Raw genomic sequence first — 72,089 nt, forward strand, 5'->3', positions numbered from 1 at the left:
TTGAGTGGTAGGTGTTGGAGGGTTGACAGTGAGTCTGGAGTCAGGAAACACAAAGCAGTAGGGGTTAGGTGTTCTGGTGGGAAAATGGTGTGAGAGAGATGAGGAGATATTTGTGGGATAGGTTGCAGGAGAAAGGATATCAGATGGTGATGATGGTGGTTCCAGAGAGGTGAAAGAAGAGGAAGAGGTGGTGGAAGTCTGTGAAGAGGGAGGTGATTGAGGGATACCATCCAGGGGTTGATACACACGTCTAAAGTAGTTTCTAGACATCATAGCTTCAAAGGGATTTACCTTGAGAGGGTCATAGGTGATCCTTACTCGTTTTGGTTTGATTTCAGGTTTATCAGTTGCCTTTCTCTTTTGTTTATGATCAGTTTCTTGATTTGCAGAACTTGACGAGGGATTCATGATGAAGTTGTAGATAGTGAAAACTGCTAGGGTTTATGATATGAATGCAAAGAGAGAGAGAGCGAAAAGGAAACTGAATATAAGAGGGAAAAGAACCGTTTGAAGAGTATTAAAAAGAAAAAGAAATAAAAGGAAATGATGGATAGCATTTAATGTTACATGACGTGAGGAGAGATAATAATGACAAAAGAAGTGATTAGCACAGTTACCTAAGTAGGCGTCCCCTCAACTGCACACACGCTTGTCCAGAGATAGTGAACACGTGTTTACCATCTGGATAGCCAGTTACAGCTGTTTTACTTTTAAAGAGATTCTGAGTCAACTTAGACAATGAAACGTTAGTAATAACTGAATCACTACTTCTAATTGATTACAATCAGAACATCTTATAAGAGACTAATCCAATCTCATTTCAGAAGATACTCATACATAAGATCTTCTCATCTTCTCATTCTGGGCATAAATCCATACTGATATTCTTCAGAATGAACTTAAACCTATCTTCAGCAAGGGGTTTTGTAAAGATGTTAGCCCACTGATGGTCTGTATCCACAAAGTTTAAAGATATAACACCCTTCTGAACATAGTCCCTTATGAAATGATGTTTAATCTCAATATGTTTAGCTTTTGAATGTAAGATAGGATTCTTAGATAAACATATAGCAGAAGTATTATCACAGAAAATAGGAATGTTACTCTCATATATCTGATAATCTTCTAGCTGACTTCTTATCCAGAGCATTTGTGTGCTACAACCAGCAGCAGCAACATATTCTGCTTCTGTTGTTGAGAGGGCAATTGTAGCTTGCTTCTTGTTGTACCATGAGATCAGATGACTTCCAAGAAATTGACAACTTCCAGAAGTGCTCTTCCTTTCAATTCTATCTCCAGCATAGTCAGCATCACAGAATCCTACTAAGTTGTAATCTTTGGATCTTCTGTAAACTAAACCAACATTAGTAGTACCTTTCAGATACCTCAGAATTCTCTTAACCGCAGTTAAATGAGATTCTCTTGGATCTGATTGGAATCTAGCATACAAACAAACACTAAAGAGAATGTCAGGTCTAGAAGCAGTTAGGTATAGAAGAGATCCAATCATACCTCTATACAACTTCTGATCTACCTTCTTACTTACCTCATCCTTACCTAGGACACATGTTGGATGCATAGGAGTTTTGGCTTCTTTGCTTTCAGAAAGATTAAACTTCTTCAGAAGTTCTTTCACATACTTCGTTTGATGAACATAGGTTCCATCAGAAGTTTGGTTGATTTGAATCCCAAGGAAATACTTGAGTTCTCCCATCATGCTCATTTCAAATTCAGCCTGCATAGACTCAGCAAACTCCTTTCCAAGTGTAGCATTAGATGTTCCAAAGATAATATCATCAACATATATTTGACAAATTAAAATATCCTTTTTAAATGTTTTACAAAAGAGAGTAGTGTCCACTTTTCCTCTAGTGAAACCATTTTCCAGAAGTAAAGAACTCAAACGTTCATACCAAGCTCTAGGAGCTTGTTTCAATCCGTATAATGATTTCTTTAATTTAAAAACATGATTTGGAGACATTGAGTCTTCAAAACCAGGAGGTTGATGGACATAAACTTCTTCATCTATGTAACCATTTAAGAAGGCACTCTTAACATCCATCTGATAAAGAGTGATGTTGTGTTGAGTGGCAAAAGAAATTAATAGACGAATAGATTCTAACCTGGCCACTGGTGCAAAGGTTTCTGTATAGTCAATCCCTTCTTGCTGACTGTAACCCTGAGCCACCAGTCTAGCTTTGTTTCTTACCACTTCACCTTTCTCACTCAGCTTGTTTCTGAATACCCACTTAGTGCCGATGATGTTAAATCCTTTTGGTCTAGGAACCAAGTCTCATACATCATTCCTTGTAAACTGATTTAGTTCTTCTTGCATGGCAATTATCCAGTCTGGATCTTCTAGAGCTTGATCAACAGAAGTTGGCTCGATCAAAGAAACAAGACCTAATTGACATTCTGCATTGTTCTTAAGGAATGCCCTTGTTCTGATGGGATCATCTTTCTTCCCAAGGATCTCATCTTGTGAATGAGCTGAGGCAAGTCTAGGTGATCTTCTGACTGTTGGTTCTTCAGAAATCCTGAGATTCTCTAAAGATGCAGCAACTTGATCTTCTGATCCATTGCTTCTGAGACTGCCAGCTTCTGCAGCTTTGCTTCTTGGTTCTACTGCTTCTGATATATCAATATCAAAATCTGCAAAATTCTCAAACTGCTTTGGTTTTTCAAGACCAAGCTTATCATCAAACCTGATATTGATTGATTCTTCTACAATCAATGTTTCAGTATTGTATACTCTGTAGCCTTTAGAGCGTTCAGAATATCCAAGAAGGAAACACTTCTGTGCTTTAGAATCAAACTTACCAAGATGATCTTTAGTATTCAGAATAAAACATATGTAACACCCCATAAAATTCTTTATTTAATTTAATTAATTTTTTTATTATTAAATATTAGAATTAAATGGAATTATTTGAGAATAGGGATGAAATAAGGCTAATGGGCCAGTGTTGTAAGTAGCAGTTGGGGGGTGTATCAGTTGCAAAGCCCTTTTTCTAAAATAAAGTTATATTTTCATAAAAATAGAAAAGAGGAGTATTTTGGTGAAAAAAAAGAACCAAAAGGGAGAAGAGAAGATTGAACGTGAAATTGGGAGAAGAGCAAGTGCGAAGAGAAAGAGCATCCAAGAATTCGACATAGAGGTAAGGGGGGATTCTTCTCATTAACCTCTATTATGGGTTGTATGAATGATTCGATGGAATTTGTATGTTAGGATTTCGAATTGGATTATATGTCGGGTTTGGGGTTTTGGGGTTTATAGAACTTTGATTCACTTTAGGTTGTGAATGATGATTGGTGATGAATAATGATGTTAAACATGATTAGAAGTATGTGTAAACGTGCAATTTATGTCGTATGTGTGGTTTATTTTTCTGAAATTCGTACTGGTATGATTGAGAGTATTTGGGAGGCATAGAATGCTGTTTTCTGCAGGTTGGGGTTTCTGAAATCACCGGTTCGCGCCGCGTGCACAGGGTGGCGCCGCGAACAGGTGGGCAGAATGTCAGGATGTTTTGATACGCACAGGTCGCGCCGCGTACCTGTGTTGGCGCCGCGAAGGCGTAACTTTTTCCTCGCGTCGCGCCGCGTGTAGGTGTTGGCGCCGCGAAGGCGTAACTTTTTCCTCGTTTCGCGCCGCGTGTGGATGTTGGCGCCGCGTGCTGTGCTGGTTGGGATTTTTGTTAAAGTTTAACGGTGTATAACTTTTTAACTGTTAGTCTGTTTGATGTGCCGTTTCGAACATAGTGAGACTAATTCAGTGAGATATGCAATAAAACAGTGTTTGAGTTGTGACTCGAATTTAATTTAAACACTTGATTTAATTGGTTGTGGTGGATTATATTGTTATTGCATTGGTTGATGATTATGACTGTTCAGTTGTTTGGTGTTGATGATTAGCATGCGGTATGTGATGCATGCATTTCATAATCATGTTGTGGGCTGTATCCCTTATGGTGGTGGGACAGCGGTAGCTAATTCCCATTGTGTGGAATTGGTGAGAGAAGTAGCCGAATCTTTATGGTGGTGGATCGGTGAGATGGGTTATCCCATGTTTGGTACCACATGCATTTAGTTGCATTGCATTAGGTTGTTGTGTATAATTGTAACATGAATGGAAGTTGTCCAATGTTATGATTTGTGTGTATTTTGGTATGAATGTTGCTATATTATCTGAATATAATTGATTTGGGTGAATAATGTATGGATGAAGTTGTATTGTTTATATACCTATAACATTTGTTAATGCGAATGAAACTCACCCTTACTGTTGTTATTTTTCAGATTGAGGAGTAGCTTGTGTACTTGGTGAGGATTAGCTCGTCAAGTAGTTCGTTAGAGTCAGTTGGGTCAGTGTCATGCTCTGGTCGTGTAACACCGGGAACGTTATTTTAGAATTGGCTGATAAACTTCTGTTTTCTTTATGGTTTATGGTTGAATTATGAGTCTTCGACTCCAGATGTTTGATTATTCAGTTGTTAAGAATATTCCGCTGTGTTAACATGCTACCTGAATAATTTTTGGTTTATCGTTCCTTTATGGCATGACATGAATATTGTTTATTTTGTTGGCGTTGTAATACTCTTCTTCATGTTTTACTCTGATTTTAATGTTAAATTCCGCGGGGTTTAGAAGGGTGTTACAATAGTGGTATCAGAGCATAGTCGGTCGTTTGAGTCAAAGTCTTAGTGTCGGTTAATCCTTCGTATACGATTAGTGTAAAGTTGACACTGTCGATACTTCTTGTTCTAATGAATATTGTCTGATATTTAGCAGAACAATGGCCGGAAGAGGGGGAAGAAATGACGACGCGATCGCTGAGGCTCTGGGTATGATTGCTGGTGTGTTGGGAGGGAATGCCAATGGAGCTGGTATTGGTGCTGACAGGCAGCTGAATAGCTTTCAGAGGAACAATCCTCCTTTGTTCAAAGGCACGCACGATCCCGAAGGTGCTCAGAGGTGGCTGAAGGAAATCGAAAGGATCTTCAGGGTGATCGATTGTGCTGAAAATCTGAAGGTGAGGTATGGGACTCACATGCTGTCTGAAGAAGCTGATGATTGGTGGATGGCTAGTAGAGATGAACTTGAATCTGCAGGTGTAGCGATCACTTGGGCAGTATTCAGGCGAGAATTCCTGAGGAGGTACTTTCCTGAGGATATTCGGGGCAGGAAAGAAGTTGAGTTTTTGGAGCTGACACAAGGTAATATGACGGTACCGGAATATGCTTCAAAATTTGTTGAGCTGGCCAAATACTATGTTCACTATAACAATGATGAAGCGAGCGAATTTTCGAAGTGTGTTAAGTTCGAGAATGGTCTCCGTGATGAAATTAAGCAGGGAATCAGGTACCAAAGGATTCGTCGGTTTGCTGATTTGGTAGATTGTAGTAGAATCTACGAAGAGGACAACCTGAAGCTGAAGTCATCTCACTCCCGTGAGTTAGTTGACAAGAAAGGGAAGAAGCCTATGGACCGTGGTAAACCATATGGTAGAGGTAATTATAAAGCTGGAAGTTGGAAGAAGCCTAGTGGGGGAGACTCTAGTGCTCCTGTTAAGTGCTTTAAGTGTGGGGAGCCTGGACATCGTGTTCACGAGTGCAAAAGTGAAGAGAAGAAGTGCTACCGGTGTGGTAAAGCAGGCCACATTGCTGTTGACTGCAAGGGAAGGACTGTGACTTGTTATAACTGTGGTGAAGAGGGCCATATCAGTCCACAGTGTCCTAAGCCAAAGAAGAATCAAACTGGGGGTAAAGTTTTCGCTTTATCAGGTTCAGAGACTACTCCGGAAGATCGATTGATTAAAGGTACGTGTTTTATCCATGGCACTCCTTTAATTGCAATAATAGATACTGGAGCAACTCACTCATTTATTTCATTGGATTGTGCTAAACGTCTGAACTTGGAAATATCTGATATTCATGGAAGTATGATCATTGACACTCCTGCGTCGGGTTCAGTGACTACTTCGTTTGCCTGTTTGAACTGTCCAATTGATATTTTTGGTAGAGAGTTCGGAATGGACTTAGTATGCCTTCCGTTGGAACAACTTGATGTCATCCTGGGTATGAATTGGTTGCAATTTAATCGGGTTCATATCAACTGTTTCACGAAGACAGTTATTTTTCCTGAAGATGTCAGTGTCGAGGATTTAGCAATGACTGCTAGACAAGTGGATGAAGCCATGAAGGACGGGGCCGCCGTGTTTATGTTGATTGCATCCATGGAAGTGAAGAAGAAAGCGGTGAGTAGTGATTTACCAGTAGTATGTGAATTTCCAGAAGTTTTTCCAGAAGATGTAAGAGAGTTACCGCCAGAGAGGGAGGTAGAATTTGCTATTGAGTTAGTCCCTGGGACTAGTCCTGTGTCGATGGCGCCGTATCGTATGTCGGCATCTGAATTAGCAGAATTGAAGAGTCAACTGGAAGAGTTACTGGAAAAAGAATTCATTCGTCCTAGTGTGTCGCCGTGGGGTGCGCCGGTGTTGTTGGTAAAGAAGAAAGAAGGCTCTATGAGACTGTGTGTGGATTATAGACAGCTGAATAAAGTTACTATCAAGAATCGGTATCCATTACCGAGGATTGATGATTTGATGGATCAACTGGTTGGTGCGAGTGTGTTTAGCAAAATTGACTTGAGGTCGGGATATCATCAGATTCGGGTGAAGACGGACGATATTCAGAAAACAGCATTTAGAACAAGGTATGGTCATTACGAGTATACAGTGATGCCATTTGGAGTAACTAATGCGCCGGGGGGTTTTCATGGAATATATGAATAGGATCTTCCATCCTTATTTGGATCAGTTTGTGGTGGTATTTATCGATGACATTCTAATATATTCTAAGAGTGAAGAAGAACATGCAGAGCATCTGAGAGTGGTATTAGAACTACTGAAGGAAAAGAAACTTTATGCGAAACTGTCAAAGTGTGAGTTCTAGCTAAGTGAAGTAAGCTTTCTTGGGCATGTAATTTCTAAAGATGGTATTGCCGTTGACCCAACGAAAGTAGAAGCAGTGTCTCAATGGGAAGCTCCGAAGTCAGTTTCCGAAATCCGTAGTTTCCTTGGTCTTGCGGGTTACTATAGAAAGTTCATTGAAGGTTTCTCGAAGTTAGCGTTACCGTTAACTAAGTTGACTAGGAAGGGTCAAGCATTCATCTGGGATTCGAAATGTGAAGAAGGATTTCAAGAATTGAAAAGGAGATTGACTAGTGCACCGATCTTGATTTTGCCGAATCCGGCGGAATCTTTTGTTGTATATTGCGATGCTTCATTGTTGGGATTAGGAGGTGTACTAATGCAGAATCAACAGGTAGTCGCGTATGCGTCGAGGCAACTCAAAGTACATGAGAGAAACTATCCGACTCATGACTTAGAGTTGGCAGCAGTGGTATTTGTGTTGAAATTGTGGAGACACTATCTGTATGGTTCGAGGTTTGAAGTGTTTAGTGACCACAAGAGCCTGAAGTATCTATTTGATCAAAAAGAGCTGAATATGAGGCAAAGGAGATGGTTAGAGTTCCTCAAGGATTATGATTTTGGGCTGAATTACCATCCGGGTAAAGCAAACGTGGTTGCCGATGCTTTGAGTAGGAAGTCCTTGCATATGTCTATGCTTATGGCGAGAGAATTGGATTTAATTGAACAATTCCGAGATTTGAGTTTAGTATGCGAAGACACTCCTGTCAGTGTTAAGTTGGGCATGCTGAAGTTGACTAGTGGCATTCTGGAAGAGATTCGAGAGGGTCAGAAAGTTGATGTAGAGTTAGTGGATAAATTGACTCTAATTAACCAAGGCAAGGGAGGTGAATTCAGAATCGACGAGAATGGTATTATAAGGTTTGGTAATCGTGTTTGTGTTCCTAATGTTTCTAAATTGAGGAAGAGTATTCTCGAAGAAGGACATCGTAGTGGATTGAGTATACATCCTGGTGCGACCAAGATGTATCATGATTTGAAGAAGCTGTTTTGGTGGCCTGGAATGAAGAAAGAAATAGCTGAATTCGTCTATGCTTGTTTAACTTGTCAGAAGTCGAAGGTTGAGCATCAGAAACCATATGGAGCTATGCAACCGTTACTTATTCCGGAATGGAAGTGGGATAGTATATCTATGGATTTTGTTTCTGGATTGCCGAGAACGGTGAAGAACTATGAAGCCATTTGGGTCATAGTGGATAGGTTGACTAAGTCTGCTCACTTTATACCAATGAGAATGGATTACTCAATGGAGAAGCTGGCTCAATTGTACATTGAGAAGATAGTGAGTTTACATGGTATTCCTTCGAGTATCGTGTCAGATAGAGATCCAAGGTTTACATCCAAATTTTGGGAAGGGTTGCAGAAGGCTTTGGGTACTAAGCTGAGATTGAGTTCTGCTTATCATCCGCAGACGGACGGACAGACAGAAAGAACTATCCAATCGCTAGAGGATTTATTGCGTGCTTGTGTGTTGGAAAGAGGTGGTACTTGGGATAGTTATCTACCCTTGATCGAATTTACCTACAATAATAGTTTTCACTCGAGCATTGGTATGGCTCCGTTTGAAGCTTTGTATGGTCGGAGATGTAGAACGCCTTTATGTTGGTATGAATCTGGCGAAAGTGCGGTGATTGGACCAGAGATTGTTCAAGAAACGATAGAAAAGATTAAGATGATTCAGGAGAAGATGAAGGCTTCTCAGAGTCGTCAGAAGAGTTATCATGACAAGAGACGGAGAACTCTTGAGTTTCAAGAAGGAGATCACGTGTTTATGAGAGTTACACCTATGACTGGTATCGGACGAGCTCTAAAGTCAAGGAAATTAACTCCGCGTTTTATTGGTCCGTTTCAGATTTCAGAAAGAGTGGGAGAGGTGGCGTATCGCATTGCGTTACCACCGACACTTGCGAATCTGCATGATGTATTCCATGTGTCGCAGTTGAGGAAATACATTGCTGATCCGTCACATGTTATCCAAGTGGATGATGTACAGGTAAAGGATAATCTGACAGTTGAAGCTTTGCCTACGAGGATTGAAGATCGGAAGGTGAAACAATTGCGTGGCAAGGAGATAGCGTTGGTCAGAGTAGCTTGGGGAGGACCAGCCGGTGGAAATGTTACATGGGAATTGGAGAGCCAGATGAAGGACTCCTACCCAGAACTCCTTGCCTAAGGTATGTTTTCGAGGACGAAAACTTTTCTAGTGGGGGAGGGTTGTAACACCCCATAAAATTCTTTATTTAATTTAATTAATTTTTTTATTATTAAATATTAGAATTAAATGGAATTATTTGAGAATAGGGATGAAATAAGGCTAATGGGCCAGTGTTGTAAGTAGCAGTTGGGGGGTGTATCAGTTGCAAAGCCCTTTTTCTAAAATAAAGTTATATTTTCATAAAAATAGAAAAGAGGAGTATTTTGGTGAAAAAAAAGAACCAAAAGGGAGAAGAGAAGATTGAACGTGAAATTGGGAGAAGAGCAAGTGCGAAGAGAAAGAGCATCCAAGAATTCGACATAGAGGTAAGGGGGGATTCTTCTCATTAACCTCTATTATGGGTTGTATGAATGTGTTATACCCCAAAATTTGCCCACATATTTTTCAAGAAAACTCCAATCTGAAAATTAAGGGTCTCATATAATCATGGATTTTTATTTCAACAAATATCCTGACATATGAAATACTTAGTTTTTAGAATTTTTCTTATACAGTAATTTGGCTTGCAGTTGAATTTATTCTTACGCAAACACCAAATACTGTTTATTACTTCACACATGCTATTTATTTATTTACAGATAAATAGTACTGACACAATTGGTACAGAGTTAAATCTTTTTGCAGGCGCAGAATCAGGAAGCTCAGACTGTACTGGTAACAAATAGATTATTATTATCTTTTGTTTCCCACTAATTTTTGTACTATATTCCAATATTTGCAAAAATCTTTTCAAATCTCTTTTTCAAAAATCAAATCTCTCCTTTTCCCAACACTATCTACACTTTCTTTCAAATCTTACTTCCACTCAAATTTTCCTTTTGTACGGAATCACATCATTCCCCAACGTCTCTTTCCTTCTTTCCATTCTATAAATATCTCTCATTTTCTTTCATAAAATCTCACATCAAATTCCAATTCATCTTTCAAATTCCTATCTCATATCTATTTTCTCTTCTTCCCTAACAAGAATGGCAAAGTGGATAGAAACACTGTTTCTTACAGTCATCACCATTGCTACGGTGATCATGACTTTCTTCTGCCTGCATAGTCCTGAGGAGTGTGGACCTGCAATAGTTGCACTCCCAATCATCTACATGTTATTGTTCATAGCATGGGTCATTAATCGTCATTCTTAAAATTGGCCGTATTTCTTATTTCTTAAATGTACCGTTTATTCGTCGTACTGTTCAATATAGTATATTTGTACTGTCAGTATTAAATGTTGTACTATTTGTCATAATATTGCTTAGTTACTAAGATAATATTTTGTGTGTTTTCTGCCAGTCAAATATTCCTATTTCTGTGCATTAAATGATTTTCAGGGTTATTATCGGTAATTTTGCCCGCATACCGTAAATATTAGTTATTTATTATGTCTGTGTTTTTCTAACAAGTCATGTAAATAAACTTTCATTTTTCACATAAAACAAAAACAAAAAAAAAAACAACAAAAAAGAAAATTAACTTTGACTGTTGATTTTTCACTCTAACTACTACGTCAATACCTGAACAGTCAGTCGACAGCCAAACTGCTGGCAGTACAATTCTCAGTGTTTTGTGCCATCAATCAAATCAATCTTTCACAATTCAAAATTCCAAGATTTTTGTTCAAAGAAGTCTTCTGAATATCACATGATTAGCAGAGACTCAACACTGCACAAAAATCAGGTACGCTTAACTGTCTCCTACACAAACAGTCCCTAATCAGGGTTTTTCTTGTTTTTACAGGGACAACAAGTTTTTGAGAGCTCAAATGGATTTCATATACATCCATATATCTCAAAGTACCATCATACAAATTTTCAAACTTCAAATCACTCAGACGCACCGTCAGCAGCTCAAACAGTCAACAGACGACCCGTTTGACCAAAAAGTCAACAGACAGTCAAAAATGAAATTTTTTGTCAAAGTCCATATTTTGTCAAAGGATTCATCATTTGATCATTGGATGATCATAATTCATCAAGGAAAGATCAAAAATCAACAAAACCCTAAGATTCAAAATTAGGGTTTTTGCCTGAAAAGTCAACTCAACTTTGACTGATCATAACTCTCTCATCCTTCATCCAAAAAATTCAAACCAAAGCTTGTTTTGAAGGAAATTCAATTATCTTTCAAATGCCATTGATCCCATGATCATTGGATTCACCATTTGAAAAATATGACCAAAGACATTACAGGTCATTTTCAAAGTCAACAAAAAGACACTTTTTTCAAAAGGACACACAAGGAGCTTCAAAAATCATTTTGACATGAGACAAAAGACATTGGTTAGAGGACTCTTTGAGGTTTCCAAAAAGTGCAAGATCTCCTTCATATGACAAAAATTGAAGGATTTACACCTTGTTGAAGTTGGCTAAATTTTGGTAAAATGCATGAAATCAACATTGCTCAAAAATGTATTTTTTCCAAATGGGGCCAAGTTTTCAGCATTCAAACATCATTTCCATGTTACTATGGGCCTCCCACGACCAAGACTAAGCCCATACCTTTTTTTATCCATTTTTGCATGATTTTATCTTACTTTAAGATTAAAATTAAAAGGAAAATGCATGGATAAAGGTTAGCTTACAAATCAAGCATGACTCACCTCAAAGAATCTTCATCTTTCTGCAGAGAATTGAAGGGCAAGGCAGGTGCATTGAAGGCAAGATGACTTGGTCAAGAATTCAAGCTTTTTTATATTAAAAAATGCAAAGTTTCAACAAAGGCAACTAAGACACATCTTAGCTTCATTTCTAAGCACACATAGCTTATAAATAAGCTATCTTAGTTCAGCAAAGAAGAGGACACGAATTCAGAAGCATAGCATAGCATATAACACTTGTAATCACTTCAAAAAATTCAAAGAAAAACTCAAATTCGAATTTGTAATTTCAGTCCATTTCAATACAAACTAAGCATTCATACACCTTCCTTAAACATCACTGAAACTATCTCAATCAATTACAAGCCTTGAAGCTCACTGAATCGAGCTACACAGGTCAAAATTTGTTCAAACTAAAATCAATTCGTATCTGGTTATTCACACATGTTTAACAAGATGTAGACATACTATTGAGTTTGGTTTGAGGTGTAGATCATTTCTGGAAACTTAATTGAAGTTTGGATACGTATAAACGAAACTACCATTTTAGGGTTCATAGCTTCAAATTTAGGGCTTTCCAAATTAGGCAAAATTAGAAGTTCTAAATAGCACCATTAGATTCGTATGGACAAAACGAATTGAATGGTACCATCGCGCTAAATGTATGTGTGCGTTTGACCCTATTCGCTATTTTGCAGGTTTAGTAAGTAACCAATTACAGCGCTTTTGGTAAGAAAGCGCTATTAAAAGTCTTGTCTGAAGGTTGAAGACGAAGACGTGTCCCCCCCCTATTGGTTCTGACGCGCGCGCTTTTTTTTGAATATAACCCTTGGTTTCAGTGTTTTGCAGGCGTGTCATAAGTAATGTTCCCTCACCATCTGGACCATCTGATCTCATTTATGACTCATCCAACGCTCCAGATCACGCATGCACACCATGCTCCCTCACAAATAACCACACAGGATCAGTATCCTTTATTTCTATTTTATTTTCTATTTTTATTTTAATTTCTTTGTTAAATTAATTAAAAATAGTTTTAAAAATCCAAAAAATACACAAAAAATATTTTTAGACTTCTAAAATAATATATTATTTTCTGAAATAAAAATATTTTATTTTCTTCAAAATTTCAATATTTTGCATAATTAATTAGTATATATTTATATATTTGCTTTTTAATTATTCCAACCAATCAAAAAAATCATAAAAAAAATTGTTCTTTGTATTAAATATTGTTTATATATTATAAACTAATTTTGTACATATTTTGAATAATTTTATCTTTAAGTTTTAATTATTTGTATAATTATTTGCATAATTATGTTTTAATTAACTTAAATCAACTTCAAATCAATTTCAAAAAATCCAAAAAAATTAGTTTTGTTTTAAAATTAATTGACAAATATTTTGTACATATTTTAAACTTAATTTCTAGGTTTAAATCTATTTTCATCTTTTTTCTTCATTTTAATTTAATTAATCATGCATTAATTATAATTAAAATAAATCATAAAAAGTCCAAAAACATGCCTTTTATTTTTCTTGCAATTTAAATTCCTAGATAAATGTATAGGATGTCAAATTCATGTAAATAGGCTAGTTTACATTTCCTGCACAATCGATGTAATAGCGTAGATTTACTTTCCGCACTTTACATTTCCGCATTTTAATTTCCAGCACATATAAACTGCGTGTATGTCAAAGATAAAATTGAACCGTTAGATCACTAACTTCAAAGATAAATATCTGAATCCAATCACAATCACACTTGCACCTCTTCAGATAATCCCTTTTACAATCTTTCAAAATCAAAGTCAAATTCTACTGTTTTGAGTACAAAATCGAACCTTGCTTTTATATCCGATGAAAGGATAGATTTTTAAAGGAAATAGGATAAAGACCTTACAACTCAGGGTAGACCTCCTAGTTTGCTTGCTCAAATCAAAACAAACAAAATTCTCATACACTGTTGTTTTTCAAAACAAAACTTTCAAAAAAGACAATACTTTGTATACATCCAAACACGGGTTATTACAAAGTTAACGTTCTTTTCAAAACATCTTTCGAAAGATAAAAAAGCATTTTGTATACATCCACACACGGACCATTACAAAATTCAAATTACAAAGGTATTTGAAACCACATATGAGCAATTTCAGAGCAATTGAAAAGTGATCGAAAAACAAGTGAGCTAAGCAAACTTAAGAGCCCATGGATAACCATGGATACAAAGGGTGCTAACACCTTCCCTTTGTATAACCTACCCCCTTACCCAGAATTTCTTAAAGGTCTTTTTTCTGTTTCTTTTATAAACCTTTCCTTAATTGGATAAAATAAAAGGTCGGTGGCGACTCTGTGATATTTTCAAAAATGCGAAAGCATTAAGCGACAAAAAAAGAGTCAGTTCACGTATCTCTACAGAACAGAGGTATGGCCCGGTATTAAAAAAAATCGGAGGTCCACAGAATGATTCGATGGAATTTGTATGTTAGGATTTCGAATTGGATTATATGTCGGGTTTGGGGTTTTGGGGTTTATAGAACTTTGATTCACTTTAGGTTGTGAATGATGATTGGTGATGAATAATGATGTTAAACATGATTAGAAGTATGTGTAAACGTGCAATTTATGTCGTATGTGTGGTTTATTTTTCTGAAATTCGTACTGGTATGATTGAGAGTATTTGGGAGGCATAGAATGCTGTTTTCTGCAGGTTGGGGTTTCTGAAATCACCGGTTCGCGCCGCGTGCACAGGGTGGCGCCGCGAACAGGTGGGCAGAATGTCAGGATGTTTTGATACGCACAGGTCGCGCCGCGTACCTGTGTTGGCGCCGCGAAGGCGTAACTTTTTCCTCGCGTCGCGCCGCGTGTAGGTGTTGGCGCCGCGAAGGCGTAACTTTTTCCTCGTTTCGCGCCGCGTGTGGATGTTGGCGCCGTGTGCTGTGCTGGTTGGGATTTTTGTTAAAGTTTAACGGTGTATAACTTTTTAACTGTTAGTCTGTTTGATGTGCCGTTTCGAACATAGTGAGACTAATTCAGTGAGATATGCAATAAAACAGTGTTTGAGTTGTGACTCGAATTTAATTTAAACACTTGATTTAATTGGTTGTGGTGGATTATATTGTTATTGCATTGGTTGATGATTATGACTGTTCAGTTGTTTGGTGTTGATGATTAGCATGCGGTATGTGATGCATGCATTTCATAATCATGTTGTGGGCTGTATCCCTTATGGTGGTGGGACAGCGGTAGCTAATTCCCGTTGTGTGGAATTGGTGAGAGAAGTAGCCGAATCTTTATGGTGGTGGATCGGTGAGATGGGTTATCCCATGTTTGGTACCACATGCATTTAGTTGCATTGCATTAGGTTGTTGTGTATAATTGTAACATGAATGGAAGTTGTCCAATGTTATGATTTGTGTGTATTTTGGTATGAATGTTGCTATATTATCTGAATATAATTGATTTGGGTGAATAATGTATGGATGAAGTTGTATTGTTTATATACCTATAACATTTGTTAATGCGAATGAAACTCACCCTTACTGTTGTTATTTTTCAGATTGAGGAGTAGCTTGTGTACTTGGTGAGGATTAGCTCGTCAAGTAGTTCGTTAGAGTCAGTTGGGTCAGTGTCATGCTCTGGTCGTGTAACACCGGGAACGTTATTTTAGAATTGGCTGATAAACTTCTGTTTTGTTTATGGTTTATGGTTGAATTATGAGTCTTCGACTCCAGATGTTTGATTATTCAGTTGTTAAGAATATTCCGCTGTGTTAACATGCTACCTGAATAATTTTTGGTTTATCGTTCCTTTATGGCATGACATGAATATTGTTTATTTTGTTGGCGTTGTAATACTCTTCTTCATGTTTTACTCTGATTTTAATGTTAAATTCCGCGGGGTTTAGAAGGGTGTTACAACATACACATCCAAAAGGATGGAAATATGAAATGTTGGGCTTTCTGTTCTTCCACAATTCATAAGGAGTCTTATTTAGAATAGGTCTTATAGAGATTCTATTCTAAATATAACACGCAGTGTTTATTGCTTCTGCCCAAAAATGCTTAGCCATATTGGTTTCATTGATCATGGTTCTGGCCATTTCTTGTAGAGTCCTATTCTTTCGCTCTACAACTCCATTTTGTTGTGGAGTTCTAGGACAAGAGAAATCATGGGCAATACCATTTTCTTTGAAGAACTCCTCAAAGAATTTTTTCTCAAATTCACCACCATGATCACTTCTAACCTTTAGGATTTTACACTCTTTCTCAGATTGGATCTGAGTGCAGAATTCAAAGAACACTGAATGAGACTCATCCTTGTGTTTCAAGAACTTTACCCATGTCCAGCGGCTATAATCATCAACGATGACTAATCCATATTTCTTCCCTCTGACAGATGCTGTTTTGACTGGGCCAAACAGATCAATGTGCAAGAGTTCTAACGGCCTTGAGGTAGAAACAACATTCTTAGACTTTAATGCAGGTCTGGAGAACTTGCCCTTCTGACATGCTTCACAAAGAGCATCTGATTTGTATTTCAGATTTGGGAGTCTCTTCACAATGACAACATGTAAGGGTGAGTCTCGTCATAATTAACAAATGTTATAAGGTTATAAAGCAATAACACGTCACAGTTGCATCATTCACCCAATTGTTTCATAACAGACATTCAAAACAAGTCAAACAACAACCAACGCATCATCAACATTTACAACACTGGAATACATCCAATCATGTCATAAATTATGCATATGAATGAACTGACACTATGCATGTGGTACCAACATCATCCAATGGGAATAACCCATGACCGATCCAACATCATCCAGATACGGCCCTGCCAACACAGATTCCACACAATGGGAATCATGCCCTTTACTGATCCAACACACCCTTATGGATACAGTATCGTCAATGAATATGAATGAATGCAACATATATAACATACTTATACCATCATCACCATCATCACCATCATCATCATCATCAATATCATCATCATCATCATCATCAAGTATGTTCATATATATTAACATCATTCAATCACAATTCTATCATCATCACATAGAAAACATACACGTATTTGCAGTAATCATCATCATCAATAAGAAATAGAATACATGTATTCTCATCATTCTAAGATTAATCAATCATCATCATATAGATTATTCTATAAGGTTCGTTTAGCTCAAAACGGCACAGTAAACGGACCAACAGTTAAAAAGTTATGCATCTTTGAACTTTTCAAATATCTCAAAACAATCAACAGCACGCGGCGCCATCTCAATTCGCGGCGCGAACTGAGCGTCCCAAAAATCCTTGGCTCTCTGCCAAGCTATTCGCGGCGCAAACATCTACACGCGGCGCGAAGCGAGGAAAAGTTACGCCTTCGCGGCGCCAACACGGGTACGCGGCGCGACCTATGCGTATCACAAATTCCTGGCATTCTGTCCAACTGTTCGCGGCGCACCCTATGTACGCGGCGCGAACCGGTAGTTTCAGAAACCCCAACCTGCAGAAAATAGCATTCTACACATTCCAAACTCACCCAATTCATACCAGTACGAACCTAGGGAAATAGAATGCTCAAACAACACGAAAAACACCTCATAATACATCAATCACGCATCAATTGAGACCATAACAACATAGATATTATGGATTCAAATATAAGGATCAAACATCACACAATTTGGCTCAATCCCTAAACCTATCATATGACTCAATTGACCCGAATTCTACATCTATTCAGCATTATCAACCCCTAACCCGATAATAGATGATAATCAGACAAGTCCCCCCTTACCTTAGACAATTATCTTGATTCTTGGTCTCTCCCTCTACCGTTCTCCTTCACGTTCCTCGTTCTTCAGACTTCTGTTCTTTCACGTTCTTTCTTTGTTTTCCCCAAACCAAATGTTTTATGAAAACAAATAATAAAATTAGTAAAAAGGATTATTAAATCACCCCTCCTTCTTTTACTATTTCCTCATATGGCCCAAATGCCAAAACCATTATTTATTCATTATTTTCACAAAATCCTTAATAATTCTAATTATTAATTCAATATTCTGATTAAATTAATATTAAAATTATACGGGCGTTACATTAAGCTTAAACTTAAGAGAAATATCACAGTTGTGATTATAGCTTATTAAGAAGCATTGTAATACTCTTGTAAGAATTTGTTTACATTAATTTGTAAAAGGTTCCTAGAGTGATCAAGGTGTGATCAGAATACTATAGAAGACTTAAAAGGTATCTAAGTGGAAAACCATTGTAATCAAGGTTGATTAGTGGATTAAATCCTCAGGTGAGGTAAATCACTCTAAGGGGGTGGACTGGAGTAGTTTCGTTAGCAACGAACCAGGATAAAAATCATTATGCAATTGTTTTTATCTTAAGAGTTTTTAAAGTCACACTTATTCAAACCCCCCCTTTCTAAGTGTTTTTCTATCCTTCATAAGAGTCCGGGACCTGATGATTTTAATTTCTTTTTCTATAAGAAATTTTAGGGATAAGTAAGGATGAAGTTTATGTCATGTTTGATGAGCTATTTTTCCGAAATGATGTGTTTTCTAGGAGTTTGATGTCCTTTTTGTTTCTCTTATTCTGATGGTGGAGCCACCTTTAAAGTTGGGAGATTTTTGATCAATTTCCCTTATCATGTCTTTATATAAGTTGGTGGCTAAGGTGTTAGCTGTTAGACTAGCAAGGAATTGGGGAAGATTATCTCACAAGAGAAATAAGATTTTATTAAGGGGAGGAATTTGTTCGATGTAGTGGTTGCCCTTAATGAGGTGGTTGATTTTGCTAAGATTTCTAAGCATCAATGTTTATTGTTTAAAGTGGATTTGAGAAGGCTTATTACTCTGGTATGTGGTCATTCTTAGATTACATGTTGAGGAGATTTGAGTTTGATGATCATTGGGGGATCTTAAATTAATGTCTTTGTTTTTTCAGATTGCCACTCAGTGTTGGTGAATAGGTTTCCTACTAAGGAGACTAGTATTCAGAAGGGTTTAAATTGAAACAAAGAGATCGTTTGGCCCCATTTCTTTTCTTTTGGTGGTGGATGGTCATAGCGTAAACCTGAAAAGAGTGGCCTCTGTTGGTGTGTTCAAAGGGTTCAAGATGGGTACAAATGTGTAGGAATTGTCTCATATCTAATATGCAGATGTCGCGGTGTTGGTGGAGATGTCTTATGTTGAGAACCTTTTGAATATCAAGATTTTTCGTAGAGTTTAAAGCTAGCATTGAGTCTCAAAGTGAACTTTTCAAATAGCTCTCAATTTAGGGTGAATGTGGAAAGGTCTTTCTTAGATTTAGAATAAGCTTTTTACATTGTAAGGTGGGTTTCCTCCCCTTTAAGTATCTACAGATTTTAGTGGGTGTGAACTCAGAAAGGAAAGGACTTGGGACCTTCTTGTCAATCTACTCACTAAGAGACTAGCTTCTTGAAGGGTCTTAGACTTTTTAATCTTGCTTTATAAAGTAAGTGGACGTGGAGGATTTTGTTGTATTTGCCTTCGGTATGGAGAGACATTTGTAAGGCAAGGTATGTGCCTAGGGGTTTGGTTCCCCTTTGGGAGGTAGAGATAAGTGCCTTTGGAGGGCGTGTCATTGGTGGATTTGTGTTTCTCTTCTAGGATTTCCATTAGATCGAAAGCCTGACTGGTTTGCCTCATCCTTTGTAAGGGTGGTAGGGGATTGCCAGAAGACTAGGATCCAACATAATATCTAGGTGGGGACTATCTCTCAAAGTGATTATTTTGAGAGTTTTTTCTTATTTCAGAGCAGAAGTCTCTTGTTGTGGGTTATTTAGGTGCTTGGGAAGAGGATGTTTAACTTTGGAGTTTTAGGTGGAGGCGGATCCTTTGTGTCTGGGAGAAGGAGAAACTTCTTGAGGGTTTGCTTGCCCTTATCCAAGGGGATGTTAGTCGTGGTCGAGATGACACTTGGGAATGGAAGCCAGGCTATATTTGGGGTTTCTCAATTAATTTTTCTTATGATAACCATTTGACTTTGTCTAGGGTCGGGGAAGATAAGCCTGAGAAAGTGGTGTTAGTGTTATTTAGGATTTAGAAGAGTTAGGTGTCGTCTAAAGTGGTGGTGTTCTCTTGGAAGCTCATTCATAATAGGCTACTGACTAGGCAGAATCTTATGAGGTGCCAACTTGTGTCGGGGCCTAGTAGCGGGGTGTCTGTTAGGAGTGAATTAGTAGTATTTTCATGTGCTAAATTAACTACCTTTTGATCTGAAGTTAAACAGTTTTGAGGATGAATTGATCATTAGACATAATATCAGTTTTGAGGATGAATGAAGATAATAACTTGGATAATATTCACCTGTGGATTAATTGATTATTGCATATGAATAGGTTGATGAACCCTAGAACTCAACATATTCATCACCATTGTTATTCGTTCTTTAAGCTTTTAGCCATTTAACTCTTATTCTGTTATTTGCAATTTGAGATTAAACAATCAAAATCAATACTTTTCACTACTCATCATAATTCGACTATAGAACGGCAGCAATATTAACTCAGTCTTTGTGGATACGATATTAGAAAATATTTACCCAAAATACTTTCAACAGTGTCGACGGTGTGTGTTGGGCATGTGGAGTTGGGATACCATCTTTTTGTTTTGTGTGAGATTTCTTCTTCTATCTGGTATAGAGTTTTTAAGTGGATTAGGCGGTGAGGGCCTTTTCCTCACTTGATTCTATGATTTTTTTAAGATGCTATAGAGTTTTATTCTTGGAAAACAAACGTCTTTAGTCTTGATCTTGATCTGACATTCTATGGTATGAATTATTTGAAAAACGTGGAACGAAGTTATTTTTGTTAGGGAAAGCTTGACGATTAATCACTAGATGTTTTTTATTATTAGTTTGACTTGGAAGTGGGTTCATGTCCATGCTTCGAGTTTGTCATTTCTTTAGTAGACTAGGAGCAAGAACCGCTCATATGGCTAGGCGGTTAGAGGTTTGGGTGGCCAGCTGCCCTATTTTTTTTTTTTTTGTGAGCAAGTGTTCATGTCTACCTACTTACAGTTTGCCCTCTATATAAGTCTGTTTTGACTTGTTGATTTAGGATAAGTTTCATAAATTCTTTAGCTGGTTTTTGACTCTCTTCACAACTAAAAATTGACATTAAATTAAAAAAATAAATTAAAATATAGTGCAAAAATTCTTTTACTTGCAAAAACATTGAAATGTTATGTTTTATATTTTTCACTATAACACCAAATTTCATAAATTAAAAACATAGAAATAATGTTAATATTTGATTTTTCTATACTACCTCCGTCTCTAATTATAAGACGCTCTTGAGTTTCTTTTTTTGTCCTTTTTATAAGACTCTCCTCAAATTTTAAAGTGCAATAATTATTATTTTTAATATTACATATTTTTCTACAACATATAATAAAGGGTTAAATATACAAATCCCCCTGTAATATTAGCGAGATTTGATTTTAGCCCCTGTAAAAAAATTTTTTTGATTCCCCCCTCGTAATACTCAGATTCCGTCAATTTGACCCCGTGCGCATTATTTCAGCTCAGATTCTATTTTTTTAGTGAGATGGACTTCCAGGTGGACTTTTATTTCATTTTTTAATTATTAATTAAATTCCACATGGAAATTTTTTTAGTTTTTTTATATATACAATTTTTATTATATTTTATTACTTTTTGTTAAATTATTTTCATTAATAATTTTTTTAGTATATTTTTTTCCTTTTTTTATATATATTAAATTTTTATTACTTTTTCTTAAATTATTTTTATTAATATTTATTTATCTATAAATCAATTACTAAAATTTATTTTGGAACTTTAAGTCCATTGACATTCCACAAAGCCCAACATTTATTGTTTGAACAATGATGTATAAAAGAGGTTTATAAACTCTTTCTTTTGGTAAAATATTTTCGATGTGGGACTCTACAAGTACAACCATATAATAAACTTGCAGAATATTGTTCCTGAATCTATGTTCAATATAGAATTGACTGATTGCATCAAAAAGAGCTGAGCCAAAGAGCACCATAACCTTGTCTGATACTCCAAAGGCAATATTTTTTCTAGACATAACAACAATCTGCAGAAGATTCAAGAAGGCCAACGCAACATGAGCGTACATGAGAATTCTTCGCAGCGTCATATGCTTTAGGTGACTGTTATAAATGAATGTTCCTAGCATGAGTCCTAACCACCCAACAACTCGTGATGTCCCTAAGAAAGATTCTTCAAGCTTTAGAACCTCGGTTTCATTGTAGAATGAGACTGTTGAAAGATTGGGAATAGTAATGTGGGCAAGGAAAAACCAACACAACAAAGACCATACTGCAAGTAGTTTCCTCTGGTAATTCCCATACTGCAATATAAAAAACTTGTATGCTCCACCTTTAAAGTTTTAAAGCTATTAAGAAGGCTTCCAATAAGAGTCAAAATAATGATGGAGTTAAGGTGGAAGTTAAAGTGGAAGGTATGTTTTATGAGAAAGGAATGAAAGTTATTGCCCCTTCATTTTTTGCTGAATGTAAAAATCTGTGAGTTTGAGATAATATTTTGATCACAGTTTGGAAAATATACCAGATATGAGGTTTATTAATATTGCTTATGGAGTTTAATCCTAAACAAACTATGGGATATCAAAAGCTTATAGAGCTCACAGTTCTGCATGGCACATGTTTGTAGTGATAGTTGATAATCTTTAGAAAAATTATCTATGCATGATGAAAAAAGAGTCACATATGTAGTTTATTGTTCTAAGAAAGTGTAGTATATTATTCAATAAAAATGATGAACATGAATGATTCCCTCACTCCACTTGCTGCCCTCATATTTCCACTCTGTGACAGAACCAGTGTCCTACATCGAGTAGTCGACAGGATAATCCAAAGAATGGAGAAAATGCTTATGAATTGAAAAGAGTTTGTAGAAGTGATAGAAACTTAGTCCCACATCGGTTGTAATAGATACATAATAAGTGTATATAAACCAATAAAGTATATGGTAATAAGAATTAAAAATAGTGATCAGTGGGCAAGTGTGCCGTTAACTAGGCTGAATCTTTAATGGTTAAGGCCCAACCTTAATATTTTGATAATTTAAAAAATAAATTCTAAAAATTTATTATAAATGAAAACTTATTATTAATAAAAATACAAAAACGTAAACAATAATTGACATAAAAAAAGAATTAAAAGATATAAATTACTAAAGAAAATTAAAAAAGTATAAAATTCCATGTGGAATTAAAAAAATAATTAAAAAATTATAAATGCCACGTGGATTGCCACATTGACAAATTGAAGGAATCTTTGGTGAAATCTAGCACTCGGGGGGCTTGGCTGATGGAATCTGAGCATTACGAGGGGGTTTTTACAAAAAAAACTTTACCAGGGGCTTAAATCAAAAATCGCTAACATTACAGGGGGGTTTGTATATTTAACCCTATAATAAATTTAGTTACATACACCTACATATTAATTATTTCCCTCTTTGTAAAATTATACAAAATAATTAATAAAATTATGAGATTAATTGAAATACACTGACAGTGTAAAACAATTTTACACCATCATCTAATTAAAATGAAGCATTTTAATACATGAGAAAAGAAAATTATGAAAAAATAGTTATTAAAATGATTTAATTATAACTTATTTATTTTTAATTTCATACTTATGTGTTAAAATGTTTCATTCTAATTGAAAGATTGTGTAAAGTTATTTTATACTAACATGAATTATAATTGATCTCTAAAATTATTACTCTAACAAATTCGTCCCAATTTTTAAAATAGATCTTTAGCAAATGATTCTAAAGTAAAATATTAAAACCAATGTTTTAAAAACCGAATTGGAGAAAGAACCGTTAAAACATATGAGTCATGGTTCAATTGGTTCAACTGTGGTTCAACCGTATATTAAATTTAAACTAAAAAAATAAATAAATAAATTATTAAATATCTTAATAAAATTAATTTATATTATAATTTATAAAGTAAAATTCTCAAACAAATACAATACTAATAAACAAGCTTGCAAAATAAGAAGAATGTAATGTAAGACCCAATAACAAATCATAAAAATTAGTTAAGGAACAATATGTATATATTTGTCCTAATTGCTTAACTCAAAGTCATAAGTTCTTAAAGACCAACATAAATTATCCCATGTCTACAAACATTATATTTTTTTTCTCTTTCTATTACATTTACATTGTCTTGTGTCATTCAATTTTATTCTTTATTTTCCATTTATACAATTTTAAATGTTTGCTATAATTAATTTTTTAGATTTAAACATAAATAAAATGAAGTGAAACATAAAAAAATTATCTTTGATTTTTGAACCGTCTGATTCTCCAAAACCGGTCCCGAGTTTACGATTATTTTGGTTTTTTGTGCTTGAAGCAATTTTATCTCAATTTTATAGACCTAACCGTTTATTGATCCAAATCGAACCGAATTAGATAACGGTTCAAGGTTGAACTGGTTCAACCGGCCGAGTGAATCCGGTTTTTAAAACATTGATTAGAACTAACCTCCGTTTGGCATCATCAATCATAGTTCAGCAATGAAACTTCAGAAGAATGAAACTCCCAGATGTTGACTACACTAACATCACCATCAAACTAGAGGGAGGCTATGTAATTCACAGTTGCAGAAAAATAGAACTTCCATATTACGGTCAAACCAATGGAGCTAATGGAATGTATCCGAGCGGAATGGAATAAAGCTGACATTGTATTGTTTGACCATTTCACGACGGAATAGATAGAGCAATTTTGTGGTTATGCATAAATATTTCAGTGTTCCATAGAAGATTCACTATTCTTCGATCGAACCCAAAATTGGCCCTACACAACGGGAGTGTCAAATTGCCTCTTCTCCACCATCAACATCACCACAGAACACTTCTACACCCAACGCAGAGAAATCCAATTACTATCTCACATACACATACAGGTACTCTCTCTCACAACATTACAAGCTTGTGAAGCATTGTAATCGCAGTTTCACAGTGCCATAGAATTCCTTAATTTTACTACTCTGGCATATAACAATTTGGCTTTACACTAATCGTTATTTCACATTGATTGAAACACTAAAAGTTAATTCCCATGCTTTGTTATCAATGATTCATATAGAACTTTGTATAAATTAGGGTTTATGATGTGAATCCTAGTCTATGAAACATTGTCACAAACACACACAAGACGCGACAATGGATAATAATTTGAGAAAATAGATATAAGTGAATATGCTTTGGTGTTGAACTGGTGTAGGCATCGACATCAACACTTGTTGACAAACCTTCTATATGAAGTGTCGGTGTTTCATAGGTCTTAATTGACTTGCTGAGTTCTTTGAAAATGAACATGAACAGACTTTGAACATTCTTTGAACATTGACACAAAGTTGAAACAGGATACACAGAGGAATTGTTAAAGTTCTCTATACCGAGCAGACTAAAACTTGTTAAGGCACTCAAAATTTTCCATGTAGAGATAGATTATTATGATATGAAAAGCTTACGGAACACTTTTCACCTCTATACTTAGTTTCTCTAATCTATATGTGCCGCTTCTGTTTCTCTACTTGGACCCCTTCATTCAGCAGTAAAACATTACATTTTTCACATTCTCTTTCAATGCAGGAAGTGGCCTTACAGCTCTATCTTTTGATCTTGCACCTCGCTGTTTACCAATCTCTGGATGATCCGGTTCCATGTAGCATCGAGCTCTGTAGGCTGCCAAATGAGCATAGTATGCCGGAGGTACTACACATGAAATAAAAATTTATATTTGATAACCGGAACTAATTTTCTTTGAAACCACCTAAAAATAGACAATACATTGATGCATGTTAACCTGTGAAGTTAGTTGCACAAATGTGCATAACAATTGTTGGTCGGTTAGTGTCTGAGACTTACATTTACCATACATATCAGTCGATTATGTTTTATTTATGTTTAGACAGTTTAGTAAGAGCGAGATGATTTACCTACAGAAACAGACCGCGTACATCTTGCATAGCTGCAACCAAAAGATTAGGAAGGTTACTTCATTGTTAAGAATAGAGCAGACAAACTAGACAGACTCAAGATGGTAAATAGAGAAACTATTTACGTGTAGCATAAGTTGTTAGTTAGAGACTGAATCTCATCTGCACTGAAATTGTTCTCATCCCAGAGGACATGATAGTGTGCTGGTCTACTTGTACCCTACAAAATTTCCAATCATAGCATAAATTAGATAACCGCTACATGCTACACATTGCAAAAATCCCAATCTTCTAATGAGGCAAATTTAATATCATTATCATACCTGAATTCCTGCGTGACTGCATAAGTAGAAATCAAATTCAGTAGGATGACAGATCTTTGAATCCACCACAGTACCTACATTACAGTCAGAAACAAACCTCTCAACTCTGGGCTGATTTATGTATCTGGTTCATGAAATTGTAGAGTAACCAAAATATATTGCAAATATAAGGAAACCCTCCCGCTGAGAACTATGTAGAGACTAACACATGGATATTCTTAAAACAATGACATGTCAAATCAAACACAAATTCTAGCATCTAATAGTATCAAAAAACCTTTACCAGGTAAGATATTTCCACTCGTATCAGTGCTGTTTCTGTCATTGTGATTGTTTGGGAAGAGTCTAGTGTGATGCCGTTTTTGAACCACCACAAATGTTACCGGAGGTTGGTAACTTGATTCCAAAGATGCACAAGCCTACACATCATAAGAATGTAAAAATTGTATGATATAAGAGGTTGCGAGTAAGGCAGCCCAGCCACAATCTTGGGCCTCGCCATTTTTTAGGCCTAAAATTTAATTATTTTAATTTAATTAATAGTACTTAAAAATATTAATTATATTAGGTTTCGTAGTATAAATTTTAGTCATTGAAGTTGCTAATGATTGATTTACTAAAATATTAGTCAATTATGTGAATGTTTTTAATATTCACTTTTGTGGTGTTTACTATTATAAAAGTTAACCAGGACTCTAATTTTGTTGTTGGTGCTGCTATTTAAAGAACTTCATTTTAAATTTCACTTTAAACCTTCAGATTTGTTGAGTATAGTCAATATTAGATATAACCATATTGAGATTCTTGTCCAACTACCTTACGGATGGCGTCAAGCTCATATAGCAAAACTTGATAGAACTGTCCTTCACTTACCCCATCCCTGAAAATGTTGGTTATAATTATATTTTAGTAACTCCTCATTCGTAATTTCCTCAAAAATTCAGTAGAAAACACCTGAACAGATCATTCCGACCTGTAAAAGATTATTCTCAATGGTTTTTGTCCAGTTGCCTTCTTAAATGAAAGTAAAAGCTCCCTGAAGAAGCACAAAACATACACACAGATTTGGACATCATCAAATAATAAGTACCAAAAAGCCATTAAGATGTTTGTTTCTAGTAAATAATGATTCAAGTGACATCCATTTGTTACACAAGTGTAAAACACAATAACCTAATAGGAAATGGAAACATTGTCAACTGGGGATAACTCAGGCTTAGGAAGTAAATAAAGTCGAGGCCTAAGGGGAACCTAGGACATAAAACAAAGAGAGGAAATATAAAATTTAAGAGGTAGACATGTACACAGATTATGAAGATTGTTAAATCCAATGTTTTAAAAATCAGACCAGAAATCAAACGATGAGACTTGGGATCATGGTTCAATTAGTTCAAATATGGTTCAAACGGATGACAAATGAATAAGTTAAAAAGTAAAAACAGAACTGGATGAACAACGGTTCAATCCGGTTCAGTCAAACTAAGGTAACACCAGGATCAAACAAACCGGCGAATTGGCTGGTTCCTAGTTGAACCGGACAGTTCGGTCCAATTTTTAGAATACTGGTTAGAACTTAGAAGAGCTGCTGCTGAAGTACCTGATCATACCACCGTAAACCACTCCCCTTTGTGGATCTTTCCAACACTTGTAAAGATCTTTGATGAGTTCTTCACGATGAGGCTGAGCGCAAACCAACCCTGCATACTTCGTTACTTCTGGCCAGTCTTGAGAGGCTACAACCTGGATGAACATAATCAGTATATATCGAACATTGGCCATATCTGAGTTGTATGAATTTGGAAATGCTTACTGCAGCAATGGATGGGCAATTATTGTCTCCGGATTCTGCATGAGTTACATCAGCTCCAAATATTATTGTCGGAATATCACTAACCAGTGGAATCCTCCAACTTAATGCATCCAAAAGTACTGTGTTTCTTCCTCCCATCTAAAAGAATAATTCATTTGTTTAATAAATGACAATGAAAACAATACTTAGAAAAATATGACCCAAAGAATTGAGTAAATATTTAAATGTAGCATGTAGCCACCCTGACCTTTTCGATTATAAAGTATAATAGATCATTTAATAATAACAAACCTTGACATTGAGTTTTAGGGCCACATTTGCCAGGTACTGTCTGTGCGTCTTGAATACATATTTTGCAAGACAGCATTGAGAAATCAACCCTAGATCTGTTTCACAGATTCTTTTGAGATCACCTGAATAATGAATTTGTTTTTTTAATACGAGTTTGAAGTAATTTTCTTCCCGGGAAAATTTGAAATGAAATATGCATAACAAGAAAAATGCTAAGCAGTAAGCACCTTTTTTCTGGTCAACATGTTAGAAAAGTGATAGAAGAAATATTAAGCTACCATAACCTCTTATAATTTCTATATCCACATAAAAGTTTTTTCCTATTAAGATTAAGAAATGATGCAAACAGAGTGGGATCCCAGAATCATACCATACAAAGAGCCATTAATGTCTGGAAGAATGGCAATCAACAACTCTAGCTCTTTACCATCAAGTTTGTCTAGAGCTGCAGTATGTACATACTTCAAAGCCTTCTTGACCTGGTCTGGTCTTGCTGAATATACAGGTATCACAGGTTCCAGACTAAATTCCTGATAGAAGTAAGCACTTAGTTTTATTTTATAACCAAACACGGCCTTAGTGTCCAATGTCCATGATGACAAACAATAGGAGAGGAATGATTATAATTGGAAATTTTTTACATTCAAACAATTTGTTTCTGGAGCCAAAACTGTGCTAACAAGGGCATAACGAAAGTTTGAATTTTTACCATGCCTAAGATTCGACACTTCTGAACTAACTGTTGGCAAAATCCGCGAGCTGTACTTTCTTGTACACTTCGTGAGAAATTGATGCATGCCCAATACCTTACAGTACACCCATTTATAACTTTCTGCATTGAAATTAGTAGGAACAAGTTACCTTCTTTTTTCTTCATATAGAAGTGTTTTTTTCTCTCTTTTATAATTAAAATATTTACAGGATAATATGTTCATGCCTGAGCTGACCTTGTTCATCATATTCCATTGTCCTACTTGTGGCAAGTGTTCTTTCTCTCTTCCAGTGTCATTATATTTCAACTATTGGAAAAAAGAACCAAAGTGTACTTGCATTATAATCATAAAAGCTAACAAGATAGGTAAAGTAAACAATTAAATAATAAAAGGATTACCCATGGAGGTGGAAGAACCCGGGCCTCCACTGATGCAAGCGTGTTGTCTATGCTGATGCCAAACTCCTTTGCAAAGGGATTGTTCTCATAATTGTTTTGTGTAATTGTCTACAATTGAATAGGGAAAGTTCTAGATTAGTAAAGCAAATGAATTACAACTTTTATTATGTTTGAAGAGGAAGAGCATGGAGTACTATAACACATGAAAGTACCTAATATCAGATATTTAAAGTTATGAAATATACAAATACTAACCTGTTTAAATATATGTCTAAACTTAGTGAGCCTGCCTAATGGGCTAAATACAAGTTACTACTAGTAAAGTGTTATTGAATATCAATGGCGGTTTTTGTGCTGGCCACATTGGTATATATTGGTAGCTATTGCTTGTTTTTCCATTATATCTGTAATGACAGCGTCAAAAGCAACCAATATGGCGGGATTTTGGCTGTCCGCCATCGCTAACACTAACTAGTAATTATAAAAATAATTATTTAAAGCTAACATTGACCAGAATTATAGAAATAAATGATTTAAAGCCAGTCCTTTCAAACTGATGAATGAATAACTATCAATCCTAACTTGAAAACAATTCTTTTAAATATATTGTTGTTCAAAGTTCTGCAAAGCTACCTTGAGAAGAGACATGGGGTGCATATTTTTCTTTGATGAAGTGTTTGTCAATTTCAGTATGTTTGGTTCTATACTGCACTCGATTATGAGCTACGCTAATAGAAAATTTATAATCTCGATGATGTTTCATAGTCTCATCCTACTTTATTCCCAAGTCTGCTAAGATGATGATCATCGATAGTAGTTCATCTATCTCATGTTATTGTTTTGAACTATGCTTCAGCACTAGATCTGGATACCCCATTTTATTTTTTATTCTTCCAAGTCATAAGATACCCCATTTTATTTTTATTCTTCCAAGTCATAAGATACCCACCTAAAAATGCAATATCTTGTAGTTGATTTTATATCAACAATTGACCCTGCATAGTTAGCATCAATATATGCTTCAAGACCCACATTTCCTTATGGTTTGAACAAAATTCCTTTACATAGGGTTCCTTTTAAATATTGCACAATTAGAATTGAAATTTGTAAATGAGTCTCCTTTAGTTGGTGCATTAATTGGCTGACTAAGCTTATTGCAAAGACCATTCCGGTCTAGTATGTGATAGATATATAAGTTTGTTGACTACCCTTAAATACATTTCCTTATCGACTGCAGTATCTTCTTTTGCGTTCTCCAATTTTACATTTAGATCAATTGGTTTACTTGCAGTAGTTGGATTTTTGTTTCTTATGATTTATTCGGCTGGGATTTGGTTCCCTATATAATGTTGGGCTAGATTCTGGTTCACGTGCACGAGAAAAATCATAAATTAAATCCCTAGAGTTTGAAAGGGTAAGGGAAGGTACTTCATGTGATGTCGAATTGAACTATTGGATATGAGTAGATTAAAAAATGATCTTTTTCCTTTATATACCAGATTCTTATGATATCTTACATCTATTATAACATTTCCATTTTTCTCAATCAATTTGATGTAATGGTTGGCTTTTACAGACATGTTCCTCTTAATTCTCACTCCAAACTAATTTTTTTTACCATTGAGAAGAGTTGTAGAAACACATAGGTAACTTTAGACAGAAAGACCTTCTCCCTATTGGTCTTAATTGATTTAGAAAAAAGATGTTGTTCAGTATACTTGGAGGAAGTATCTGCTTATCAAAATAATAAAGGCATTCTTTTCTCTAGCATTCCCATTGTCCTCCTCAAACACTTGTATTGAAAAACTCAAACATCGTATAAAAAAATATTATATGATAAGTTTTTTGTGAGCTTTTGTATAGAAATTAGGCTAGTAGACAATTTGAGAATAAGAAAGACAATTTGTAAATTATAAATAAACTTATTTGGACATCTCCTTGACCTGCTGGAATTATAAGGGTACCATCCACTGTGAATATTTTATTGTTTCTAGGAGTTATAATAACTAATTTCAATTGACCTGCAGGTTTTAAGCAATTGCAATTTAACACTACGTAGCAGGGTGCTATAATAACTAATTTCATACTTTTTGTTATCATTTTATAAGTGAGTAGCATCCGCTAACTTCAACGATGATTAATTTTGAGTACAACGCTATTTAGACAAATGGAATGTTGATCTTATATGACTATTTCATGTATAGTTTTCAATTAACTCTGAAAAGTAAAATAAAACAGAAGGGAGAAGATGGATGGTGATGATATCAACAATCCATGATAATGACCTGTAAAATGTCTGTTTCTTGTTCACGGGGTCTCTGGCATGAGAACTTAAGCAAAGAAGTTATTTGCTTTTCGTTCAGTCCTTTTGTATATCTCTGGCCCCTAACTATCTTGCATACCTGAGGCAACATTTACATGAATTCTCCCTGCACGAAGAACCATAATAAAACCAGAACAATTATTTGATTAAATTCAAAAGCATAGCTTACCTCCATGGGCATATAGTTCACCTTACTTGGACTTCCTACTTGAAGGCAAGGTAAATGAGGATATTTGATTGTATATCCATACATTTCTTGAAAATAATCAACTACTGATTTCATGTTCATTTGCTCATCAAGGGGAAAACTGTTCATGCAGGGAAGAAACAATCATTTCTTAAGAGATGAATCTTAAAAATATAACACAAGTTCAGTTTGCTTGATGTGAAGAAGTCATACATAAGCTCTCTTGTTGGTTGTGAAGTCAATCCTGATATTCTGTACTTCCTTCTAAAATTTCCTCTATGTGTGATGTCTACTTTTACTCCTCTTAAGGCCTTTTTAATCTGCTTGCAAGTGACAAAACAAAGATTTCATCGTTAGATATTACTTAAATGTTTCTCTGAATTTAGTTTGAAAGTTGTATATTCTCATGCCAATAAAAAACACTTTTTTTTTTTTGTTTTATTCATTTTCTGCATATATTACTGTAACCGAGAACATGTTTGGTATAACAATGAGTATGTTGAAACTATAGTGAGACCATGATTTTGTTGAAATTCCAAAGTGTAGCTTTTGCAAAATTGTGGCGGTTTTCTGTAATTCTGTCAAACTCAGCAGAAATTCAAATATATACTTGCATATGTTTGGTATGGCAGCATGCTAGGCAAAATCACAGTCAAAACTCAACGATTTTATTTAAAATCTTCAAAGACTATCTATAGTCTAGTAACTCATATCACACTTTAGATGTTAAGTCATGAGCGTGAGAGTAGTTAAAAAAATCGTAGAGTCACATGCTATCAAATTATTCTTCTGATAACACTAATAGTTGAATTAAATTTAATCCAAATTTTAAAGAAATTTCGAAGTTGAATCTTTTGAGCATAAAGAAACACTTTTCTATAAGCAAATGAGAAGTATTAGTAAGGGATTATTTTATGAAGCCATTGTTTAATTGGCCTTGGCTTTGGATAGTATAGGGCATGCTATGATCAGCTATATAACATAACTAGTGACTTTTTTTGGAAGTAATGATTGCTTGGTTGACAAATTGCAGACAGCATTCATACCTTGACACGATCTGCATCTGACAATGGTTTTGAGTGCACATCTTTTCCAAGAATTTGAGCAACGAAGTCAATTACAGGTACTGGTTCAATAAATGCCATTGATGACATATCTGAATGAATATTAATCAACCATAGATTAAATTAATTCCACGACACAGAAAATGAAGAACAGAAACTTTGCAGGTTTACAATCAATGAGACCAAAATAAACTTAATTAGGAACTCTAACCAATGTTTAGTGACAACCCCATTTGAGTTGGCCTTATACTCTGATAAAATCCACGCCATGATTCAATGCCACCACCAAGTTTCTGTGGTTGCCTTACATCAGGAGAATAGAGAAATCTCCCAATTGGTATGTAACTAAGCATGCAACATTATCAAGTTATAAAGGAGACAACTATGAAGTAATAATATAGACACAAACATCAGACATGACACTGATGCTGATTTTTTCAGTACTATGTGTGTGTCGGTGCTTCAGAGGTGGTGAAACAACTCATAATGCTGAAAATGTACCTTTGAGCTGCAACCTCCTTCAACACAATGTCAAAAACACTAAGTACTTCTTGTGGAGTTTCCACTTGTTTCCCACTTAGAAGTTCCCTAAGTTGATGCATGCAAACACTAGTTGCAAACTTGATTACCACCTTAAATTCTCGTTCCCTGCAATAACAAATAATCTCAAAAACTTAAATTTGTCAAGTCAAACATGTTTTGCGCAGCTCTAATGGCGCAATATAATGAATTTCAACAATTTATGACCGCCATTTGACGATCTACATTTAGACTTTGCGTTTTGAATCCGTTTTGCAAAATAAGAAAACAATCAAACAACTAAGATCGTCTCATCTCGCTGTTTAATTGCGCGATTATCCCAATTGGCGGAATCTAGGTCGACCGAGATCGAAACAAGAGTCATTTACCTGGTCACATAATCATCCTCAATCAATGTTACAGTGAATTCTTTGTACACAAAAGGAAGCAAACCAGCAGTGTAAAGGTTTATTCCTCCATCATACACAGGGAGTCTATTGGCTAAGTCAGTGTTCTTGTGAAGTCTCACAAGCTCAGATATGACAGCCCTTCTTGTTTTACTAGAATTCACTTCAGGTGTTATTTTAACCTTAACAAAACAAAAAAAAACAAAAAAACATGTCAAATTTTGTAAATGTTGCAATTTGTTTGTCTGTTTTAGATTAGACTTACATTGTAATGGCTTAAATCAGAGACTGAAACTTGTACAAGAAAATGGTTGGCTTTGATGAGACACTTGGTACCAAGTTGGCCATAGCCAGGTCTGCAAGGAAACACAAGACTGTTCTTGCAACTTGGATAGGGAACCAGCATTGAATCAACTCTTGTTTCTTGTGACTTGATTTGGTTTCTTCTGTTCTTTTTCCTTCTTATATTCTCTGTAAATTTCACTTGATGCTCCTCTCCGTCCTTCTTTTGCATTTTCAGTGTTGTTCTGTGAAAAACACAGTAATGACTTTACCACCTCACACATATATAAAGAGATTAACAATAAGCTCATAAATTAAAGAATTTTTTCAACATCAATCAATCATAACCGTTAAATCTTTAAAAATATTTATATTTAAATAAAAATACTTCTAAAATTATATCTATGAATAATTATGATATATTGATAGTCTAAAACTTTTTAAAGTAACATTGCATAATAATTAAACCCTTAGTATTTTATTTTTTAGTATATAAACTATCATATTTTAAAATATTTTACATTAAAATAACATATTTATAAATCATTGAGTTTAGCTGAAAATATTAAATTTGACAATGTGATGAACGAATGTTTGATCGGAAAAATGTGTTCACATTTATCCAATAATAAAATATAATTAGTTTGTATATAGTAATTAAATATTAATGCAACTACATGGATAAAATAAAGAAATTCAATTAATTTTGTATATAAATAAATGATTAAATAATTTTTAATCATTAATAAAATTTTAAATTTTCATTTTTAATATTTATTTTAACGACAAATTAATATATTTATAGAAAGATGAAGACCACCTAAATATATATGAAAACATCAATGCTATGTGTACACTAAAGTGTACACCTACACCGTATTGGTGTATGTACGGACGACACTGTTCATGTACGGACGCACTGTTCACCGTCCGTACATGAACAGTGCAATATTATATTAATATTTTTTTTTACGTTTTTTATTTATTTTTTTAAATATTATTTTTTTAAAAAAATATTTTTTTTATATTTTTTTAAAAAATATTTGACAATACCTACAGATTTGAAAATATTGTCAAATTCGTAGGTAAATCTGCAAATAAATTCGCAGGTATTGTCAAATTCGTAGGTAAATCTGCAAGTAAAATTCGCAGGTATTATCAAATCCGTAGGTAAATCCGAAAATAAATCCGCAGGTATTGTCAAATATTTTTTAAAAAAACATAAAAAAAAAAAATATTTTAAAAAAAATGCAAAAAAAAAAATTAATATAATATTACACTGTTCATGTACGGACGGTGAATAGTACCGTCCGTACATGAACAGTGTCGTCCGTACATATGGTGTAGTAGGTGTATACTTTGGTGTACAAATAGCATTATTGTTATCTTAATAGCACTGGTTTTGAAGGAAGGGCATGAAAAGTAGAAAGTAGTGGGAAAGAAAGGGAGCTTTGTAACGGTTAAAAAGCTGAAAAGAAGAGGAAAAAAAGGGAAGGAAAATTGTCATGACATCAAATATAGACAGTGTTTTCCTCTTCCCCTAGGTGCTGCTGTTACTTGTGTATATTCTCTGAAAAGATAGGAATAAAATAAAGTGATTTGCATCTCAATATACATATGCATGCAAAACTAGGAATGCCCTACATACCTAATGCTTCTATCTTCCATTTAAATCACAACTATAGCCTTCATATATAGACTTACTCTACAAATTAAATTTGCTTTTTTTGTTTCCTGCTGTATGCTTTAATTATTTGGTATCCAAAGGTTCTTTGTTTTGTGGTCCCCAATAGGGGATTTTTGAATTTTATTCTAGTATTCCAAGCTCTAGGAAATGATAATATTGCATTCGATTAACATAAATTATAGTGAAATCTCAGGTGGATTAATCTGTTGGTGAAAGTTTGAAATTTGAGAATACCTTTTTTTTAAAGTCTCAAATTCGAATCTCGTTAGATATTAACAATCTTTATATTTGATTAGTCTATACAGAATTTTGATTTGACCTTATCTCATTAGATTAGTAGGTCGCAAAGACCGTTCAAAGAGATAAATATAAAAGATTGTTTGTGCTTGCTTGGAATAAGGATATATAAGGACAGAGTGCAATGCACGAACATGCCATAATGGCTACCAAATACTAGTGTCAGTTGTACGTCCACCTATGCATAAAACACTGCAAATTTTGTCCTAAAAATATTATGGTTATGTTATGGCCCTAGTTGTCTTTGGTTGAGTTAAGGGATATATTGGGTGAGAAATTAAAAGTGGAAGTGAAACTCATTAACTATGTAGCAACAATTCAAGGACATGAAGAACAATCATGTGTCCTGTCCCTTTCAACGGTTTCATAAAAGAGACAGAACATCCTTAGGAAAACAAGTAACAAATAAGGTTAAACTCCACATTTTAATTGTTGAATTGTAACCTAACTAGACTACTTACTATTCTGTATTAATGTATTGGTTAAAACCGTATACATTTTTTTATACAGAAACCTTAGTACATTTATATAACATTGATGTGAAAAAAAAAATTTGAGGCTTGTTAATCAGTATCCTCAGAAGTAATGGTTAAGAATTAAAAAAAAAAAAAAAGAAATTTTATAGGAAATTTAATATTTTAATTTTCGAGGCAATAAATATGCAGATTATCGAGATAAATTTACTATTTTTAAAGTTTTAACCATTGTCCTGAGGGCACTGGTTAGCATTTCCCAAAATATTTTTTTCATCATATGTTTAGATGCTGCAGCCAATGCTCTCTGAATGTTTCTTTGGTTAGTGTGATTTTCTTCCAATTTGTCACATCTAAATGAAAATTTTAACATGTGAAAATATCCAGGCCCCCCTTCTAAAAATTAATGTTCTCCAATCTGTTGGGTGTTGTTCTTTCCAGTCATAATCAAGCAGACTATGAAACTATGAAAAGGCAAAACTTCAAACAAATGCTAAGGCCAAAAATGTACTAAGATTTTGTCTGTTTTAAAATAAGTGGAAAATCAGATGTGAATATGTCACTATCGATTGATAATTCAAGCATCAGATAATCTAAATTATTTACCCGATTCAATTTTATATCTATGCTCTAAGGGGGACCCTACTAAGATCATGACCAACACTACACTAGATAGAGATTGGGAAATATTTCTAAGGAAAGGATATGCTCATACGTATGCAAAAAAAAATTAAGGAGAAAAAAGTAATTAGAATTGACAAAGTTTTCAAAAATGGCTAACCCTCAAATAGGAACTGTGTATTAAAAATTAATAGGGAGATTAAGGCCATATATGATTCCATATATGATTTCTTGTTGTTCATTACAATATTTATCGATCAAAAACAATTTAATTTTATATTTGACTATTTTTTTTACACTTATGTTTTAGTATATTGTAAGATGCATTGGAAAATAAGAGTGTGTTGAAGGTCATGAGGTGTATGAGAAAAGAATATATGTATAATAATAATTTTCATATGATATTAGTATCTAGTTAAAAACAAATATTGATTTTTATCTTGTTTTGGAGTTTTTAAGTTATAAAATTGTGTGCTGTTATTTTTTTTATATGGTTTCTCTTAAACACCTAGTGTCAAAGGTCTTTCTATTTGAACCTTAGATATAATTACGCGTGACAAAATGTGTCCTCGGATTGGCCAGCACATCTGTTATAAAATGGTGGATTGGGTCGAGATTTTGGATCCACCGCCCACTAAAACCTGTCCCACCAAACTCTGTTGTCTGCCAAAGTTTGTCCCGCCAAAACTCGCAGTTTGCCAAACCCCGTCCCACCTATTTGTTCATCCAGTCCCGCCTAGGCATGGCAACAAAACCCGTACCCACGAGTACCCACCTGAACCCGCCCCGAAGTTGACGGGAAAACCCGCTTTGATTGGATTTGGATTTGGATTTTCCCCGATTACAAAATATGGGAACGGGTCGGGTAATGGGGATACTAGTACCCACCCTGAACCCGCTCCGTTTATATTATTGTATATATTATTATATATTTTTTATAATTTAAAATATTAAATACGTGGGCAAAGTTTTAATATTTTGATTTGTATTTATTATTCAAAATATTTGAAATGTATGTATGAATTTTTTTGAAATTGTTTCATTTTATTATTTATAAAGTAATTTAATTTTGGAAAAAATAAGTATTTCTATTAAAAAAGTTGATTTCACTTAATGGATGGTGGCGGGGCGGGGATACCCGAACCCAACCCGAACCCGTTTGGGACGGGTTTGGGTTTTCATCCTCCATCCCCGTTGAGTTTGGGGCGGGGAACGAGGAATGTTTGGGGATTCGGGTTTGGGTTTGGGGGAGGTAATAACTGTCCCCGATCGGCCCCGTTGTCATCCCTAGGACTACCGCCTTAAGTCCGCTCTTTTTTAGTTAATTCTTATCATTTCAATTCTTGATGGTTTTGTTTTATACATTTATCTGTGAATATTTATAACATTTCTAAATAAAATTTGTTAAAAAAATGTTTTAACAAAATTGTACTAAAAAATTAGTGAAAAATTTAATTTAAAGGTAAAAAAAGTCAATTAATTTATTAAAAAAAATGAAAAGAATAAATAAATAAATAGACGGTCAAGCCCAATGCCCGCCAACCCGCCACTTTAGTGGAGCGGACTTGATTTTTAGGTCCATTTTCAATTGCCGGGCTTGCCCTCCCCGCAATTTTTTTAAAGGGCTTAAGACGGGGCGAGTGGTCTGCTTTGCCACTTATTGATATAAGTTCTTAGTATTTCCAATACTCACCTTCTCTCATAATCCATATCAAAAAAGATGGAAGATATTATGTGATTGGTGTAGAAAGTTTGTTATTTTAGTAGTTACTAGTTGTTATAATTAACTAACTAAAAGTTAGTTATTTAGAGTGTAACTACTTTTCAAGCCTACTTTCATAAAGTGTAACATGTCACTTGTACATTCATTCCATCAATAAAATAATTCTGGTCTTTCTTTTTCATCATGAATCTCTCAAACTACAATATGGTGTTAGAAGAAATTTTCTGATTTTCTCTTGCTTCCGCACCTTTCTTCTTCATCTCATGCTCCTCTTCGCTCCTTTCGTCAATGGCGAAATACGATGATCCCTACTATATTTTCACTTATTTGATCATTTAGGGGTTGTTCTTGTTTCACAACCGTTAACCGGTGATAATTTTAACTCTTGATGCGATGTCATGTTAATGGCTCTTGACGGCAAGAACAAAAATGGTTTTATGGTTGGCACACTTCCAAAACCATAAGATCCCTCTCCTCAATATCGTTCATGGATGCGCAACAACAACATCGTTTCTTCTTTCGTACTTAACTCACTTTCCAAAAAGATCCCTGCTAGTGTCATTTATGTTGCAAATGTTGCAGAGATTTGGAAGGAACTCCAAGATCGGTTTCAATAGAAAAATGGTCGTCCTCGAGTTTTCAAATTGAAGAAGAATTTTCTCTACTGCACGCAATGATCATCTAATGTTAGTGCTTATTCCTCAAAGTTCAAGTCTCTATGGAAGGAATTGGGAGAATATCGACATGCCCACACATGTAATTATGGTGGAGTGAACCTACCGTGGATCATCTTCAAAATGAGCACATTCTGTCACTCTTAATGGGACTCAATGAGTCTTAAAATCAGGTTCGTGACCAAATTCTCCTCATGGATCCCCTACCTTCTATCAATGTTTTGTTATCTATGGTTACTCAAGATGAGAAACAAAGATAGGTTATAACTACCTTGAATCCTACTGAAACTCCTATTGCTTGTGCTGCTCAAACTAACAACACCAAGACATTCAAGATAGATAGGACAACTTGTGCTCGTTGTGGTGTTCTTGGCCACCTAAAGGAAAAGTGTTTCAAACTTCATGGATATCCTCTAGGTTACAAGAATTCTTAGAGCTTCAAAGCTGTAAATCAAATCCATAATGTGAATGATCATGACACTACATGCACTGTACCATTTGATGATATTACACAAATGAATTCACAAAATTACCATCTCATAATCAACTTCTTACAAGCATAAATGACCAAAGTTAGGGCTCCCGAAGCAAACTCATCTATGAATAGGTATGAGCTTTTCCACTATTGACTCTCATAAATCACATTGTTCTAAACTATGGATAGTAGATTCAGGTGCCACCTCTCACATATGTTGTTATATCTCTTATTTTGACTCCCACATACATTTACTTAACAAGTTTGTCGCTCTTCCTAATGGAAATCATATACTTGTTAAAGCTATAGGTAACATTGTTCTAAATGATACCTTAATTCTTCAAGATATCTTGTATATTCCTATATTTCATGTGAACCTCATTTTAGCAGGAAAGATGCTCATTAACCCTCATCTAAAACAGATATTTGATTCTCATCATTTTTCTATCCAGAACACCAAGCAATCCAAGATGATTGGCAAGGATGACCTCTGTTCAGGTTTATACATATTTAAATTTGATGAAGTTAAGCCAATAACTAGTTTTCATAATGTTTGTAATTCAGCATCTTCAACTAATAATGCCAAATTATGGCATCATAGACTATATGATTCTATGTTACAAAGTGCTAGCCACCAGATTCCTCGAGTTGTACCTTCTGATTCAGTTCAAATAAATGTACTATATGTCCTTTAGCCAAACTCAAAAGACTGCCATTTAAATCCAATAATCATTTTTCTGCACAAAGTTTTGATCTTATACATTGTGATATATGGGTTCCTTATGGAAAATATACTTATGATGGAAAAGTGTACTTTTTAACAATTTTTGATGATTTCAGTCAATTTACTTGGGTTTATTTGTTATCCAATAAATCTGATGCTCCTATGAAGATTCAACAGTTTTTTTTTTACCTTAATCAATACTCAATTTGGTAAAGTGATCAAAGTGTTGCGACTTGAGAATGCAAAGGAACTAACCATGAATCAATTTGTTCAAGACCAAGGCACCATCATCATTTGTTGAATGTGGAAAGGTCCCTCACGTTTCATGCCAAGTTACCAATCAGGTTCTGGGGAGACTGCATATCTACAACTACTTTTATAATAAATGAAACACCTTCCATAGTTCTAAAAAGGTAAGTCACCTTTTGAACTTCTGTATGACAAACTCCCTACTTCTTTTGAGTTCAATTTTTTTTTTGATATTTGTATATTTCCACCATACCAAAACATAGAAACAAGTTCACACCTAGATCAACTCCTTGTGTGTAACTTGATGTCCAAAGCTTTTCGTGTGTCTAGGGATATTGTCTTTCATGAGGATACCTTTTCATTCTATTCAATGATCAAATTGATTTTTTTCACCAATTGGTCTTGCCAATTCCAGTATATAGCCATGATTCAAATGACTATGAGTCGTACCTTATTCTTGTAGAAGAAAATCCTGAACCTGTTTTACCTATACATGTCTCACCTTAAAATGTGCTTATTATACCAACTCTTAGAAGGTCAAATAGAATAGATAATGGTACATCTAGCCTGCAAGATTATGTGTCTCACACTCCATATCCTCTCACTCACTCTTTTTCATATGACAAACTCTCAAATCCATACAACTACTATGTTTGCAATGTGTCATCAATTTATGAACCCCAATATTACCATTAAGAAGCTAGTATCCATGAATGGTGCAAGGTAATATATGAAGAAATATAAGCCCTTTAGGCCAATCACACTTGGATAGTTCAAGCACTCCCACCCGGCAAGAAAATAATTGGTTGCATAATGATCTACAAAATAAACTTTATTGATGGCTCTTTGGACAAATACAATAATCGACTAGTTGCTAAGTGATACACTCAGCAACCTAGCCTTGACTTCATAGTCACATTCTCACTAGTTGCCAAGCTCACTTCAATCAGAGTAATTCTTAGTCTGTCTGCTGCTTACAACTAGAGATTGACTCAATTAGACATCAATAGTGCATTCTTAATTGGTGATCTCTTTGAAGAAATTTACATGGATATGCCACTTGGTTATCCAAGTAAGGGGGAGCAAACGGTATGTAAACTACATAAATCATTATATGGCCTAAGGCAAGCTTCAAGCCAATAATACCATAAGTTTTCAACAATAGTTATGCAACATGGCTTCAATCAATCATCAACGGATCACTCACTATTCACAAAAGAATCATGAAACTCTCTTGTGCTTATCTTGGTATATGTTGATGATATAATGCTTGTTAGTCCAAATTCTAACATAATCCAAGAAACTCAGGAATTTCTCCAAAGCATGTTAAAGTTAAAGCTCCTAGAAGATCTCACATATTTGGCTTGGAAATTACCAAGTCAAGCAAAGGAATTTACTTATGCCAAAGAAAGTATACCTTATAACTACTCATCGTCACATGTTTCATCAATGCCAAACCTCTTTCTCTCCCTAAGGATCCGTGCCAGTTTCAATGATGAAAATGAACCATTACTTGAACAAACTAAGTCAATACATGGAAAAACCACAACAACCTCATTTGAATAGATGTCATCATGTATTACAATACTTGAAGGGCACATCAGGTCAATGAGTCATGTTTCCTGCTAATTAGTCTCTTCACATCTCTTCTTATTCAGATCTAGATTAGGGGAGCTGCATTACCACAAGAAAATATACTACAGGAATTTTCATCTTCATTGGTGAATCCACTGCAACTTAGATATCTAAGGAGCAATCAACCGTGTCAAGATTATCAGTTGAAGCATAATATAGAGCTCTAGCCTCTACAACATCTGAATTGATGTGGTCGAAACAACTAATAAGGGCATTCAACATTGATGTTCCATTTTGCAAAGTCCTCTGTGATAGAGAGAGAGAGAGAGAGAGAGAGAGAGAGAGAGAGAGAGATGTTGAAAAAGAGCCTGACAACAAGAGCAAGATACATCACATCTCTACCACAAATCTTAAGTTAATAGATCTATGAGTCATCTCTCTTATATATGAAATATTTTATCCCATAAAGTGAGATTGACTACATAAATCAACTTCCTCATGATGTTCTATCTAGAAGAATATTGAAAAAAATTACTTTGCTAAGTATTATAAATGAATAGGTTGATATTGGTATAGACTCAGCTTGCAAAAGTTATGTTTGGTTATTGAGATTAGCCGATGAAATTCCTACTCAGTCCGTGAGTTCATCCCGTGAAAAAACTCTTTTTTTTTTTTTGGATATACGAATTAATTAGATTTTATTTTGTATATTTTGACATTTTTGTATTATGGTTTGTATTTGGATTGATTATAATATTGTGATATTTTGTATTTGACATTTTGACATTATATATACATATTCTTCTATTTTAATCTTATTATTCAATGATAAATATATATAGTTTGTTACGGGATTGATTTACAAATGACTTATAATATAAGTTTGTTAAAAAATATTAAATATCTTTCAACTTACTGTCAAAGGGTATTGTCTAAAGGTTAATGTGAAAATTGAAATTCAAACTAATTTTTGATAAAAATGAAGTGCCTCATGAAATGATTTTGTTGAAAAATGAATGCATCTGAATTTTGAAATTCAAAATATAAGAAAGAAATTTTAGAATTCCCATAAAATATCTAGTCACTACACAGTTGTAGTAAGCACCACCCTTATCTAAATCCAACCAATTAATTTGTTACATCATTTCAATTTTCAAATCATGCAAATTACAGTACTATGACATTCAAAGTTGCTTTTCTTTATTGAAAATCAAAGATGAAATTAAATTATTTACAAATTAATAATTTGCTATAATTTAAAACGAGGACATCCATTATGGGCTTGTAAATTTGTCATACTATCTCACTCAAACTATTTGGAAATCTCACTCAAGCATATCTTGAAATTGATTATGTAAAAAGACTAAAAGCCAGTTTGTTTTAATTTTTTTAAAAATAATTTTTATAATGTTATATAATTTTGTGAAAATTTTTTTATAAAAAAACTTTTTATAAAAAGCTTTTAAATGAAAATTTTGTTTGGATAGGTATTCGTGATTTTAGATATTTCATCTATTTATGGGAAAAAAAAATTGGATATCAAAATTTCAAAAAATCACTTAAATTTGAAGCTATTTCAAATAGATTTTCATAATTTTTTTTTTAAAATACAACTTTTTTAAAAAATTGCGATTTTGACTAAGTTTTGGTCTTCAATAATGTATGTTTATGTTATAGGATGTCAAAATTAGTGTTTTATTTTAGAAAAAACAAATATAAAAAACTTGTAATATTTTGAAAAACAGTTTTAGAAAATCTATTTTTAAAAATAAAAAAAACAAAAAAATCCATTTTTTTAAAGCTGAAATAAACTAACTCTAAATAATTTATTCAACAACAGGGAAAACTAGCTTACAAATTAATCCACTCAATGGTTTTTTTAACAAGAAAAGAACTCAATTTTAGTCAAACTATTCGAAGGACAAAATATGAAAAGAATAAAATATATTACAAAAGATAGATGGTAGGGAAAATTCACCCTCCCCACCCCAATATAACAAGCACTAGTCGGTTTTGAATCAAATTTACTAATTGAAATATAAAAACCAATATGCAATTGTTTGTAAATTTAGGGGAAAAAGTTCGAATTCTATTGAATACAAATTGCTTATAAAAAAACTAAAAAAATCAATATAACATTTAAATTATATGCGAAAAAATTTAAATTTTAAATTTTGAGATGTCATTAACATTCTTTAAATTTAATTTAAATAACATACTTTAGAAAATTCTTTTATTTAAAAAAAATAAAAATTTTCATCCAAAAAATAATATTTATATGAAAAAAGTTATTGTAATTTTTTTGTACTCTTGTTTAAAATAAATGGTAAAAAAAACGTGTTCTAGATAAAATATATATTTTTTTGTTCTTTAAAAATATGTTTCAAGACAATAACACCGTCTGGTTGTCGAAAAATATGGATCGGTTTGTTTGAGTTTTTTATTAAAAAAGTTTATAAATTTTATTTAAAAAAGTTTTAAATAAAATTTTAATGTAAATCACTCTTTATAAATGATTATTTTAAATATTTTATCCTGCTGTGATTTTTTCGCATATCAACATTTTAAGTAACACTTAAATTTAAAGATATTTTTTAATTTTAACTGTGTTTTAATTTTAATAATATATATTTATGTTACCGAATAGAAAAAGTAATAGTTTATTTGTAAAAATAAATTTTGTTATTTTTTATTTTTTCTAAATAAATATAAAAAAAATCATTTTCTTAATCTAAAACTTTCATACCTGGATTTAGCTTTTTCCAAACATATATGGATAAAATTAGTTCTTTAAACTCTAAATTATTTTAGCCCAATCTTTTTAGGTACAATAATATTATAGGCCATTTTACTAGGCTTGCTAATACACTTATTCTTTTGGTTATTATCAGAATATAATTTACAAATATATTATCAAATATATCATACACATTCGAAAATTGCCAATAAAAAGAAACATCCACGTGTGACAGTAGTGAGGGCCGTTAATGGAAGCAAACCTTGTTTTTCACTCTTAATGCATTATTAATCAATTCTCTTGCTTGCCACCCTTCTCCAACTTGTAAAATATCAAACCAACTTTCACTTTTTCCTTACCTATAATAAATTCCATGTGAACAATAATGTTATAATTTGAACATATGAAGATAAATGCAACCAAAATACCAGCGTTTAAAACAAACCTCATTAACAGAGACTTCACCATGCATTTTATGCAAAAATTAATGAAAGGAAGATATGATAATGGAAGTATGAAGGTTATTTATATAAGGAATGCTTTTCCTTTATTCTATTGATAAAAAAACATGTTATGTTTTAGAGTTGAGTCTTTACATGTCTTTAATTAAAAAAAAAAAAAAAGGAGCTTTCAACAAGAAAGAGATCAAACAAGGGCTTTTAGAACCCAAAAGCGTGAAACCACTTGATTATTTAAATGGATAAAAAAACTAATTACACCTTTTATCTTTTGGGAACACCAAATTAATAATATGGAAATGATTCTTTGAATAGTAGTATAATTGGATAAAGGATGCATAGAGAGTAATGCAAAAGGTTTGATTCTAATCCGTCCATAGATACATATAGAGAAAAGAGTGGCATGTGTCTGCTAAAGTTCAATTTTAGTGTGGGAATAGTTGTATTCCTGAAACAGGATAGTAGAAGAGAGTGTATTTGCACGTATGATTATAGGAGATAAATATGTTAGATTTTGCTGAAATTGGTAAATGGGTATCTAAAATTATGCGGTTGGAGTATATATTGATAGTTTTTTAGACTGATTAATAGGGAGAAAAACGGTTTTCCACAACTTTCCAACGAGTACGTGGGAGAAGGCGAGACATGTTCTTCCTCCATTATATGGGGAAACACTCTCTCCTTTTTTGTCACGTTTTACTAACTCCCTAAAGAATGTGCGTGCCATATATTGGGTAAATGGATAGATCAAGGAGAATTCGAGGTGACAGTTGCCCCACTTTTCATTTGACTTTCACTGTCGTTTCTCTTCCGTCTCTTTGGGTTGTTTCTTTTCAAACCCAAAAAGTTTCTCCAGCACACACAGTCCCTCAAGCACAAAGCTTAGGAAAGATGAAGTTGTTAACTTAAACGTGCAATGGTCTTAGCGATATTTTCGGCTATGAATCCTTCGTAAATTACTTTGAACGAGTCCCTTAAGCGTTGTTTGGGGTGAGATCCTACGATGAAGGTGCAACAATTATATGCCTGATAAGGCAGCAAAGATCCTTTAGGGAAGGTGCAACAATTATATGTATGATAAGGCAACAAATATCCTTCGATGAAAGCCCAAAAATTATAAGGATGATAAGACGACAATGATCCTTCAATGAAGGTCTAGTAAGTATATGCCTGATAAGGCGATAATGATCCTTCCGTGAAGGTACACCAAGTATATGTCAAATAAGACAGAAAATATTCTTCAATGAAGGTCCAACAAATATATGTATGATAAGCCAATAAGAACCCTTCATTGAAGGTCCAACAAGTGTATACCTCATAAGGCGTCAAGGATCCTTCAGTGAAGGTCCAAAAAGTAGATGCCTGATAAAGCAGAAATGATCTGTCACTGAAGGTCCAACACATATATGTGTGATATGGTAGCAAAGATACTTTAGTGAAGGTCCATCAATTATATGTTTGATAAGGAGGCAATGATCCTTTAGTGATAGTCCATCATTTATATGCCTGATAAGACGACAAGGATCCTTTAATGAAGGTCCCTCAGATATATGCCTAATAAGATGGAAAATATCCTTTAGTAAAGGTCAAACAAATATATATCTGATAAGATGACAATGATCCTTCAGTAAAGGTCTAACAAGTATATGCCTGATAAGGCAACAATGATCCTTTAGTGAAGGTACAACAATCACCTACAACATTTCATAAAAATTGTGGAGCTAGTAGATAAATTAAAATAATAAGGTACCCCATTAAAATCCAAGCCCTTGCATAGAAGAAGATTTCACTTGCACGGAAAAAAGTGTCACCATATCCCCGTTATTCATTAAAAAAAATCAAGTGTTGATAATTCTTACATTTGTGGGAGAAATGTCACCGCCTTATTCAATTGACAAAAACATATTGATCAATTGTAGAAGTATTACAAGTGTACTAAGTTTCAAAATTTGAAGATTAGCTATCCATCAAATTTCTTTGAGCTTGTAAAGGCCACATGGAAACTTTTGGCATATTTAGTATGGTCCATCCCAATTGGGAAGCAACTTCCCATTATGAGTATGTGCCACAACCTATTTAAGCACAAAATCCCCCTTCTTCATCTCCCATGGGACAACCTTGCATTTGTATCACTTGTAGAGCATTTATGTTGCTACGAACTCATGGATATAGGCAATCTCCCTAGCTTCATTGATCACATCATAGGTAACTCTTAATCATGCTTCGTTCTCTTCCTCATTGAAATCCTCAAGATGCGACGTGAGCATGTCAATTTGGATTAGAAACATGGTGTTTGCTCCATAAACCATCTTAAATGGTGTTTCCTTAGTAGTTGAGTGAGGCGTTGTATGATATTACCACAAAACCTTTGTTGACAATATATTAAATAAGACTGCATGCCTTAAGTGAAAAGTGTTAGATTAAATGGAGAAAAAATATTCCTTATGCAGCCGTTCGACTCACATACCTTTAGCGTGGTCCAACGTTTTCTTAATCTCACACGTGACCCCTTGTTGGTTGATTGTGCCACTTATTTTTCTTACGCATGAACGGCTGAAATGAACTTTGTCTAAATTCCTAGTTGATGAACGAATTCTACCATGGTTGAACTGGAAAAATATATTTTGATAACTGAGACTATATTGGTTGGGAAACCGAATATGCAAATGAGGAACTTCCGCTAGAAACTTCGCACTCTTTCTATTGTGATTTTGGACACGGCTTCATCCTCTATCCATTTCTTGAAATAGTCTATTCCCATGATCAAAAACTTCAGTTGTCCCGACTCTAAGGGGAAACGACCTAGGATATCCACGGCCCACTAGTAAAAAGGACAAGGGGGCATGATAGATCATAAAATATCGGCTAGTGCACATAAGAGGTTGGAATGTCGTTGGCATTTTTCAAATTTTCAGACGAACAATGTAGTGTCCTTCATCAGGGTCAGCCAATAGTAACCAACCCTTAGTAGCTTGTGGGTAAGTGCTCTCCGACCAATGTGACTTCCGTAGACCTTTTTGTGGATCTCAGTGAGAACTAGTATGATCTCATCCTCGACCAAACTTCTTAGTATTGGGAGGCTCTTCCCATATTTTATAGTTTCCTCCTACCATGGTATACTTCAAATCTAAGCTTATAATCTTATTTTCTCCACCATCGTATGAAGGAAACTCTTTTGTTGTCAAGTAGCGCACTTTAGAGTCATTAAATATCGGGCATTGTCAACGCTTATGGGGTTGACTTCATCTTTTTATATTGTGGATGTGGACAAAGTTTCATGTATTACTATTATGCTATAACCAATTATTTTCTTGGTGTTGGCGAGCTTCAAAAAGAGATCGACGCGAGAACACGTATTTAACTCAGTTATTACTTGTACGGAACCCTAAACTCAAGGATTAGTCTATAAAGATGTTGCTTGGGCCTTCCAATGCTACTCTGAATCGACTACCTTTAGGGTGCGTTTGATTTACAAAAGGGTTAGTACTAGACAAAATAGTACATTACAAACTTATAGTACTTGACAACATTCTGTCTTGTACGATGTTCAATGAACAATGGACATGAAAAATAAAATAAAATAAAATTTACTATAATACCCTTTATAAATGTAAATATTAGTAGAGGAGAGAGAATATTTTTTAATAGAAAATAAAAATATATTTTCGTATTTTAAATAACTTGTACTAGAGACGAAAAAGTTTTTTTCGTATTGTAAATATTAATTGAGGAGGGTGTGTGTGTGTGTATGTGTGTGTGTGTGTGTGTGTGTGAGAGAGAGAGAGAGAGAGAGAGAGAGAGAGAGAGAGAGAGAGAGAGAATATATATATATTAATAAAAATCAAAAGGGTATTTTTCGTATTTTAAATAAATTGTACTAAGAACAAAATGGTATTTTTTTCATATTGTAATATCAATAGAGGAGGACAAGACGAAGAGAAATATATTTTTAATTAAAAATAAAGGGTATTTTTGTATTTTAAATAACTTTTACTATGGACAAAAAATTATCTCATGGTTTAGTGAGGGACAAAAATTTCAGTTTTAGTCCAGTCCCTAACCCTAATTTTTGTCTTGTCCCGTGAACATTTTTTAACTCAAATGCAGTACACCTAGAGTTGTGATGCCCATTCCCTTATTTTGTTATGGAATCAAACACACCTTTAAGATTTGAGGTGCCATCAACTGACAAGATCTAAACGGGTGGAACCTCCGTGTTTACTAGGGAGATGAACTCTTCAAAGAAGTCTACTAAAACCTAAGATTTGATGCTGCCTATTGGCACAAAATTGATATCATACTCTGACAACTCTATTAACCAAGACACCATCCTATCCATCAAATCAGGCTTCTTCAAAATTTGGAGGATAGGATAATTCGTCTTCACCTCAACACAATACCATTGAAAGTAGGGCCTTAACTTCCTCTCTGTTTTATCAATCGCCAACGCTAGTCTTCTATAGTTTGTTATCTCTGCTCCACACCTTTGAATACTTTCCCGATGAAGCAAACCTGTTGTCAACTCTTCGCTTTTCCTTGGACCAATAAGAAACTCATTTCCTTGCTTATTACTAACAAGTATAACTATAATGGCACACCATCCACTTGGTGTGTTAGTACTGAGGGGTTACCAAACAATTTTAGTTCTGTAAACACCTCATGCATTCATTCAGCCATTTGAGCTTCTCCTTCTTCTACAAAGTAGAAAAAAATGAAAAGCTTTTTCACCTACGTAGGAGAAAAACCTGGACAAGGCAGCCGATCATCCCATTAGATTTTAGACCTCTTTCACTAAGGTGGGGCGTCTCATTTTAATTATGGCTTTGGATTTGTTAGGGGTTAATCTTTATTTCCATCCCGGTCTACATGAATCCCAGGAAATTGCTTGGCTGAACCCCAAAAGAGCATTTAATGGGGTTCATATGCATGTTGTTATTCTTGATTGATTTCATATTTCTTCTAAGTCACTATAGTTATTTCCTTCCTATGGGGTTTTCATGACCATGTCATCAATGTATACTTCTAGGATATGCCCTATTTGATTAAAAAATACAGCTTCCACTAATATTTAATAGGTGGGATATGTGTTCTTTAAACCAAAGGGTGTAACATTGTAATAATAATTATAGTTGTTTGACATGAAGGTTGTCTTGAATGCATCCATGAGATCCATATTTATCTAGTTATAGATAGAGTAGGTGTTCATTAAGCTCAAATTTTTGTATCCAGAGGATCCATTTATAAATATATCAATGCTTGGTAACAAATAGTGATCCTTAGAACACACTAGATTAAGGTTAGTGAAATCTACACAGATTCTCCAAATTTTCTAACCAAGTTAGATACTTTATCTTTGTAATTAAACTTGTTTCCTTCAATTTTCCTACCCATTCATCTATGACTTCCCATATTTCCTCCCTAACCATGAGTTCTCTCTATTTTACTGTTTTTCTGCATGAATGATGACGTGGCGGTGGATCACGACCTTAGTGCAATTCTGGTCATATCAGAAGGGGCCCAAGCAAACATTTGGAGGTTTCTTTTGAGTAAGGTGACCATTTCTTCTTCCTTGGACTTCGTCATAGATGTGCCTAGTTTGGTGGTGTGAAATTTTTTAGGCCTGATATAAAACTCCTACACATCCTTTATAAGCTTGACTCTCTCCTTCCTGAAGGATAGAAAAACACTTAGAAAGGGGGGGTTTGAATAAGTGTGACTTTAAAAACTCTTAAGATAAAAACAATGAACACAATATTTTTATACTGGTTCATTGTTAACGAAACTACTCCAGTCTACCCCCTTAGAGTGATTTACCTCAACTGAGGATTTAATCCACTAATCAATCTTGATTACAATGGTTATCCACTTAGAAACACTCTAAGTCTTCTAGAGTATACTGATCACACCTTGATCACTCTAGGAAATCAACACTTAGAAACTTCTAAGTCTTCTAGAATCTACTGATCACAACTTGATCACTCTAGGAACCTTTTACAAATCAATGTAAAATAAAAGTTTACAAGAGTATTCAAATGCTTCTTAAAAAGCTATAATCACAAACTGTGATATTTCTCTTATGTTCTAAGCTTATAACTCACTAAAGTATTACAAAGAATGTGAGCTTGAAGATGAAGTTCGTATGAAATGATTTCAGCAGCGTTTCTGTCAGTTTTGCAAGAATTGTTTTTGTGCTTCTGATCAGAACTTCATATTTATAGGCATTTTGAGAAGATGACCGTTGAAGTGCATTTAATGCGTTGCGTGACTAATCAGCTTTGCATTTAATCTTTTCACTGCTTTGTCAACTACCTCGAGCCATGCTTTTCTTTGCTTTTACTGACTTTGCCTTTTGTAGCTTCTAACGTTCCTTTTGTCAGTCAGAGATAGACTTCGTAGCCTGTCATCTAGTACTAACTTCTAATCTCAGAATTTGTGAATACAACGTTTGAATAATCAGAATCAGAGTTAGAGCTTGGTGCAGAGCATCTTCTTGTCTTCTGACGTTGAAGTGCTTTAGCGTGATACCATTAGAACTTCAGTGCTTCTGCTTCTGATCTCAAGTTCTTCTGATGCTTCATAGACCATGTTCTGATTCTGCTTGACCATCTTCCGATGTCTTACGAGAGCATGTTCTGATGTTGCAATCCTGAACCTTCTGAGTCAGTGCTTCTTAGCGCTGAATTGTGCATACTCCTTATATATTTCCCGAATTGGAAAATGCATAGGATTAGAGTACCATATTGTCTTATACAAAATTCATATACCTTGTTATCATCAAAACAAGAATATTGATCAGAACAAATCTTGTTCTAACAATCTCCCCCTTTTTGATGATGACAAAAACATATACAATTGATATGAATTTGCAATCAGAATATTAGATGACAAAAGACAATTACACAGATATAGCATAAGCATATAATCAGAGTGTCTGAATATGTCTCCCCCTGAGATTAACAATCTACCCCTGAAATAAATACTAGAAGAATTTTGTAAATAAAAGACTTCCCTGAGCATTTTTCATTTCAGCAGAGACTTTCACGTCGCCTAGAACTTCAGAAAATTCAGAGCTTCTGCTTCTAGCTTCCATAGGACAGCTTCAGAGCTTTGAACTTCTTCTTAGTTGTCATAGCATGCTTGATTGAATCAGAACATTCTTGAATGTTTTAGAGCATCATCAAAGCATCTTTATATCCTGAAATGATTCAGAACATACTAGACAAAAAATATCAGAACATGAATGTATCAGAGTCATAATGTGAATGTATCAGAACATTGTTGATAACTATCATGTATCAGAGCATTCTTAATGATTAACATGTATTAGAACAATAACATGTATCAGAGCATTTAAGAATAGCCTGTATCAGAGCAAATGAGATGAAGAAAATGTATCAGAGTGTATTCTCAAGCGAGAACATCAGAGCATTCTACGAATGACTATCAGAACATTCTTCTTCTTACTTCTGATCTTAAAGCTTCACAGCACTAAGCTTGCTTCAAATTTCCAAGAACATGCTTCTTTATAGAAATGCCTTTCCTCAAAGACATAGAACTTGCAAATAATGTTAGGAATGTTAAGACTTAATCCCAGCAACTGATAATATAAATCAAATCAATTATCATGTTTCTCCCCCTTTTTGTCATACCATCAAAAAGCATTAAAAAGATTCAGATGATAAAACAACATAACGAGAAGAAGATAATATTTCATTGATTAAACAAAATATATCAGAAGATACAACAGGGATAGAACCAGATGCAAGAAATAGATGCGACTAGCCTAGTTTAGAAACTATTTTGGCCAAAAGGTTTTGAATCTCATCAGTGCTTTGGGTATGCGTCTTCATAAAGGATCTGGATTCATCGTGAGTTTCCTCATGCTTATCCAGACGAGAAGCAAGATCAGCTTGGTTCTGTTGAAGAGACTTCATGGTGTTCACCAGAACAGAAGGTCCAGCAGAAGAAGCGTCAAAGCTATTGTCCAGAACAACAGAATTCTCAACAGCAGCATCTACCATAAGAACATCAGCTTGATTTTCCTGAAGAGAAGGTTGCATAGATGGATGATTCTCTATGGTTTTTTTCTTAGCACCAGCTTCTGCCTCAGAAGCATCATCAGAATAGTCAAGAGAAGGGATGTCAGAATCAAAATTCTCTAAAGCTAGAAGAATTTCAGCCAGATTCTTTGGAGGTGTAGGAGCAGCAGATTCTGAAGGGTATTCAACTTCTAGATATACCATATCTGGTGCCTTAGCAGAGGGATTCTCCCTTAACCAGTTGAATAACAACTTAAAATCTCCAATCAGAACATGATAGATGGGCTTCCACACTACCATAGTTAAAGGATGAACTTCTTCAATCTCATCAACGAACTTCTTCTCTTCAAGCGATTTCCAATTCCTGATGGGGTGATAGTACTTACCATTATCTAACTCCAAAAAGTAGCCAGAATATCCAGTACTTTCAGCCAAGCATCTCTTCTGGATGTTCAGAACATCAGTCTGAAAATCCTTCTTAAAAACTTTCCACAACTTGCGAAGAACAACATGATCCACCTTGGACTCACGAGCAGCTTTCAGAGTCTCCAATCCAGTTCTGACCTTATACTTCAACAATTCATAGCAAGCATTGATAGAGGGTTCAGGAGGATTGAAGGTGAAACAATAGTCAGGGTAAAGAAGACTATAGGGTTTTGATTCTCTTGAGAACAAGGCAAGAGTGGTAGAAGGTGAAGATTTTGTGGTGGAGGTGGTTGGGAGGATATTTTCAGAAGGAAGATGGGGAGAGATAGTATTTTGAGGTTGAGGGTTTAGAACAGGTGTAGAAGGGAGTGGTTGATTTCTGTTTAAGGTTGAAGAAGAGGATGGAGTTACAGAAGGAGGAGGCTTTTTCTGAGGTGGAAGGGCAGAAGAATCTTCAAGAAAAGCTCTATGAATGCGCTTTTCAAGGTAATCATCAGATTGTACTTTGAGAGAATCTATGGGGTTCTTCTGCTTCTTTGCTGGCTTAGCATCAGGTCCTGCTTCTGTGGCCTTTCTCTTCAGTTTCTTTTCTTTCTTCTTCTTTTCTTTCTTTCTTAACTCATCTAGAGATGGAAGAGTTCTTCTTCGAATCCACACAGGATCAACAGAAGTTTGAGCTTTAAGCATGACTTTAGATAGCATTTGACAGATTTGTCTAGCTCCTCTTTGAACAAGTGAGAGAAACTCACTACAGGAGTTCTTCGCGTCAGAATGTCTAGAAACATTGTTGGAGGAGTAGTAACTTCTTTAATCAGCTGCATCCTTTTTAGAGAATGAGCATCCATAATGACTCCTTGGATAGTAGTCAAAAGCTTTGCAGGACCAGCTGTCCTCATAAATTCTAACAACCCACTCTCAATCAGAATATCTAAAATCATCCTCCCAAGAGGGATAGAATTCCTTTTGATGTTGGGATTCTTCTGACGTTCTTCATCTCTTGATTCTTCAATGTTAGTCTTCAGATGTTGAAACAGAATGTGTGGTAAATTGACTCTCATTCCTTTTTCAATGCAGAATATGATGTACTTCTGATCCTGATTGACATAAGTAGCAGCGCTTGATTGTTTCTTATGATAGAGAGATCCCAGAATGATCTCAGCCCATACTCTGTAGGAAGGCTTCAAGGCAGTGTTGAATGGAGATGCAATACCAGAAGAAAACAACTCTCGATCAACTTTCTCCCAATCAGTTCTACCAGGAAGAGCGCCAGTGATTCCATCCAAACCATCAAGACCATACAGTTTCCTTATTAGTTTCTCAGTTACAACAACTTCATGCCCTAGCACGAACGAGATAATAGAAGTTGGAGTAACCGTGGCATGCCTCCAGAAATACTTAACCAACAAAGGATAAACTGGTCCAATCAACCTCTCAAAGTAGTTAGACCATTCTTGTATCAACATTACAGTTTTGGTTTTGAAATCATGTGCCATAAGAATTTCAAAATCCACCATGGTTTCGCAGAGAACCTCTAGTTCATTAACAGGAATCGAACAAGTCTTCAAAGGAGTAAATGTATATCTCTTTTGTTGAACTTGATGTTGCGAAGATACCTTGCGTTGAACATTTGAAGATGAAGCCATGGATTCACACTGAGATTCGGTTTAGAAACTAGGGTTTATGCAAAGATACAAGAGAGATGAACACAAAAGAATAACAATGAACAAAGAGAGAGAAAGTAAAGAGATGAAATGTTAAGGGAATGAGTTTATATAGGCACGGATTTGAAATGAAATGTAATATGTTTCTGAATGAATAGGATTGCAAAAAAAAATAGAATCAAATGCATTTAATGATGAGTGACGTTAGGGCAAAACATGTTATTTGAAATGATTTGCACAGTTACCTAGGGCGGCGTCTCATCAACTGCACGCATGCTTGTCCAAATAGAGTGAACACGTGTTCATCTTCTGGAATAGCTAGTGACAGCTGTTTTGCTTTAAAAGAGATTCTGAATCAACTTAGACATATGAAACGTTAGTAATAACAGAATAAGAATATCTAACTGACCAACATCAGAACTTCTTATAAGAAAATAAAATAGATCATTTCAAATCTAACCCATATATCAAATTTTCTCATCTTCTCATTCTTGGCATAAATCCATACTGATAATCTTCAGAATGAACTTAAATCTATCTTCAGCAAGGGGTTTTGTAAAGATATCAACCCATTGATGGTCTGTATCAACAAAGTTTAAAGATAGAACACCCTTCTTAACATAGTCCCTAATGAAATGATGTTTGATCTCAATATGTTTATCTTTGGAATGTAAGATAGGATTCTTAGATAAACATATAGCAGAAGTATTATCACATAAGATAGGAATGTTACTCTCATATATCTGATAATCTTCTAGCTGACTCTTCATCCAGAGCATCTGTGTACTACATCTAGCAGCAGCAACATATTCTGCTTCTGTTGTAGAGAGTGCAATGGTAGCTTGCTTCTTGCTGTACTAGGAGATCAGGTGACTTCCAAGAAATTGACAACTTCCAGAAGTACTCTTCCTTTCAACTCTATCTCTAGCGTAATCAGCATCATAGAATCCTACTAAGTTGTATTCTTCAGATCTTCTGCAGACTAAACCAACATTAGTAGTACCTTTCAGATACCTCAGAATTCTCTTAACAGCTGTTAAGTGAGATTCTCTAGGATCTGATTGGAATCTTGCACACAGACAAACACTGAATAAAATTTCAGGTCTAGAAGCAGTAAGATATAGAAGAGATCCAATCATACCTCTGTAGAGCTTCTGATCTACCTTCATACTTACCTCATCCTTACCTAGGACACACGTTGGATGCATAGGAGTCTTTGCTTCTTTGCTTTCTGAAAGATTAAACTTCTTCAGAAGTTCTTTCACATACTTGGTTTGATGAACATAGGTTCCATCAGAAGTTTGATTGATCTGGATCCCAAGGAAATATTTGAGTTCTCCCATAATTTTCATTTCAAACTCAGCCTGCATAGACTTAGCAAACTCCTTTCCAAGTGTAGCATTAGAGGTTCCAAAGATAATATCATCAACATAAATTTGACACATTAAAATATCCTTTTTAAAGGTTTTACAAAAGAGAGTAGTATCCACTTGTCCTCTAGTGAAACCATTATCCAGAAGGAAAGAACTTAATCTTTCATACCAAGCTCTAGGATCTTGCTTCAATCCATATAATGATTTCTTTAATTTGAAAACATGTTCTGGAGACTTAGAGTCTTCAAAACCAGGAGGTTGGTGGACATACACTTCCTCTTCTATATAACCATTTAAGAAGGCACTCTTAACATCCATCTGATATAGAGTGATGTTATGTTGAGTGCAAAAGAAATCAATAAGCGAATAAATTCTAACCTGGCAACTGGTGCAAAGGTTTTTGTATAGTCTATGCCTTCTTGCTGACTATAGCCCTGAGCAACCAGTCTGGCTTTGTTTCTTACAACTTCTCCTTTTTCGCTTAGCTTGTTTCTGAAGACCCACTTGGTTCCAATGATGTTGAATCCTTTTGGTCTAGGAACAAGATCCCATACGTCATTCCTTGTAAACTGATTAAGTTCTTCTTGCATGGCAATTATCCAGTCTGCATCCTCCAGAGCTTGATCAACAGTAGTTGGCTCGATGAGAGATACAAGACTAAATTAACATTCTGCATTGTTCTTAAGGAATGATCTGGTTCTGATAGGATCTTCTTTCTTCCCAAGGATAACATCTTCTGAGTGAGTAGAGGTGAGTCTGGAAGATCTTCTGATAGATGGCTCTTTAGAAATTCTGAGATTCTCCAATGAAGAAGCAACTTGATCTTCTGACGCCTTGCTTCTGGGTTCTTTAGCTTCTGAGACTTCAATATCTGCAAAATTCTCAAACTGCTTTGGCTTTTCAAGACCAAGCTTATCATCAAATCTGATATTGATTGATTCTTCAACAATCAATGTTTCAGTATTGTATACTCTGTAGCCTTTTGAGCGTTCAGAATATCCAAGAAGGAAACACTTCTGTGCCTTAGAATCCAACTTACTCAGATGATCCTTAGTGTTCAGAATATAACAAATAAATCCAAAGAGATGAAAATATGAAATGTTGGGCTTTCTGTTCTTCCACAATTCATAAGGAGTCTTATTAAGAATAGGTCTTATAGAGATTCTATTCTGAATATAACATGCAGTATTTATTGCTTCTGCCCAAAAATGCTTAGCCATATTGGTCTCGTTAATCATGGTTCTGGCCATTTCTTGTAGAATCTTATTCTTTCGCTCTACAACTCCATTTTGTTGTGGAGTTCTAGGGCAAGAGAAATCATGTGCAATACCATTTTCTTTGAAATAAAACTCAAAGAATCTATTCTCAAATTCACCACCATGATCACTTCTGACCTTTATGATTTTACACTCTTTCTCAGATTGGATCTGAGTGCAGAAGTCAAAGAACACTGAATGAGACTCATCCTTGTGTTTCAAGAACTTTACCCATGTCCATCTGCTATAATCATCTACGATGACTAATCCATATTTCTTCCCTCTGACATATGCTGTTTTGACTGGGCTAAACAGATCAATGTGCAGAAGTTCTAGCGGCCTAGAGGAAGAAACAACATTCTTAGACTTGAATGCAGGTTTGGAAAACTTCCTTTTCTGACATGCTTCGCAAAGAGCATCTGATTTATATTTCAGATTTGGGAGTCCTCTGACCAGATTTAGTTTGTTAATCTGAGAAATCTTTCTCAAACTAGTATGGCCTAATCTTCTGTGCAAGACCCATTGCTCTTCGCTAACAGACATAAGACAAGTTACCTTTTGATTCTTAAGATCTTGAAGATCAATCTTGTAAATGTTGTTCTTTCTCTTGCCTATAAATAGGATTGAGCCAACCTTCTGACTTACAGCTTTGCAAGACTTTTGATTGAAGATTATGTCATAACTATTGTCACTTAATTGACTTATGGACAATAAGTTATGAGCTAATCCATCTACAAGAAGTACATTAGATATGGAAGGAGAGTTACAAATACTTATGGGTCTTGAGCCAACAATCTTGCCCTTATGATCTCCTCCAAACTTGACTTCACCAGCAGACTTAAGCACCAGGTCTTGGAACATAGACCTTTTTCCCGTCATGTGCCGCGAGCACCCAGAGTCTAGGTACCATGACATGATTTGCTTTGTCTTCTTTGCTGCCAAGGATATCTGCAACAGAAATTATCTTCTCCTTAGGTACCCACATTTTCTTGGGTCCTTTATTGTTAGTTTTCCTCAAGTTCTGATTGAACTTGGGTTTAGCATGATAAACAACATGAGGTATAACATGATACTCCTTAAGTTGAGCAACATGATATTTTCTATTTTGTGTCACATGCTTCTTTGTGTGTGTAATGTGAAAGCTTTTAGCATGTGAGGTGAGCCTAATATCATGGGAGTGGCCATACTTGAACTGATCATACAATGACTTGTATGTCATTTTCATATCATCTACGGGTTCAAGTTTTTATGGGGTATCACCCTCATAATCTATGCCAACTCTCTTGTTTCCACTTACAGCATATATCATAGAGGCAAGTTGACTTCTACCAATACCTCTAGATAAGAACTTCCTGAAACTTAAGTCATATTCTTTAAGAATATTGTTCAAGCTTGGAATAGATTTTTCTGAACCAGAAGATGACTCAGCATCTTTAGATAGTTTTAAAACTTTTTCTTTGAGTTCAGAATTTTCTAATTCAAGCTTCTTAGTTTCAGATACAAAGAGCTTACTCAGCTTTTTGTACTTGATACTAAGCTTAGCCTTGATTTCAAGAATTTCAGCTAAACTGGAAGCTAGCTCATCTCTAGATAGATCAGAAAATACCTCTTCAGAGTCAGAGTCTGATTTTGATGTAGATTCTGATTCAGCATCCACAGTAGCCATTAGCGCTATGTTGGCTTGCTCGTCTTCAGAGTCTGATTCTGATTCTGATGAATCTGAATCATCCCAAGTTGCCATAAGACCTTTCTTCTTCTGGAACTTCTTCTTGGGTTTCTCCCTTTGAAGCTTTGAACACTCACTCTTGTAGTGACCTGGATCCTTGCACTCAAAGCACATGACCTTCTTTTTGTCAGATCTTCTGACACCAGAAGATTCTCCTCTTTCAGGCTTTTTAGAACTTATGAAGTTCTTGAACTTCCTTTGCTTACTATTCCAAAGTTGGTTTACCCTTCTGGAGATCATGGACAGTTCATCATCTTCTTCTTTTTCTAATTCTGATTCTTAAGAATCTTCTTCTTCTGCCTGAAAAGCGTTAGTGCATTTTTTATTCAAAGAATTTAAAGCAATAGACTTACCTTTCTTTTGAGCTTCATTAGCATCCAGCTCTATTTCATGACTCCTTAAAGCACTGATCAGCTCTTCCAAAGATACTTCATTCAGATTCTTTGCAATCTTGAATGCAGTCACCATTGGGCCCCATCTTCAAGCTTCTGATGATCTTCTTGACGTGATCAGCCTTTGTATATCCCTTGTCAAGCACTCTTAATCTAGCAGTTAGAGTTTGAAATCTTGAGAACATTGTTTCAATGTTTTCATCATCCTCCATCTTGAAGGCTTCATACTTCTGGATTAATGCAAGAGCTATTGTCTCTTTGACTTGGGCATTTCCTTCGTGAGTCATCTTTAATGATTCAAAGATGTCATGAGCAGTTTCCCTGTTTGATATCTTCTCATATTCAGAATGAGAAATAGCATTCAGCAGAATAGTCCTTGACTTATGATGATTTTTGAATTATTTCTTTTGATCATCACTCATTTCTTGTCTTAACATCTTTGCTCCACTAGAATTTACTGGATGTTTGTAACCATCCACTAGAAAGTCCCATAAATCACCATCTAGACCAAGAAAGTAACTTTCCAATCTATATTTCCAGTATTCAAAGTTTTCACCATCAAATACTGGTGGTCTAGAATATCCATTTCCATTTCCATTGTTGTGTTGATCATTTGAAGTAGATGTAGTAGTAGGAGTAATATCATCAACCATATTGACTTAGTGTTTTTCTCACCCTGAATCTTTTTATAACACGGTTAAGTGCTTGCACCTAGAACCGGTGCTCTGATGCCAATTGAAGGATAGAAAAACACTTAGAAAGGGGGGGTTTGAATAAGTGTGACTTTAAAAACTCTTAAGATAAAAACAATGAACACAATATTTTTATCCTGGTTCGTTGTTAACGAAACTACTCCAGTCCACCCCCTTAGAGTGATTTACCTCAACTGAGGATTTAATCCATTAATCAATCTTGATTACAATGGTTATCTACTTAGAAACACTCTAAGTCTTCTAGAGTATACTGATCACACCTTGATCACTTTAGGAAATCAACACTTAGAAACTTCTAAGTCTTCTAGAGTCTACTGATCACAACTTGACCACTCTATGAACCATTTACAAATCAATGTAAAATAAAAGTTTACAAGAGTATTCAAATGCTTCTTAAAAAGCTATAATCACAACTGTGATATTTCTCTTATGTTCTAAGCTTATAACTCACTAAAGTATTACAAAGAATGTGAGCTTGAAGATGAAGTTCGTATGAAATGATTTCAGCAGCGTTTCTGTCAGTTTTGCAAGAATTGTTTTTGTGCTTCTGATCAGAACTTCATATTTATAGGCATTTTGAGAAGATGACCGTTGAAGTGCATTTAATGCGTTGCGTGACTAATCAGCTTTGCATTTAATCTTTTCACTGTTTTGTCAACTACCTCGAGCCATGCTTTTCTTTGCTTTTACTGACTTTGCCTTATGTAGCTTCTAACGTTCCTTTTGTTAGTCAGAGATAGACTTTGTAGCCTGTCATCTAGTACTAACTTCTGATCTCAGAGTTTGTGAATACAACGTTTGAATAATCAGAATCAGAGTTACAGCTTGGTGCAAAGCATCTTCTTGTCTTCTGACGTTGAAGTGCTTTAGCGTGATACCATTAGAACTTCAGTGCTTCTGTTTCTGATCTCAAGTTCTTCTGATGCTTCATAGACCATGTTATGATTCTGCTTGACCATCTTCTGATGTCTTGCGAGAGCATTTCTGATGTTGCAATCCTGAACCTTTTGAGTCAGTGCTTCTTAGCGCTGAATTGTGCATACTCCTTATGTATTTCCTGAATTGGAAAATGCATAGGATTAGAGTACCACATTGTCTTATACAAAATTCATCTACCTTGTTATCATCAAAACAAGAATATTGATCAGAACAAATATTGTTCTAACACTTCCCAAGTTCTATGTTGAAGTCTAAATCTTCAAATTTAACCCCATTGATGTCGAGTTGTGGCACATCGATAACATCCATAGTCGCCATTCTGACTTTTAGACTATCTTGGTAAAATATTTTGGCGGTTTCTTAATCCCCTAGATCACGCTAATACGCCAATTGGTTAGTAGGTACTTCATGCTCAAATAAAGCATTGACGAATATGTTGTATGAAGACGAGGCATATACTATGGGATACCTAACTTTGATCATCTCGACATTCCCCTTAATCCCGAACACCATTTTGAGAGTGATGTAGCCTTTCACGTAAACCTGCTCACTAGAGAAGCCCACCAAAGTGCCCCTGAAAAGATAGAGCTTGTATATGTCCAATTTCAGCCTATCAAAGGTGTCCTAATATAGCACATCAATTGCACTTACTGGATTGATCAAGACACGCTTGATCTCTCAGTCTTCACACTACATTCTTATGACCTTGGGGTTGTTATCATGAAGGAGGATTCCTCCGAAGTATTTTGGGAGAAAAAGATTTTAAGATCTAGATCATCCTCAAATTCCACCTTAGATTTAGTAGGCAATTTTTCTACCGCTATAAATTGGCAAGAGGATCTAGAATCTCCCCTTCCGACAAATCCTCCAACTATATGTTGAGAGTGTGGGGGACCATTGTGTCTTCCGCTATTATTTCGGGTTCCTTATCTTTGCTGGACGTAGGGCTTCTAGGATGATCTTTCCCTTGAGCCTTCTAACTTCCCCCAATTTGATGAGAGTTTTCTCTAATATATTTCTTTAAATGGCCATCTTGAATAAGTCGCTCAATCTCTTTCTTATGTTGATAGAAGTCATAAGTATGAAGACCCTTCACCTTATGGGCCATTGTACACGAAATATCATGAGTGTGAAGCTTTTCACACCATTTTTCTCCCAGTGAGTGTTAAGAGGTGTGATATTGTCAATGGTCATCCCACTTTGCTTAAAATCTCTATGTCTATGACACGCAAGATATAATGACTCCTGCACTACTGTTGTGATGAGTCGGATATGCTAGAGACAAGCTCTTTAAAGTCTTAGGTCATCTTCTCAATGTTGATATCTTCGTACTTAATGTAACACCTAACTCATGCAATGATTTCATTCATCGAAGCAATGGGCTTCTAGGAAAGAAACTCATTGAAATGTCCATCTTTCCAATTGTTCTAGAATGCTCCCATGAACATCTCCCTAGTTTAAGTGAATTACCTTGATGGCTGCCTCATTTAAATGGGTGGGGTACTCTCTATTACTTGAAGTGTCCCTTACGGGTATTGAACATGCTAGTGGTAGACACCTTCAGGTGCTTACTCACCGAGAATTAATGGACCAATTTCCTTGAAAGATCCTAATTATTGCGAACTGAAAATTAGGGGAGGTTCATGAACCACCTTAGGTTCTCCTCCTTGAAAGTGTTGAACAAGATCTTACAATTATAGAATCGGATACGCTAATTATTGACATCTGAGTATTAATAGCGTCAATATGTTTCTTGGGTCTCCGTTTCCATCGAACTTCACCATTGATGGTGGTTTAATGTTCTCTGGTGCTGGGGCACCCCGAAACTCATTTGAGAGAAGCTGTAGGTCCGCAAACTCATCTTCTATTAAGAAATATTCAAGGTTCCTCTCTTGGAGAGTTAGGAAATTAGCCTCCAAATTTTGATTGGAGTGATATAGCTCATCCCTAGTAGTACATATCTCTTCTAATGTATATCGGAAGTCATGACTGCAACTGCTAATTGTGGTGGCGCCTCGTCGTTTCACAATGTTGAAGAAGGTGGCTAAGGAAATTGAACTTTATATTTTTCTTTGTTTAGGTTAGTTTTACCAAGACCCCAGGGTGAGCGAAATTTGAACTTGTGAAATATAATAATGTGGGAGAGCCTGCCTGCGCATATGACAGCAGGAGGCAGTGTATGCTAGGTTTTTCTGATATTAGTGATTTAATATTCAAACCATAAGGTTTGAATATTTATTTATTGCTTATTGGGTCGGCTAAAAAGGAGAGAAACAATTTTCCTAACTTTCTGACGAGTATGTGAGAGTAAGAGGGGAGTGGTTCTTCCTCTATTATAAGGGAGACAATTTCCCCGTCTTTTACTGCATTTGACTAACTCCTTTAAGAATGTCACACGTTCCACGATTTAGCTACACTAATCAATTGAGGAGAATAAGTATAGTTCGGGTGATCTAGGTCACCGTTGGATGACTCGAGGCAACGCTCTCCCCATTTGTCATTTGGCTTTCTAGGTTGTTTCTCTACAGGCCCTTAGGGTGCCTCAATAAAGATTTTCCACTTTTTTCCTTAGCAAGTTATATAATTTGAATAAGTTTAGGAAAATAATAGGAGATTAAATGGTGTTGAAGTTGGTATTTGTGAGTTTGTTTGAAGTCCCACATTGCTTAGGTTCCTAGACTGTTGGGTGTATAAATATGTGAGGACAACCTCACCTCTTGAGCTAGCTTTTGAGGTTGAGATCCAAGCATATTTAACATGGTATCAGAGCCAGGTTAAGGACTGCAATGTGGGCGTTTGGCCCATGCCCACGCTAGGCGTGAGGGTGGGTGTTGAAGTTGGTATTTGTGAGTTTGTTTGAAGTCCCACATTGCTTAGGTTCCCGGACTGTTGGGTGTATAAATATGTGAGGACAACCTCACCTCTTGAGCTAGCTTTTGAGATTGAGATCCAAGCATATTTAACAAATGGAACTAATTAATACCTATGTTTAGAACAAACCTCACGAACACAGCCTTAACCATGCATTTTATACAATAAATTATTGGAAAGGAATATATGAAGAATGAATTGAGATACGATAATATGCTATAATTAATAATTATTAATGACTATTTGTGTGTTCCAAAATGACAAGAAAATTTGTGAGTAAATGAACATTCAAAGCATCGAGTTTAGTACCACGCAGAAAGTTTAACTCACTTTAATGTTCCTTATATAGAGTTGCATTTATTAACTCAACAAAGAAGCTAAAGAGGATAAAGTATCACATGGACAAGTGTGATGGTCCCAAGTGGTATGCCACTTGTCACCTTCACACTCCCCTTGCCGATATCGCCACCAATGATAGTGGCTCCGACTCTGACACTAGCACAGAGACCGAAGGCGGGGGATGCGTGTAGAGGCGCTTGTGGCAGTTTATAGGCGAAATGTGAGCAATTAGGCATGAAGCATCATAGAAATCGGGATACTCACTGTGTTATACAGCGACACTCCAGCCTTCGGGCGGCTCATGGCGACAAGCCATCACACATGGTTGTGGCTGGTGCTCTAGGTTTTTGTAGTCATTGCTTCAGTTTGTTATTTTTAAAATTTGGGAATGGAAACTCTTTGTGTATTGTAGCAATAGTTGGTTAAAGGTGAAAGTTGCAACATTTATGTTAAATGTTACTTTACTTGGTGAAATGGTGTGTTTCATCAAGGGTCACTACCTTGTGAAACAACACCACTTAGCTTATAAATAGGCCATTTTGGATTTAGAAATTCATAACATTAACCTATCTTTTTTGGTGTAAATTCTATATTTCTATCTTCCCTACATTTGAGTTTTCATTTGTCTTGTGCAAACTCGAATATAAGCTGAATTATCCTGGGTATTCATGCGTGTAGACTGAAAGACACACACACACACACACACACACACACATATATATATATATATATATATATATATATATATATATATATATATATAGTGCTTGAAATACTATTAGGAAAGTGATTATATGCATTATTCTATCCTTGATTCATTTAACTTAGAGTAATTATCTAGTAGTATAATAACATCTCAAATAATGGAAATCGCAGATTCCATTTCAAGTATCTAAGTGATGAAACAAGACCTTGTGAAGTTGGATCATTTTGATGGGACAAACTTCACTCAATGATAATATAGGAGGATCTTCCTCCTTATTGATTTGACGATCTTCTATGTATTGGATCGTGAACTGACACCAATTCCAAAACCACAAGACGGTGATTCTAAGAAACTTAAGGCAGAACACAAGAAACGAAAGGAGGGGGAAATTTTTGTCGTAGACAGATTCTGAACATACTATTCATTTGTCTCTTTGATTTATACATAGACAACCAATCAATAAGGAAAATTCGGAAGACACCCGAGTTCAAGTTTCATGTTGAGGAAAAAGGTACTAATAATTTTTTAATTTCAAGGTATTTTGACTTAAAAATGTTATATTCAAATCTTGTACTTGCCAAGTGTACGAGTTACAAGTGATTGTAAATAAACTGAGGGATGTGAAGATCGATATTCATGAAACTTTCCAAGTTGATGCAATATTTCAAAATTGTAATCTTCTTGGAAAAGTTGTAGGAAAAATTTGTTTCACAATTTTCAGGACTTCTCACTGGAGAAAACCTAGAAACATCTTCGAATCGATGTGGAATCGAAAGATAGAGAGACATACGAGGATGCTAAATATTCTAAGGCCAATGCGGTGAGCACAAAAGGCAAGAAGAAACAAGATGGTAAGAAGAACTATCTTGGTCCCAAGAAGGATCTAACTAAGTTCAAGAATTCAGGCGGATGAAAGGGCCCTAATGGCTACTGTTATGTGTGTGAAAAACACTATCATTATGCTCGAGATTTCTAGGACAAGAAGTCCCAAAATGAGGCGAATGTTGTTCAAACCGATGATGACATGATTGCTACCGTGACTGATATTATGGCGATCAAAGACAAGGTGCAAGGATGGTGGTATGATACTTGTGCTACTGTCCATGTTTCATATGAAAAAACAATATTCAAAACCTATTATGAAGTCACCAATGGGTAAGAGGTTCAAATGAGAAAGGAAGGACGTTTGAGGGTCGTTGGAATGGAAACTGTGGAACTCATCTTCACGTATGGGGAGAAAGTTACACTTATTAATGTACTTTATATTCCCGCCATCAAGAGGAAGCTTGGTAGTGGAGATCTTTTGGGAAAACTTATTATTAAATTTGTAATGAGTCGGACAAGTTGATCTTGACCCCTAATTATGTATTTGTGGAAAGGGTTATTTCGCTGAGGAAATGATTAAGCTTTGTACTATTATAAACATTATTAATAAAGTTTTTATTTCTAATTATATGATTGAATCCGTTTATTTAAGGCATATTAGATCAACTCATAATTGTATTAGCACTAGGAAAAGATTAATTAAATATGGTTTAATTTTATATGATGTTAATAATTTCAAAAAATGTGAAATATGTGTTAAGTCGATAATGGTTAATAAACTTTTCCATATTGTAGAGAGAAATACCAACTTTCTTGATATTGTGCATTCATATTTGTGCAATTTAATAACATGTTATTCCGTGGGGAATAGACATTTCATTACTTTTATTGATGATTGCTCCAAATTCACATATGTATATCTTTTAAAGCATAAATATGGTGTTTTTAAATCATTTAATATTTTTAAAGTGGAAGTAAAAAATTAATTAAGTAAAAGTATTAAAGTCCTTAGGAGTGGCAGGGATCGTGAATACTTCTACTAAATTTGATGCATATTATGAAAATGTAGACTTTAGAAATTAGAGTCTAATGTAATTATTTAATCATGAGATATGAAATTCTTTGAGAACCTTACCACGAAGTATAAGAATTATGAGATTCCCACAATTGAAGAACCTCATGAAGAAGGTTCTCCACAGTTTGTTGAAACACAACCTGATCTTATGATCAGCAAGATAGTCTAGAAGGCTAAGGATCTAGGACCAAACAAAATCGATTATTGAGTTATTTCTTTTTATCTAATAGAAGGAAATAATGAGAATTTTATTCATAAGATTTCTATTATTCTTGAAACTTTGTTTCTTAGGGGACAAATGTCGTACGCGATGTCTTGACAACTCATACGCAAAGTTAAATCCGAATCTTCCACAAATAACTTGTACAAGATGATGGAGCAGGAAAGAAAGAAATAACACAATTAATTGGTAAACCAATTTGATGCAACTTGCACCTACATCTGGAGGGTTGGCTTCCAACCCAAGAAAGGAAATTCATTATTAGTAACTTTGTATAGTCAGTCTTACAAACAAGAACAAACCATATGCTGTCCAATTCCTTTTCCTAACACTACCCAATAACATTTTATTTAGGGCTCCCCCTAAATATGAAACACCCTCTCGCTTTCTCTCAAAAACTAACCTCAAGTGTTTGGACTCCGATCACTAAATCCTAATGATAAACTTCAACTACAATTATGAATAATGTTGAATATTATAACTTAATTAGGCAAACCTACAATTATATCAAGTTACTAAAACATAATGTGGTTTCCATAAAACAATGACAGCTTTTAAACCCGGAACTCTAATTATCTATGCTCTATCCATTTAACTTAGAATCATTATCTACTAATGTAAAGACGAAGGTTATTTATATATTATTTTTCTAGTCCCTATAAAATTCTGTTTCTATAAAAATAAAGTCGACATTTAGTCTCTATAAAATTACTAAAAATCATTTTTAGTCCCTATAAAAATAAAGTCGACCTTTACTTTCTATAAAATTAATTTTGCCCTCACTTTTAGTCCCTGTATAGGGACTAAAAGTGAGTGCAAAAGTAATTTTATAGGGACTAAAAGTCAATTTTTTTTTTTAAAAGGAGTAAAAACCAAAATTGAGATATTTATAAGGACCAAAAATTTATGTAACCTAATATTATATAAGAAATGCTTTAACTTTATGATATTGATAAATAAAAAAACATGTTATATTTTAGAATTGAGTCTTCACATGTCTTTAACTAAAAAAAGGAGCTTTCAACAAGAAAGAGATCAAACAAGGGCTTTTAGAATCCAAAAGCGTGAAACCATTTGATTATTTAAATAGATAAAAACCAATTACACCTTTTATCTTTTGGGAAAACCAAATTAATAATAAGGAAATGATTCTTTGAACATTGATAATATAATTGGATAAAGGATGCATTGAGAGTAATGCAAAGTGTGAGATTCCAATCCATCCATAGATACATAAAGAGAAAAGAGTGGCCTGTCTCTGGTGCAAGTTCAATTTAATTCAGTGTGAGAATAGTAAATAAATCATTAAAGGAAAAGGGAGATTGTGTCAGTTTCTTCTTTGATGGAAAAAATATTAATGGTGGTCGGAGGTGGATTTTGAGGTGAAGCAGGTGGAATGGAGTGGAGGGGTCAGGTTAAACTTTAATAAAGCAGGAAGAAATCGGGGCCTCATTTCATGCTTAGCTTATTTATAAATAATTTCTTTTATAATATTTTGTTTATTATCATTCATTAGATCACCAACTCTTTCTTTAAATATTCAACCTTAAATATGTGGCTCTAGCCTCTATTGACGTTGAAAATAATTTTTGAATTTATTTATGTTATCTTATTGTATTATTTTACAATTCAAATTGATCGGTTGTTACAAATAAAGAAATGTATCATATCATGTGTGATTGCTTTAACCTGATTTTTCAATTTATCATATAGATAATGCAAGTATAAGTTTTTCTTTTATTTATTTTATAAACAAATATTCATATTTAATCTTGAGATTGATGAGAACTCTTTTGATATCTCAATCGAATACTTGAAAGTTAATGACCATGAGGTCATCCTTGGGAGGTAAGTTTCATAAAACATCTAGGTGTGAAAATCAAATGTCAAGAGGATAAGTTACCTTCAATCTATATAGTGACTCAAAAATATGTATAGCCCGGTGAACATATCTTTTCTTCGAGAAGAGCTCGATTCTCCTCCTTGTGTAAATTCTCTAGAGATGATAATGAGTTTATGGTGAATCTTCCCGATATCTTCCGGGCCCGTATCTGTCCATGGATGGGAGATTCTCGGGTGACCTGTCTTGGATTTGGGAGACCTTTCTCCTCTGTTACGAGAAGTTCCATGCACATATTCCCTTAAATGTCCTTCCTCATTAAATGTTTAATCTCCCTCTCTAGTTGGTGATAATCATTGGTATAATGCCCTTTAACTTTATGGTATTTTTATAACACCCCTTTTATTAACCCCCAAATTAATTAAGCATAATAGCGGTGTAAGATAACATGCATACAATAAGGATGCCACATGTCATTTTCACAATAATGAAAACCAACAAAACATACATAACATACACTTGATCAAATTATAACACATATTAAAACTTCATGTTTCTCCATATATGCATAACGCAACGGAATAGTTCTTTCTCAAAATAATTTCAATGATCATATCCCATACTATAGTCATCTACCATCACAATGAAGGTGTGAAAAAAACTAGAAGGGGGGGGGGTTGAAAAGGGTTTTTAACAAACAAAATTTTGATAAAAAACAACTCCCCTCTTAAACATTAAACTCTTTACTCTTGATAATAACTATAAAGCACAAGAAGGAAAGAACAATGTATGTTTATACTAGTTCACTTGAGAGATTCCCAAGCTAGTCTAGTTCACCCGCCAAGGTGATTTCGCCTCTCTCAATCGAGGTCTTAATCCACTATAACCAAACTGATTACAAATGCATGGGCAAGCGCCGGTGACTAACGTTGCACAAGCTAAACGCTAGTGACTGACAACACAATGCACAAGCTACCCGCAAGTGACTAACACACCTGCACAAGCAACCGCCCGTGACTAACAACCTTTAAGACTATCTATTCCTAAACTTCTCAAGACTAATGACAAACAGGTCTCTTGAGGCACAATCAAATAACCTTTTGAGTCAGAGTTTGTTTATAGTATAAGTTCTTCTACACAAGCTGAGTGTAAACGATATAATTTAAATTCTAGACTTAAGAGTATAAAGCTATGAACAGTCTTTTAAAAATAGATATGATCGTTAATTAGCAGCTTTCTCTTGAGTCTTCAAGCCCTTTATACAATCAATATAATAATATATTCGTTGGAGGACAATTGTGGAACTTCCAGAAGTTTGGCGACTTGATCATAGTGGGAGACAAGATAGTATGCAACGTCTGTCCTTTCTTAGTAGTGGAATGAAACATTCGTCTGTACCTTGTACCTCGTACTACATAATGTTATCTTTTATTCTTCTTGAACTTCAGCGGCTCACAACATGAGTTGGAAGAAAAGAAAATAAGCTTTGGATCTTTAGAACTTCAAGTCTTCAGAGTCTGGAGAACCACGTCTTCAGAGTCTTTAGCACTTGGTCTTCAGAAACATAAATATTCAGAGCTTCAAGTCTTCAGAACTACGTCTCCAGAGTCTTTCAGCACTTGGTGTAACACCCCTTTTCTAATTCCCAAATAACAAAGAATTATTCACAGAGTAAGCATGCATAAATAAAAGAGCGTCACATGTCATTTTCATCACAATGAAAACCTAAAACAATTACACTAACATGCATCTGATCATATCGTAACACCAAATGAATCTTCATGTTTTCCCATACTATGCATAACGCACGCGGAAGAAATACAATTCAACAATTTCAATGAATACATCCCATACTAT

The 72,089-nt window shown here is 34.9% G+C and overlaps 1 protein-coding gene and 1 long non-coding RNA gene across 3 annotated transcripts; one reads left to right on the forward strand and one right to left on the reverse strand.

Moving 5' to 3' along the window:
• The first annotated feature begins 24,291 nt into the window (after window positions 1-24,291).
• On the forward strand, window positions 24,292-32,891 carry LOC131624232 (uncharacterized). Of its 2 annotated transcripts, none has more exons than XR_009290542.1 (3): window positions 24,292-24,783; window positions 25,475-31,898; window positions 31,981-32,891. It is a non-coding gene; the product is annotated as an uncharacterized LOC131624232 (long non-coding RNA). The 2 variants fall into 2 exon arrangements; XR_009290540.1 differs by having other exon boundaries at window positions 32,000-32,891.
• LOC131624231 (protein argonaute PNH1-like) lies at window positions 24,908-34,398 on the reverse strand. Its single transcript, XM_058895186.1, has 22 exons — window positions 34,122-34,398; window positions 33,839-34,038; window positions 33,432-33,578; window positions 33,142-33,275; window positions 32,913-33,022; window positions 32,080-32,186; window positions 31,849-31,987; window positions 31,642-31,758; window positions 29,357-29,464; window positions 29,193-29,264; window positions 28,955-29,077; window positions 28,616-28,775; window positions 28,246-28,367; window positions 27,955-28,092; window positions 27,742-27,884; window positions 27,118-27,180; window positions 26,961-27,024; window positions 26,428-26,563; window positions 26,145-26,218; window positions 25,947-26,041; window positions 25,822-25,853; window positions 24,908-25,597 (listed from the first exon to the last, which is right to left on the reverse strand). Exons 1-22 carry the CDS (start codon window positions 34,368-34,370, stop codon window positions 25,431-25,433), a joined length of 2,700 nt encoding a protein of 899 aa, XP_058751169.1. The 5' UTR covers window positions 34,371-34,398; the 3' UTR covers window positions 24,908-25,430.
• Window positions 34,399-72,089: the final 37,691 nt, after the last annotated feature.

Source organism: Vicia villosa, unplaced genomic scaffold, assembly GCF_029867415.1.
Source record: "Vicia villosa cultivar HV-30 ecotype Madison, WI unplaced genomic scaffold, Vvil1.0 ctg.000109F_1_1, whole genome shotgun sequence".
Classification (NCBI taxonomy): Eukaryota; Viridiplantae; Streptophyta; class Magnoliopsida; order Fabales; family Fabaceae; genus Vicia; species Vicia villosa.

Coding starts and splice junctions, on each gene's coding strand:
- LOC131624231 (XM_058895186.1), bottom strand. CDS start 34,370: ATGCAAAAGAAGGACGGAGAGGAGCATCAAGTGAAATTTACAGAGAAT. Junction 33,023..33,141: donor GGGGTTGTCACTAAACATTG/GTTAGAGTTCCT, acceptor ATATTCATTCAG/ATATGTCATCAATGGCATTT. Junction 31,759..31,848: donor TGAACTATATGCCCATGGAG/GTAAGCTATGCT, acceptor ATGTTGCCTCAG/GTATGCAAGATAGTTAGGGG.